The 72089-nt window shown below is 39.4% G+C and overlaps 2 protein-coding genes and 1 non-coding gene across 6 annotated transcripts; 2 read left to right on the top strand and 1 right to left on the bottom strand.

The window, feature by feature from the left end:
- The first annotated feature begins 13255 nt into the window (after positions 1-13255).
- Positions 13256-26192, top strand: MRPS22 (mitochondrial ribosomal protein S22). Of its 4 annotated transcripts, none has more exons than XM_003895037.4 (8): positions 13256-13461; positions 16136-16302; positions 17415-17579; positions 19435-19578; positions 20231-20314; positions 21790-21935; positions 24765-24873; positions 25992-26192. In XM_003895037.4, the coding sequence occupies exons 1-8, from the start codon at positions 13290-13292 to the stop codon at positions 26085-26087; spliced, it is 1083 nt and encodes a 360-aa protein (XP_003895086.1). In that variant the 5' UTR covers positions 13256-13289; the 3' UTR covers positions 26088-26192. The 4 variants fall into 4 exon arrangements, with proteins under 4 accessions (XP_003895086.1, XP_009199879.1, XP_009199880.1 ...); XM_009201615.3 differs by having other exon boundaries at positions 13265-13461; positions 16139-16302; XM_009201616.2 differs by having other exon boundaries at positions 13265-13461; positions 20285-20314; positions 25992-26125.
- A 465-nt stretch (positions 26193-26657) lies between these two features.
- COPB2 (COPI coat complex subunit beta 2) lies at positions 26658-60676 on the bottom strand. Its single transcript, XM_003895035.3, has 22 exons — positions 60498-60676; positions 53955-54092; positions 50018-50104; positions 49685-49811; positions 48677-48825; positions 46045-46191; positions 45067-45166; positions 44264-44406; positions 43812-44011; positions 42408-42518; positions 40146-40234; positions 39953-40059; positions 38847-38990; positions 37737-37867; positions 37301-37508; positions 31154-31264; positions 29830-30044; positions 28035-28127; positions 27763-27943; positions 27504-27572; positions 27274-27345; positions 26658-27032 (listed from the first exon to the last, which is right to left on the bottom strand). Exons 1-22 carry the CDS (start codon positions 60498-60500, stop codon positions 26937-26939), a joined length of 2721 nt encoding a protein of 906 aa, XP_003895084.1. The 5' UTR covers positions 60501-60676; the 3' UTR covers positions 26658-26936.
- On the top strand, positions 59161-59269 carry LOC116273900. The gene has a single exon (XR_004182404.1). It is a non-coding gene; the product is annotated as a U6 spliceosomal RNA (small nuclear RNA).
- Positions 60677-72089: the final 11413 nt, after the last annotated feature.

The following is a 72089-nucleotide window of genomic DNA, read 5'->3' as shown; positions in this document are numbered from 1 at the left end:
AACCCGCAGCACCTCCGAACTGGCCAGGTGCTTGCATGCCACCTCCAGTGCCTGCCGCTTGGCCCACACATGCCTTGTCCACGCTGTCCCTGCTCCTCACCTGCACCCAGGTGACCATCCCTGCCCTTCCTCTCTCAAGTGATTTTGGGGAACAAATGAAAAGGCCATAATGTAAAATGGTAAAGTGCTCTGCAAAGGCAGGACTGGGTACCACTCACTGAGAACCTTCTCTGCACCCCACGCTGCTCGACATTTCGTGAGGATTATCACTAAACCCCACGGCAACACCGAAAGGTGGGGATTATCAAGCCCATTTTACAGAAGAGAAATTGAGTTTCAGAGAAGTGGAGTAAAACATACAAATTCACCCCGCTAGTACAAGACAGAGCCGGGATTCACATTAATTCCAAAGCCTGTGGGTTCCTGGCTCCCCTGGGAAGAACCATGGCTATTATCGTCATTGCATTCTTAGAGCTGCTGCTGCTGCTGCTGCAGTGGAAGAACACAGGCCCTTCCAACACACCGATGTGGGTTCAAAGCACTTGCTGCTCAGCAGCTGTTTGGGCTTGGACAGGCCACGCACCACCTCACAGCCTCACTTCGCACCTCCTTCCCAGAAGCGTCCTCCCCTCTTGCCACACCTCAATGATCTCTTCCTCTAGGGAGGCCTCCTCCACTGAGCACCCAGCTCTCAGGGTGAGGGGGCTCGTTGTCCCCTGGTCTCCTGCCGCCCTGCTAGGAGCTCCAAACTATCGGATGCCAGGCTGTCATGTTGTCCCCATCGTCACCCACTCCTATGTCAGCATCACCTCCCCTCAGCTGTGCTGGGGCCTCCTCACAGTACACAGGCCCAACATGTGGCAGCACTCCACAGGCACTCTACAGGGCGGTCTAGAAACATGCCCACATGTTCTTTCACACTTGTCCCTTCAAAAAGTGGAGTCTAATTCATCTCTCCTTGAATACTGGTCAGCCTTAGCAACTTGCTTCTACTGGATAAAGTGAGATGGGAGTGATGGTGTGTGATTTCCAAGACCAGGTGAGAACAGGTGATATGGCTTTGGACTGGCTCTCTATCTCCTAAGATGCTGACTCTTGGAATCCAGCCACCAGGATGTGAAGAAGTGCAGACCACAGAGAGAAGCTACGTGTAAGTATTCTGCCTGATAGCCCCCACTCAGCTGATGAGATCTCAGCTGACAGCCAGCATCCACTGGCAGACATATGACAAATGAGCCTTTGGATAATCACAGGCACAGCCTTTGAGCTACTCCAGTTGGTACACGAGAGGACAGAGATGAGCTGTCCCCACCAAGCCCTACCCAAATTTCAGATTCATGAGCAAAATAAATGCTGCCAAGTTTTGGAGAGTTGGTTACAGTGCAGTGGACAACCAGAACATTCTGCTAACTTGCACAATTGTGAGCAGTCACTAAGTACTGAGCACACACAAGGGTGAACTGTGGGCTCTGTCCGCCCCCCAGGTCCTTATCATTGCTGCTCTCCAATTCTTAGAAGGGCTGGTTCTTCTCATCCTTGCCTGGAGGCCTGGGCCCTGCTCTCCTAATCCTACTCATCATTATTAATTTATTTGTTCATTTATTTGATGGGTTTTTTTTTGTTTGTTTGTTTTTGTTTTTTGAGACGGAGTCTTGCTGTGTCACCCAGGCTGGAGTGCAGTGACATGATCTTGGCTCACTGCAACCTCTGCCTCCCAATTTCAAGCAATCCTCCTGCCTCAGCCTCTCGAGTAGCTGGGATGACAGGCGCGTGCCACCTTGCCTGGCTAATTTTTGTATTTTTAGTAGAAATGGGGTTTCACCATGTTGGCCAGGCTGGTCTCACACTCTTGACCTCAGGTAATCTGTTTGCCTTGGTCTCCCAAAGTGCTGGGATGACAGGCATGAGCCACTGCACCTGGCCCATTTATTCAATGGCTGTTTATTGAGCTTCTACTATGTGTCAAACACACCGATGTCTGCTGAAGGTATAGTGCTAAAGGCTCTGCCCTCATGGAGCCTTTAGTCAGGAAGGTAAAATAGATAATAACCAAGTAAACTAACAATTATTTAACTAAACTGTTCATAAGCACTCTAAATGCAGGGCTAGGATACTATGACAGCATGTAACAGGAGAACCTGCCTTAGTCTTGCTACTCACCTTTCTGCAGCCCGCCTCATCATTTAGGTCACCCCAGCCATTCATTAGGAAATTCTCTACAATGGAGACCCTCCATCCTAGATATTCGGTGGCAGTTCCAATTTCTTGGAATTTCATGCTTTTTATAATTGCTTCATGATTTGTATTACTTTGTGAGTCCTCATCAACTATAGTTTTTAAACCAGAAGAAAAATATCCTTTGAAAATTCTAGGTCTAGAAAATGCATGGCCTGCAATCTTAAATTACTCCCTAATGGTATCATTGAGGTGTTTTTGTTCTGCCGACTTCATTCAGGAGGACTTCCACTTCCAAGCAAGATAGAGGAACAGGGACCAGACTTACCTGAAATAAGGAAACAAAATTGGCAAAATATATAAAACTGGTTTTTAAGATATTGGACAGTGGCTTGAAATGAAGGTCAGTGATTCCTGAAAGAGAGGATACAAAGAAGAGGATCCCTACCATTTTCACAACTTACTGCCTTGAGGGACTTTCCAGGCAACGGCACAGAGAGGGGAATCCAGGCAGAGCCTAGAAAACTCCCTGCATTCAGGAGATAACGCTGAGTGCTCAGGGAGACCAAGGTGGCTAGGGTTTGCTAATCAGAGTACCAAACAGACAGAGAGCTACACACAGAGAGAACTCAGGATCTGTAAAGGGTCCTCATCAATTACTCAGCAGAGTACTGATCAGAGCATGTGCATAAAGAAACTACCTGAGAGCTGTGGGTCAGGGAAGGCATCCAGGAGGATTAGGAACAGTGGACAGTACACACACACAGAGTGCTGAAAATAGTGCCTGGTTCCACCAACGAGAATGGAATGACTCCTAAACTATGGGGCATTGGGTAGAATCTTTGTAAAGGTCTTGCCTCAGTAATGGGAAATAAATAGCTCTAGACGGAGCACTGCTCCAGACCCACCCAACAAATTGTAAAGGAATATCCAGAAAAACCCAAATGTTTCCAATTTGCTCAACTACACTCTGGACAAGAATATCTATAAGAATACCAAAAAAACGTAGCACCCAACAAGGTAAAATTCATAATGTGTGACATCCAAACAAAGATTAACAGGCACATAAAAGCAGAAAAAACATAATGCATCATGAGAATTAGTTAATGTAAACTAACCCAGAACTGACACACACATAGAATTAGCAGGGAAGGACATGAAAAGTGATTATAACTGTATTCCATCTCTTTTAAAAGTTAAGCATAAACCTAGAACTTACAAAAAATGCCTAAATCAAAACTTCTAGAGATGGACACTACAATCTCTGAGATAAAAACACATTGGGTGGGATTAACATCAGATGAGACATAGAAGAAAAGATTAATGAATTTGAAACCACAGCAATAGAAACCATTCAGAATGAAACACGCATAGACATGGAAGAAGAAAAGATTAATGAATTTGAAACCACACAAATAGAAATGGTTCAGAATGAAACATGCATAGAGAAAATAATTTTTTTGACAAAGTGGAAAGAACATCAGTAAGCTGTGGGACAACTTCAGGTAGCCTAACATATATGTAATTGAGTCCCCAAAGGACATCACGAGATGGGAAAGTGAACACAAAATGTTTGAAGAAATAGTGGACAAAAATTTTACAAATTTGATGAGAACTATATATCTACTGATTCAAGAAGTTCAATAAATCTCAAGCACAAGAAACATGAGGAAAACTGCAGAAAGGCACATCATAATCAAATTATTCAAAGCCAATTATAGTAAGAAAAATCTTAAAATCTGACAGAGGGAAAATAATAGACACATCACATATAGAGAAACAAAAGGATGACAACAGATTTCTCGTCAGAAATCATGCAAGAAAGAAGACATTGGAGCCACATAGTCTTATGATTCAGCAATTGCACTCCTAAGTATTTACCTGAATAAGTTGAAAATGTATGTCTGCACAGAAACCTGCACATGAATGTTTATAGCAGATTTATTCATAATTGCTAAAAATCAAAAGCAACGAAGATTTTTTTAGTAGGTGAATGAACAAACTGTGATACATCTAGATAATGGAATACAATTCAGCAATTTATAAAATGAGCTATCTAGTCACAAAAAATATGGAGAAACCTTAAATGCATATTTACTAAGTGAAAAAGGGCAGTCTGAAAAGGCTACCTACTATATGATTTCAACTATAGGACATTCTGGAAAAAGCAAAACTTTAGAGACAGTGGTAAGATCAGTGGTTGCGAGAGGTTGAAGGGGAGGAAAAACAGGATGAAGAGGTGAAGCACGGGGGATTTTTGGCCAGTAGAACTATTCTGAATGATACTTCAGTGGTGGATATTTAACATCATGCATTTATCAAAGCTCAAGAACTGTACAACACAAAGAGTGAACACTAATGCAAACTATGGACATTGGCTTAAAATACTGTACTAATATTGGTTTATCAATGCTAACAAATGCACCACACTAATGCAAGATGTTAATAAGAGGGGAAACTGTGTGTGTCTGTTGGGGGAAGAGGCTGTATATGAGAATTCTCTGTACTTTTTCTCAATTTTTCTATAAATCTAAGTCTTCTCTAAAAGAATATACTAAAATAAAAATATTGGCTTTTTAAACAAGTTATAATAAAAAGATAATGGTTTAAACAAGAATAGTAACTGCATTACAGGCTTTATAATATATATAAAAGTAAAATATATGATAAATAGAATGAAGGCTAGGAGGGAAAACCAGAAGTATACTGTTGTAAGTTCTTACCTGTGAAGTGTTATACTATCACATGAAAGCAGACTGTGTTAGAAATACTTACTGTAAATCCTAAAACAACGTCTAGAATGAAAATATGATAACACAATAAAGGATATAAAATGGAATTTTAAAAATTCAACTAATTTGGAAAAAAACAGAAAAAGAGGAAAAATAAAGCAATAAGAGTTTGGGCAAATAAAAACCAAATAATAAGATGATAGTGAAAAGCCTTCGCATAAAGTAAACTTTAGACCTAAATGGCTTCACTGGTGAATTCTACCAAATATTTAAGAAAGAAATAATATTAATTCTACACAACTGTTCCCCCAAATTAAAGAGGATGAAAGACTTTCTGATTTAGCCTGTGGCTAATATTACTCCAATACCAAAGCCAGACAAAAATAGTGAAGACAAGATAACTGCAGACTAGTATCTTTTATGAATGTAGAGTAAAAATTCTAAAAATATTTCATCAAATTAATCCAATAATATATAAAGAAGTATTATATGTCCTTCTCAAGTGGAGTTCATCCCAGGAATATAGTTGGATTAACCTACAGAAACCCCACGAAGGATAAAAGTAACACCCCATGCTTATCTTAAAAGATGCTGAAAAGGCATTTGATAAAACCCAACATCATTCCTGATTTAAAAAAAAAACTCTCAACAAACTAGAAGTAAAAGGGAATTTCTGCAACCTGACAAAGGACAAAAACCTACAGCTGAAAAACCCACAGACGATATACTTAACCTAAAAACCAAATGTTCTTACTCTAAGATCAGGAACCAGACAAGGATGTCTGCTCTCATCACTGCTATTTAACATTCTCCCGGAGGTTCTAGTCAGTGTAACCAGGTCCTGCACCAGCCCTCCCAAGAAAAGAAAAAGAAAAAGAGGAAAACCTTTCCAGATTGAAAAGAAGAATTAAAGTTGTCTTTATTCACAGACAACATGTAAAACATCTGATATAATCTACTCACAATGAACCATGGATTTAAATGTAAAATATGAAACTATGAACTATGAAGGTTCTACAAGCCTCTAGAAAAAAAACATAGGAACCACTTTTTGTGACTTTAGGTTAAGCAAACGATGATCCATAAAAGAGCATGTTGATAAATTGGACTTCATCAAAATAAAAAACTTACCTTTAAAAGATATCGTTAAGAAAATACAAAGGTAAGCCACCAATGGGAGACAAATGTTCAAAAACATATTTTACTATTGGACTTGTATCCAGAACATACATATGTATATTCTGATATTTAAGAATTCATGAAATTAAAAAATAGAAAATCAAACAACTAGATTTCTAAAGTAGGCAAAAGATTTGAATAGATGAATCGATAAATGAATGGAAAATTAGCACATGAAAAGATGCTCCACATCAATAGTCATTAGACCAATGAAATTAAAAACCACAGTGAGATACCACAACACATTTATTAGAAGGCTAACATTAAGAAGAATGACTATTTTAAGTGTTGATGAAGATGCTGAGGAAACAATACTCTCATATAATATGTTGATGGAGATGTAAAATGGTACAACTACTTTAGAAAAATGTGGGAGTTTCTTAAAAAGTTAAACACACTCAACTATTCATTCCTAGATATTTACCCAAGAGAAATGAAAACATATGTGCAAAGACGTGTACACAAGTGTTTACAGGAGTTTTATTTGTCATAACCAAAGACTGGGAAAAACCCAAAAGCCCCTCGACAGATGAAAGGATCACAAGTTGTGGTCCATAAACCACAATAGATATTACTCAGCAGTAGAAAGGAACAAACTGCTGATACACATGACACCATGAGTGAATCTTAAAATAATTACGTTAGCTGGAAAAAGCCAGACAAAAGAGAATACAAACTTGTGGTGCCTTCATATGAAACTCTAGAAAATGCAAACTATCCATAGTGAAAGAAAGCAGTGGCCTCCAGGGGAGAGAGTTATTTGGGAAGAGCAGGAGGAAGGGATTACCTACCAAGTAGTACGAGGAAACTTTTGGGGTGATGGATATTTTCATTATCTTGACTGTGTTTACGGTTATATGGCAGACACATATGTCAAAACTTATCAAATTATGTGCTTTCAGTGTGTGAAGTTTGTTGTATGCCAATTATACCTGAATAAACCTATTTATTTACGTATTTATTTATATAAAAAACCCAAAACTCCACTGGGAAATTGTTGAGGTTAGGGATATGTGTATTCTCTTTCCATATTTTCCACAGGGTGTGTCTCAGGTCTGAGTGTGCAGAAGGTGGCCAACAAATGTTTGATTACTTTCATCCCTACAGGAATTACCAGCATAGAAGGAAACTCACTGAGCAAGGATGTTTACTGGTACAATTCAGCTGATGGGGAAATTGTGATTTCCTGAAGTAGCAAAAGTCACAAGGGGTGAGGGGACTTCGTTTGATCCTTCATTCCTCTGGACTGCTAGATCAAGTCAGTTCATTTCAACCTGGAACGTTTGCATCCCTGGACAGTTTCTAGAGGAGAGTGAATGCCACCCAGCATTCCTAAGGAATAAGATGAGGTGGAACAAGAATGATCATGAGGAGGATGAGGATGAGAATGATGAAGATGATGATTATAGTAATAGTGATAATACTGTTTACCACTTGATGGCCACTGACTGTGTGCGAGAGCACCATCTGCTTCCTGTCTGTTCACCCTCACCCCAGGCCTATGTGGAAGTTGTTATCATCCCATCTTAAAGAGGAGGAACTAGTAGGTGGTGAGTAAAATGGGCTCATATAGCCAATAAGTTGCAGAGCTAGTATTTGAACCTATATCTGTCTGATTCCAAAGCCTGTGCTCCTACCATTAAGTGTATCCCATTCCCAAGCCATTATACACATGCGAACACATGTATTTCCACCTAAACACCCATGTAAGGCACACACACACAGACACACACATGCTCAACCACACGTATACAAATGTACCTGCACACACATGGGTACACATACACACATGCACATATTTGAACATACACATTTGCATGCATACAAAAATGGCCACACACATACACAAATGCATACACATGTGTTCCTTGATCACACACACCTATGCACATACACACTTGCATGACACATACAGCTGAGCACCCACAAATGTGGTTGCTCATATACACAGGCACACACTTAGGGCATCCTAAGAACATACATTTTCCCTTTCTGGCTCTGGCTTTCTGCAAACAGCCATCACTGCATCCCTCTGCCAGCCTCTCCCAGCCCAGGCCCCAGGAATCGTCAAAACACTGAAGTCCTAAGTCTCAAGTGAAATTATGCCCGGGCCCCTGATCTGGGGGCTGCATGCAAGTCAGGGCAATCAGATACATCACATTTTCCCATGAAAGGAATTTCTGATGGGTCTATTAACCTTTGAAAATACCAATTCTTAGTCCGAGGGACTTCCCGAGTCCAGATCAAATTGAAAAATAACCTAGTGACAGACCACCCGGTTCTGAGCTGATGGGAATTACTTTCAACCCAGGCCAGCATGTCCTTTAGATGAAATGTTCCACATACCAAGCCTGACAGCAGCCAGCTCTTGGGAGCAGGGGAGCCAAGTGCCATCTATTACAGAACATATCCACGATCGCTGTGTCATGGGGCCATTGCTCTGGGCCCAAGTCCCTGTGGGGGCAGCTGGGGTGGCAGGAAGCAGCCAGCGTCAGTGCCTTTGACATTTAGATCCCTGTGCTATAGGACGGAGGGTCTGCCTGTCATCACAGAGTGATGTAGCCTTGGTCCCTGGCAATCATTTCCTGTTTCAAGTGTTCAGTTTGGTGTAGGATTGTAGCGCAATGGATGCTATCAGAAGAAAAAGGACAGAGTGTCACGTGGAAAATTGTTGATAAACTGATAACTCCAGGGTTAGAGGAACTGACTCATCCGCCCCCACTGTCTCGTGGTGGAGGACAGTCTCCCTCCTTCTCTCTTTTGGGCCACATTCTGGCTCAGAAGTCAAACTATGTAATTTCTGGAACTGTCGGTGTTTTTCTTCACCCCATAGAACACATGTGGAACAGAGCTTTTCTATCATAAGAGCTGCCAGGTACCTCAGAGTTCAGCCTTGTCACTGTGTGGAATAAATTGGGTGGTCATGCACAAGACCCTTAACTTCAGAGCCTCAGTTTATGCATATAAAAGATGGGAATATCAGTGCCTACCCTGTCTGTCTCACCCATTTGCCATGAAGACCAACAGGGCTGATGAGAAGACAGTGCACTCTGAGTGAGAGCGAAGGGGCTTGGGCCATCATATCTTCAACCATTCCCACCATCGTTCAGGGAGTTTTTGCTCAGACACACCCTCACACAGGCTTCCAGGAATGTCTTCAAATGTTTCCCCTCTTTCTCTGGAATTATCTCCTCTTCTGCACTGCTACTGACTGTCCCACTGCTCAGTGGGCTGCATCCCAGCCATATGCCCAGCCCCGGCAGATACTTCAAACTGCTCATTCCTGTGGTTCCCAACACAACCGTACCTCTTCTCGACCAATGATTTTGCTTTCCAATGCTCAGAAAAAGAGGGACAGAGAGGCAGGAAGGCTCTCTGATTCTCTCCCCCAAACATATCCACTCTAACCATCCTTAACTCCTGGCCTCCTGGTGCAAAGGCTCCTTGCATCTACTACCAATGCTTCCACTTAGAATCTTCCTCCCCTGAAGCTTCCTCAGGGATCCACAACATCACTCATCCCTTCTAATTACTGGACCTTTGCTTTTTTCCTTGCTACCAGTCCCTTCTCAGCACACACAAAGGGGAATTTCGGCCATGGAATTTGTGTCTCTGTGGGAACATGTAAGAGGTTTGGACTTTGAATAGGGGGCAGAAGAATAAAAACTCTGGGTGAAGACAAAAGTGGGGTGGATGTGGATCTTTCAGGAGGCCTCAAGGATAGAGAATTGAAGACTATATAGAAGTCACATGAGTGTGGTTGCTGGAGACTGCAGGGGTTCTTGCATTGTCCAGACTGTCACCTTTCTTCCTTGGGCTCTGTTCTTCCTCTCTCCATTCCTCTCCCTGACTTTTATGCCCAAATCCCATCTTGAATTCTAAAAACTCGGGATAAAATCAATGTCTTTTAAAAAACACAAGTCCAGACCCTGTTAAATCACTGAGAGTGGGATAAGGCACTTCCCACTGAGGCATCACTATGCTTTTGTTTTACAAATAATAGAAAACCATCCTTGCTCTACAGAGCTGTTCAAGATATGACCTAATGAATCCTAACAGTAGCTGTAGCCAGATAGCCTTGGGACTGTCAATCAGACGGTCAACCCTCCCCAACCCCCAGTGGTGAACAGGATCCCACCCAGGCCAATCAGCCTCTCTCACCAGGAACTTAGATTGGATGGAAGGCAGAGAGTTGGAACCAAGCCATTAGGACAGCAACCTCCTGGAGAGATCTCTTGAGTTCCTGCCTCTGGGGTTCTTGGAGCTGCCATCTTTCAAGTCCTTCTTGAGGCTTGGCTGTTGAGCTTTTTCTTAAATTCTGTGAGATATTCAGTATCCTTCCGATTACTTCCATTTCAGTTTTACTCAGGAAAGATTTGTTTCTTGCAACCAAAGTACCTCTGAATACCATCCTCAGAAAGTAACTGACTTGGGCACTGTGGCTCATGCCTGTAATTCCAGCACTTTGGCAGGCTGAGGTGGGCAGATCACTTGAGCCCAGGAGTTCAAGAGCAGCCTGGACAACACAAAAATTAGCTGGGCATGGTGGTGTACACCTGTAGTCTTAGCTACTTGGGAGGCTAAGGTGGGAGGATTGCTTGAGTCCAGGAGGCAGAGGTTGCAGTTAGCTGAGATCATGCTAATGCACTCCAGCCATGGTGACAAAGTAAGAAAGACTCTGTCTCAGAAGAAAAAAAAAAGGAAAAGAAAAAAACAAAGTAACTGACTTGCCACCACACAACCTTCTCACACCATCTTTATGAAACACCGGACATCAGATCCTGAAAGTACTTTATTCTCAAAGTCTACAAGATAAGTATTGTCATTATGCCCGTTTTGCAGGTGAGGTACTGAGGCTCTGAAAAATGTGGCCATCTGTCCAAGGTTATAGCTTAAACCAGGAATCTTGGTTCCTCCATGTCAGTAAAACTCACTGTACTCCAAGTAAAAGACGTCATTGAAAGGAAAGTGGGAGGCTCTCTGGCCAACACAGCACCTTTCTCCATCTCTCTCCACACATATTCTCCCATCTCTGCTTCTGAGGATCTGCTCCATTTTCCTGCCTTCCTCTGAAGAGTGGCTTTTCCCTGCTCATTCATCAGTAGGCACATTGCTGAAAAAGGCTGCTTCAGCCCAAATCCTAAATACTTAGTTACTCACTTCAAGCTTCCACCATCAACGAGTCTATGTCTCGTAGCTTGAATTACTAAGAAAAAAACTGCTTGGTGCCTGGTCATCTGGGGTAGGCTGAAGAATGTCCTCCTACTTCCTCCCAAGTATACCTGCACTCTAATCCGTGGAACTTGTGGATGTTACCTTATATGGAAACATGGTCTTTGCAGATGTGATTAAGTTAAAGATTTTAAAATGGAGATTATCTTGGATTATCAGGGTGGGCCTTAAATGCAATCACATACAGCCTTATAAGAAGAAAACAAAGGACGATTTGGCACAAATAGAAGAAAAGAAGCTGATGTGAAGATGGAGGCAGAGATTGAAATGATGCAGCCACAGGCAAAGGAATGCTTACAGTCATCAGAAATTGGAAGAGACAAGGGGCAGATTCTTCCCCAGAGATAGACTCTAAAGGGAGCAGAGCTCCCTTAATCTCAGCCCAGTAATACTGATTTCAGATTTCTCATGCAGAATTGTGAGAGAATACATTTCTGTTATTTTAAACCATAATATTTATGGTAGTTTGTTACAGCAGTCACAGGAAACTAATGCTAATACAGCAGCCAATGGATTCATTCATACTGCACCAAGTGTCCAATCAGCTGTGTCCAAGAGGATGTTTACAGGAAAAACATAGCCACTGAGGCCTGCTCTCTCAGCTATGGGAAGAAAGTAGAGGGTTGATTTTCAGAGAAAAGGCATGGGCTGGGAGACACCTGCATTCATCCTACCACTAGTCTCTGACACCTGCTATCATGTGTAAGCATTGGGATGTGCAGGGCAGCAGACTTGCCTAAATAGGCACCAAACCTAGTGCTCTCCCTTCCCCTCCCAAATAGGGAATGAGTTCATAAACAGCATGGTTAATGTTAATGCTGACTTGCGGGAAAATAGGTGAGGCTGGAAGGTGAGTCTATTCATTCAGCTAATTCAAACAAGAGGTTACTAACACCCTGTTTTGCCAGGCCTTGGGATAAGTGCTTAGCACAGGCACCAATCTATAGTCTAGAGAAAGATAAGACCTGCACATCCTGGATAGTTGGAAAAAATATAAAGAATCATTTAATCATTCATTTATTCAACAAAAGTTTACTGTGCACATAGATGTACTAGGCTAGGTGATATTGCAATAAAATATGTAGAGTCACTGTCTTCATGGGGTGAGAAAAAGAAATAAGCAGATAAATAGCAAAATAACAGATTGTAAAACGGGCTATAAAGGAAAGGAGTAAGTAATGAGACAGAGAATCAGGTGTATGAATTGGCAGTGGCAAGTGGTGGTGGTGGTAATCGGGGTTTGGAATCAGAAGTTAGATTTAGGGTGCGTGTGAGCAGTGTGGATGGAGAAATTTAAAAAGTAGTTGGATTTAAACCTGAGGATGGGGGAGAAGTTTTGAGCAGGAAGTGGAATACATTATTTATTTATTTATTTGAGACAGAGCCTCACTCTGTCACCCAGGCTAGAGTGTTTGTTTGTTTGAGATGAAGTCTTTCTTTGTCACCCGGGCTGGAGTGTAATGGCATGATCTTGGCTCACTGCAACCTTCGTCTCCTGGGTTCAAGCGATTCTCCTGCCTCAGCCTCCCGAGTAGCTGGGATTACAGGCACCCACCAGCATGCCTGGCTAATTTTTGTATTTTTAGTAGAGACGCGGTTTCACCACGTTGGCCAGGCTGATCTCGAACTCCTGACCTCAGGTGATCCTCCCGCCTTGGCCTCCCAAACTGCTGGGATTACAGGCATGAGCCACCGCGCCTGGCCGGAAATGTGTTACTTAGAACGGTGGAAACGGGTAGGAAAAAGAGCATATAGGGAAAAAGGTGTAAGTTTTAACTTTATGCATAGGGAAGGACATAAACACCATCTGCTTGTGAATAAGTGGTTTAGAAGAAACAATCTACAAGGGCCCGGAAGACTTCCGGCCCTCTCCGCCTTTAACTAGACTACATTTCCCAGAATGCTGCAAGAACCGGGCGTGACTCGGAAATCCCTCCCAGCCACCTCCGGCGCAAGTGGCCGCTGATAATCATGGCGTCCCTCAGAACCACTGTGTCGCTGTGGAACCTCCTGAGGGGTTCTCCAGGCGTGAAAAGGGTCTGTTTCCGGGCTGGAATCCAGCCCTGGCACGGTGGCCTGCTCCAACCGCTACCTTGCTCTTTCGAGGTGGGGCTGCCACGCTGCCGGTTCAGCTCCGAGGCCGGTAAGTGACCTTCCGGACTTTCGCTGGGGCGTTCTTCTGGGAGACGTAGATCCTGTTTCTGGCAGGCGAAAACCACGCGGTAGCCTCTGCGACACGTATCGTAGCGCTTCCTCAGATTCAGCTGTCTTCCTTCTGTACCTGTGGAGTTTGTCCTCACCTGCATACCTGTTCATTCGTTCACTCACTCAGCTACAGTGCCTGAGTTCCGCTCCTTGCAGAGTACTCTGCTAAGCCTCGTGGGATATGGCAAACTAAGACTGACACAGACCTTTCCCTATGGGAACTCATGTCCATGGGGAATTGGCAGTGCAGTGTGACCCAGGCTGTGATAGGGGACGCACACAGGAGAGGCACTCAAACTAGGTTGGAAGGTCAGGGAAGGGTTCCTGACAAATATGACCAAAGCGAGTGCTGGTTAGCCATGCTAAGGAGAAAGCAAGAAGCTTCTCAAGCATAAGAGACAATAGCAGATGTCCAGAAATGAGACTGAGCACAGATATTTGGGAACCCATTTTGGAGGTAGGATTGATAAGGCTTGATTAAGGCTTTGGATATGAGTTTAAAGGGACAAATTAGGATTGTTTCTTAAGTTTTTGACTGGAATAGAGGTTTGTCCCATTTACACCAAGATGGAGAAGATTAATTGTTGGAACCGTTATTTTGGGGCGGGGGGTAGTGCAGGAGTAGATGAGATCAGGAGATGGGAAAGGAGGCAGAATTAAACCTATTTGGGATACATTAAATTTGAGGTGACTTTGAGAGTCATCTGTTCAGTATGGAGTTAGATATAAAGTAAGGAACATCGGAGTAAAAATGGTAACTAAAGCTGAGCGAATGGGTGAGACTGAGGAGAGAGTAGTGTTGAGCACCTGCTGTGTGCTGGATACCCTAAGGAACTCTGGGTGCCAGAGATGAGTATTACACAAGGTTCTGGTCTTCATAGAGCACATCACTTAGTGAGAGACATAGTGTAAGTAAGCAGACCACCTTAACATGTTTTCTAAATGATGTTGGAAGCCATTCGTGAATTTTAAGCTTGGGAGTAATCTTGATTACATTTTAAAGAGATTACTCTGGTTGCTCTATGGAGAATGATCTGTAGTGGGGCCAGAATGGAGAAAGGGAGGCTGATGCAAGAGATGAGGATGGCCTTGACTAGAGTAGTAGCAGTGGGAAATGGAGGATTAAAATGAGATTTATGAAGGCAAACAATCAGTATATTCTCTGCCAGTGTTTTTGTTTTGTTTTGTTTTGTTTTTTTGTAAAATGGGGATAATCGTAGTGTTACCTCATGGGTTGTTGTGAGTATTAAATGGGCTGAATGTGTAAAGTACTTAGTTCAGTCAGTATTGGCATGTAGTAAATAGCTAATAAATGGTAGCTCTTATAATTACTGTTGTTATTACTACAGCTATTTGATTACTATTGTTATTACTATTGCTATTGGCTAGATCTGGAGGATCAGGGAGAATTTAGGAATGACTAAGATTTCTGGCCTGTATGACCTACTGGATGATGCTGAAATAGGGAACAGTAGAAAATGCAGGTTTGAGACAAGGGAAAGTTGATGGGTTCTGACTTGGCAGTATTCAAGTACATGAGAGAGCTTGGGTAATTGGATGGAAGGTGATCTTCGCTGGAGATTCAGATTTTAGAGTTTCCGGCATATAAAGGTAAAAGTCATGGGAGGATAGGAGAAATCATCGAGTAGGAATCTGAGAAGGGAGAAAAGGACATCGTTCAGAATCTGTAGGGATACCAACATTTGTAGGACTGGGAGAGGAAGAGGTGACTAGGAACAAATGACTTTTTCTTTCTTTTTTGCTAATGGAAATGGAAGTAGAAGTTAGGCAAAGCAGTAGGCAAACTGCATGAGGCAGAGCTAAGATTTGATTCTCTGCTTATGTCAAAGGCTCTTCCATGATACCACACGGCCTCTTCAGTATCATGTCCAGTGAACCAAGTCTCTCTTTCCTAGCTGCAGTCTCTTAGCCTAGACTTTCCCTCCCTTTTTTCTCTGCCATGATTAGGCTCTTTGGACGCTTTCTTTGACCCTGTCACGCCCATCCCTAGTTCAGGCTATGCTGAGTTTCTTCCTCTGCAATCACCCAAGCCCCATACCTCTCCTGTATACCATACCTCTCACATTATGTCTCCCCACACCTCCCACTTATACCGAGGAGCACTATGATAAATTGGAAACCATCTAGGAACCAGAACCAGACAAACCTTGGTTTAAATTTTGACTCTATCACTTAATAGCTAGTTGTCTTTTGGTAGGCTTCAGCATCCTCATTTATGAAATTGGATTTATCAGTACCTATTTTGTGAGTGGTTATAAGCATTCCTGAAAATGTATGTTATATCTGCCATATAGGAGACAACTCTGTAAGTGGCAGCAACCATTACAGTTATTACATTAATTACTTTATTCCTGTTACTTCCTCTAATAGCCTGTCCTTTTGGCAGAGACTGAGTCTATCTCCTTATCATAATGAAAGATCAGTAAATCTTAAATGAAGAAATGAATGAATGCATCTCATAGGTATTAGCATTTTGCAGTGCCAAGGTAGACATTGTGCTAATGCTTTTTATTGTTAACTTACTTTTCTATTTAGAAGTCTTGTTAGCTTGTCGTTTTTGTCAGCTTCTTATTTACTAAAGTCCATTTTAGCAGAATCTGGTAGCCCAGAGACCAAGAAACCTACATTTATGGATGAGGAAGTTCAAAGCATACTCACGAAAATGACAGGCTTGAACTTGCAGAAGACTTTTAAACCAGCTGTACAAGAACTGAAGCCACCAACCTATAAGCTAATGACTCAGGCACAGTTGGAAGAGGTACGTGAATGCAGGAATATTGTTAGAGTACCTTTCTTTAAGGGGTTTAACAACATTTCTAGAGGCCCCTCCAGATGCTTATAGCTATTCTTCCATAGGCATTAGTGAAAGGTAGTACCAGGCATAGGACTGAGAAAAGAAATGTGAGTAGTCAGCCAGAGAGGGGCAGGGAGCATGGCTGGAATTGAGCAGACTAGGGCGTATGGATCAGGTCTGGGTATTCAGAGAGTATCCTCTGTCCTCTCAAGCCAGCCTGAGCACCCTTCCTTTGTCCTGCTTGCTCCAGCTTCCTTCCTGGAGAAACATCTACTGTGATCTGCCTTGGAGCTGAAGCTTTGGGGATATTGTGAGATCCTGCATGGAAACAGGATGTTTTCCAGGCACCAGTGTCCTCCTCAGTACCATGGGTACTGCTTTGTGGAAAACACTTTGATGTATGAATATGTAAAGCATTAATACTCATCTTTCTGATTCAAAAGTAATTTATAGTCAGCAAAATATATATCTCTCTCTTCAGTAGTAGATTACATGAAGAGTAAAAGTCCCCCTTTTCACCTCCTAGAGGTAACCGCTGTTAACAGTATGGCATGAAGCAGTGTAGTCAGTGGTTAAGAGAATGGGCTTGAAGTTGGGTTGTCTAGGTTCAAATACCAGTGCTGCAATTTCCTAGCAATTTACTTAACATCTGTGTGCCTCTGGTTTTTCTTATGTAAAATGTAGATGATAACAATTGCACCTAACTCATAAGGTAATTGAGGCCATTAAATGAGCCAAATACATTGAGACTATTTGAACAATATCTGGCACATAGTAAACACCCAAAAACTGCATTCTTTTATTCTGTTTCGAGCAGCTTTTGTAGCCTGGCTTTGCTCAAAGCATTCCTTTGTGGTTTTGATAATGGTTGAGCCTATAGCTGGTGGTCTCAGCCACATCGCAGAGGCAAAGGCCAGGGCTCACAAGTCCAGGTTTGGTGTTTTACTCACTGATTTGTGGCTACAGCTTCTTTTCTTTGAAGTTTTTTGTATTTTTTATTAGTATCTGCTTTTGTCAGATGATCCTTCTGTTATGTAACCTTGTGGCTTTCCTTAATAAATATTTTCTTTCATTAGGCTACAAGACAGGCAGTTGAGGCAGCTAAAGTACGATTAAAAATGCCACCGGTTCTGGAAGAGCGAGTACCAATAAATGATGTGTTAGCTGAAGATACGATTTTGGAAGGAACAGAAACAACCAAATATGTGTTTACTGATATATCATATAGCATACCACACCGGGTGAGTATATGTCTACTTGCAAAATGATCTTTGTTTGAAATACCATGTGGAGAAGGGCTTGAGAGATGATGTGACCTGGCTGTCTCTGATGCGTCCAAACCAGATTTCCTCTGACTGGGTGAGACCCTTCTGGAAGACACACTATAAGAGGCATGAGAAATGCAGACCAGCCCCATGTTATGATGCTACCATTTCTCAGCAGATAATAGGCACAATATTTTCCAGATTCCAGATGTGCTGAGGCAGAACAAGGGGTACACAGATACAGACAGAAACCCATCCCAAACCACAAATGGATAAAAATCTACAAGGCAGTGGAATCTGGAGACTCTTTTTGCCTAAGTTAGATGGATTTCTTTAGCTGAAGCTTTTTGAGAAGATAGAATGTTTCTGTCCTATAAATTCCTTGATGATGCCAAGAAACTCAATCATCCTAAAGGATTTTCACTTTCCAGAATTTTCAGTAAGAATGACAGATGTTTCTCAGATAATTTTCAGGCGTCACCACTTCTTCTGTTGTGATTGTTATTCTCTGGCTCCTCTTTCCTTGATTGCAAATTTAAAAGAACACTCTGGCATTTTAGAAATATATCAGTTTTGTATTTGAGCCTTTGCAAGTAAAGAATAAAAAGAGAGTAGTTTACAGTTCAGCCCACAGAATGCATTAGAACACTATAGAAGGCTGAGTTTGGGAGAAGGTCCACTCCATATTAATCTTTTATTATACATGATTATGGTTAGAAAATGATTTGAGCTGTGTTCAACACCAGCCATCTGTATACTTGACATAATGAACATGAGTCACAGAGTTTCAATTTTAATTAGTTTTTGTTTTGTGATGCTTTAATATATGTTTGCAGTGCTACAAAGGCTGGTTGGGAAGCATTTTGTAACTTGAAAGGGAGGAGAAAGGAACTTGGAATTCAGGTTTCTCAAATTACCAAAATCCTTCTGAGGAAAAATTGTATTACGTTGGCATGTGCTTTTTTTTTCTGATTGACTGTTGATGAAAGTTTTAATTATGTTATCTTGAGAACATATTTAGAGACTCCTACACCTCTGAAAAGTTGAGAGTCAGTATGGTTTGGTTAATTTATACATTAATCAGGTGTGTATCAATTATCAGCAGTGTGTGAGGCTCCATATATGCCACTCTGGGTATTGCAAAAAATTATAATACACATTTCCTGCCCTTTTCCAGTTATATTATAATATCTGAGGGGTGCCAAAAATCTTGCCCAGCATAAATTTCCAGTTGAATGGTATAAAAAGTAGGTAGAGTTTAGAGGAGGAAGTGATCCCATGGCCTGGGACTTGGCAGTTGGAAGAGCGAAGTGACCAGACAGGTGGACCAGACAGCCTCTCAGACATGTTTACGTCTCATGCCAATATGAGAAATCATAGAAGTGTAGAAATAAGACTCCCCATTCTTGGGTTTTTTCCTTTTATCCCAAGGACTTTAAACATAGATCATAAAGTAGTAAAATCTGTTTAGATGAGATTTTGGGATAGAGAAATGAAAGTTTGGAAAGGTCATAGCACTTCTTTCCTCTAAAATGCATATAGATGAATCTCAGCTTAGCTTTTTTTGTATCGAACTCACGTTAGGACTATAGTTGGTACTTACTGAATACTTTCATTTTAGATTTCTGATTGTCAGATGCACAGCAGTGATTAGTGAAGGAAGTATCAAACCTTGCCAAGTCTTTGAGGTTTAAAATTATCATTGAACTCATATGCATGATTGCATTTTATATTGTTGATTGCAAATTATTCTTATAATGGCCTTAGTGGGACACAGGAACTAAAAATAAGTCCTCACAAACGCATCCTTGATTATGTTTTTCTATTTTAGGAGCGTTTTATTGTCGTTAGAGAACCAAGTGGCACACTACGCAAAGCCTCTTGGGAAGAACGGGACCGGATGATACAAATTTATTTCCCAAAAGAAGGTCGTAAAGTTTTGACACCAATAATTTTCAAGGAAGAAAATCTTAGGGTAAGGTGACTTAGGTTTTATATTTTAGAGCCAGTGGCAGCGATTTATTTGTAGAACCAGTTGGCTTTGTGCCTTGATCCAGATAAACATTTCTAATGGTAACTTGACTTCTTTGTTTTTTTTTTTTGAGTCAGAGTTTCGCTCCTTTCGCCCAGGCTGCAGTGCAGTGGCGGGATCTCAGCTCACTGCAACCTCTGCCTTCCAGTCTCAAGCGATTCTCCTGCCTCAGCCTCCCGAGTAGCTGGGATTGCAGGTGCCCGCCACCACATCCGGCTAATTTTTCTATTTTTAGTAGAGACGGGGTTTCACCATGTTGGCCAGGCTGGTCTCGAACTCCTGACCTCATGGTTCGCCCGCCACTCCGCCTCCCAAAGTGCTGGGATTACAGGTGTGGGCCACCACACCCGGCTGACTTCTTTCTTAATAGAATCCTCCTTCCCACCTAAGATGGGTTGTACTAGGGTTCTTTCCTAATTGGCTTAGCTGGAATTTGAATCTAGGTGTGACAATTACAAAGCCTGTGTTATTTCTTTATGCTTCTTCATGAGCACGGAGTGGCCAGTGTGTGGGTGGGCAGGCCTGTCATGGCATCAGAACAGGTGCTGAACTTCAGTGTTCTCATGTGATGCTAACTCTGCTGTGTGGTTTTTAGACTATGTATAGTCAGGACAGGCATGTTGATGTCCTCAATCTCTGCTTTGCCCAGTTTGAGCCAGATTCCGCTGAGTATATCAAGGTGAGTATATTTTAGTTTCTAAAATGTAGGCTTAAGTATGGTTATGAGTCTGATTTTTAATCTAGCCAACGAATTTGGTTATAAGTTTTGATACAGGGGAAAGGGAAGAGAAATACCTGAAAATCTGTTGAGTACAGATGTGTGCCAGATATATATTTTATCATCACAACTACCCTTGATTAAAGATGAAGGAATTTAAGCTTGTAGAGTTAAGTAGCTTGCTGAAAGTTGCATAGCTACTAAGTGGTAGGGTAGTTTGATAACCCAAGTTTGATGACAAAGTCTATTCTCTTAAAAAGTTTACCATATAGGAATCAAATTATTTACTAAACTTTTGCCAAAGTACAGTGTGTTTGTCTTACAGCTCAGTAAGTATTCATTAGTACCTTCTATATGTAAGGTATTGTTTTGGGCGTATAGGTGATGCCACGAACTAGGATAGGGTATGCTGTGCCAAAGCCAGCAGTCCAGATATGGCTGTGGGCAAAGGTGCTAGTACGTATACAGATAATTATCTCCTCAGGCCTAAAATGGTAGACATTAAAAGATTACAAATTCTTTGAAGAAAGACTTCATAGGGGTGTTAAGGAGGGTTCTAGAAGTGCAGGAAATGTTGTGGCATGTATATGTAGGGGAGTGATTCAAGATTAAGCTAGGAAGGTAGATGCAGCCACATCATAGGTGACCTCAGATGCTAGGCTGAGGAATCTGGAATTCAGTCAGCAGACCTTTGAAAGCCTTTTGAACAGAGGAATGCCCCCATTAGAACCTTCATTTAAGAAGATCAATCTGGAAGGAGGACTGAAGGACTTTTAGTAAGATGGAATGAGCTAGCTGGTAGAAAAGGGTAGTTGATGGGAGGGATAGGGGAAAGGGAGAGTAGTGAAAAGATATTCTTGATTAATTTTCTCCAATAGTGACCAAGAAGTGGGCGCTACATTATTTCCAGTGGTCTCTATATGCATAATTGGTGCATAATAAATTACAGTTGGCCTGCCAAAAAGTAATTAATATGGCTATGTTTGGTATCTTGCTCCAGGCTGCCACATACTTCTACAGTAGAGAAGGCACAGACTTGCTGTCATTTAGACAAATTCTTCTCTTTTTTATTTTTTTAAAGACAGGGTCTTATTCCATGGCCTACCATGCCCAACTAATTTTTTAAAACATTTTCCTAGAGATGAGGACTGCTCAAGCAGTCCTTCCACCTCAGCCTCCCAAAGTGTTGGGATTACAGGCATGAGACACCGTGCCTGGCCAAAATTCTTTCTTAGTAGAATCCTCCTCCTCCCCTAAGGTGGGTTGTACTAGGAATGGTTTAAATTATACCTATTGGTTAATGATATGGAGGCAACTGTAAGTAGACGTGGTTTTACTTGCTTGGGCAGCACTCATGCTAATCAGTGTACGTTGAATAATGCTGCATACATCTTTTTATGTTCATGTTTCTGAAAAGTTGCATTTTATGTGGATAGGTTCATCACAAGACCTATGAAGATATAGATAAACACGGAAAATATGACCTTTTACGTTCAACAAGATACTTTGGTGGAATGGTGTGGTATTTTGTAAATAATAAAAAGATTGATGGTTTGCTGATTGACCAGATTCAGAGAGATTTGTAAGTATGATCTTAGTAAGTGAAAGAATCATTCTTATTGCCCTAACAGTTCATCTGTATTTAAGCTATGGTATTTTCCAATGATAACAGTGTACTGTCTAGTGCTTGCTTACCTCAGCTTATGGAGTTTTTCTTTTAGTATAATAACCTAGCTCTCCTAGTTTTTGCTTTTATATAAACAGTGCTAGACTCTTGAAAGAGTAAGTGGCTTTGGATCTGTACTGTAAACCCTCAATAATAACTTATCCTGAGGTCACCAATGCTCCTAGGTTGGTGAACTTTCCAGATTCTGAAAGGAGGATTAAATAGGAAATGTAAAGAAGTAGAAATAAGCTCTGTGCTTATTTTCTGGTAGAACTATTTCTAGGGCTTTTCAGTAAACACATCCTTTAACTTATGAAAATACTTTTGATACCCTTGCTTTTACAAGATTTTTAAGGCATCAAAAAAGCTGCTTTTCAGAGTAGCGTGAAACAAAAAAATATCTGTTGTATTTTAGCATAAGCTGGTGTGCTCCCAGGCTTCTAGCTGGAAATAATCATACAACTTGTAATAAAACTGAAGAGAAAATAGTTTTTGAGCATCTTTCTATCAGTTGATTTAGGAAGGCCAAAATGACAAGGAAGTAGCATGGCTGTAGTAAGAAAATCAGCTTTCTACAAAAAGCCCTTGCTGGACTCAAAAGTCTGAACTACAAGACAGTTTTGAGATTACTGCCACCTTCAGACTGTTAGATTTTGACTCCCAGAGTATCCTAACATGTAATACAAACCATATACACAAAGGTAAGGCATGTAGAACTGAAAGTTCCACAGAACTTATCTTCAGAATAAAATACAGCCCATACTTGGAAAAAGGGCATCATGTCTCATAGAAACAACATTCCTAATGATGATGATTTCCAGGCCAGCCCATTTCACCAGCATATGTAGTGCAATATAATCAGAGGGCAGAAATACACCTTCATACCCCATAACTGGGGCTGTGGTGATGGGGACGCTCAAGTGACTTGCCTTCATGTGCATTATCTCCTGTGAATGAATTTTCTACTTATAAAGTTTCTTGAGTTTAATCATTCTGAAGTTGTTTTATTATTAAAACAGTATGTTCTTATAAAAAATTAGAGCAATACAGAAATGTTTGAAAATTAAAGTTCTTTATTGGGGTGTATTAATAAATGATATTATAGTGTTACTCATCACATGTAAGCTTTACATCTGAAGCAATTCATGCTTACTGGGAGGGAAGTTTGGGTACTTAGCTTTTCCTGCTATTCCTAGGTAAAGGCCCTCCTGTGGTCATTCTGAACAGATAAGTGAGCTTACTGCAAATCCCAGGCTGGACAGTAGAGGGTGCATATCCTCACTGAATGAAGCTCAGGCAAGAATTAGGATTCTGCACACATTTATTCCAGACTCAAGTCCCACTGTTAGTTTTTATATTGAGATTCTTTTAAAATCTTTTTGAAATATAATTTATTTGCTCTTGAAGTATGGGTGGGGTGTTAAGCTAAATTTAAATTGTTCTGTGAGGCACAGGCATTATACTTCAGCATGAACCTAATGAAGCCCTGAACATACCAACAGGTAGCAATCCAGTTAAGCTGTTTATAAGGCCACACGCCTAAGCTCCAAAGGGAATTTTAATTTTTTATTGGGGAGACATTTCATTGCTACATTTAGTAGACTTTGTTAGATTATAACAAGCACAATAGATTTGTAATGAATATTTTTTATTTCGCCCCCCAAAAAAGCTTTACTATACCAACAGCTGTTTTCCCAAGAGATGGCCTTTAGGGTACATGAGCCTCAGGATAAGCCCAGAGCATTTCTCTAAGGCTTCCAAGGCTTGAGGAATTCTATACTTACTCCCACTGTCACCCTGCCCTTCATCCCTCAGCTCAGGTAAAGGGAACACAGGGAAGGCTGAAGAGTGCTAGCTGCGGAAGCTAGCACTGAATTAGGGTGTCCTCAGCCCTCCATTCCCAACTGGAAGCCAGTAGTTCACTTAGTGTATATAGCAGAGCCTCAAGAGCACAAGCATTTTGCATGTTATTTTTATATGCCCTCCAGTGATGAAATGGCAAATGGTGGGAAAATGTCAGCAGTGTGAGAAGATAGTGATTGTTTGGTTTTGCTAGGAAAGTTTTAATGTTGGTAAAAATTGTTTATACATTTCTGAGAAGTACAAACCAGAAGAACTGAATTCTTGTTCTGGCTTTTTCATTGGTAGTTGTGTGATGCTGAAGTTAGATTACTGATGTAGAACCCGATTTTCCTTTTTGTCTGATGTGTGTGTATGATTTCAAATTTGCTTCACTAGGATGCTAGTTATTTTACTAATCCGTTCCTGTGAATAGTCTGGTGGCCTGAAAGTCTTTCCTTGGAACCTTAGGGGGGCTCTTGTAGAGGCATTTGTCTCTGTTAGCAGATGTCACTTAGAGGCAAGTGACTTTGAGCTCCCTGTGACCACCACCCTCCTGCTTATGTGGGATGAAGCTGTATTTCTGTCCTCTGAGTTGGGTTAGACTATTACATGCTGGTGAAGTGAGCTGGCGTGGAAATTATCTACCATTAGGAATGTTGTTTCTGTGAGAAATGATGCTCTTTTTCCAAAAAGGATATAGCCACATTTGGAATATATTCACTTTCATAAATTGGACACTTCCTGCAGTGACTACTTTTTGAAACTGTAAAAGTGAAGGTCCTTCCCCAATACCCCCAGCCTGAGGAAAGTCTGAAATGTAGTTTGAAGTTGGCACACACTTTTACAGGACTGTGAATCAAATGAAGAAAACCCCTAGATAACATTAAACCCTTTCGTTCTCAGAATCGATGACGCAACCAGCTTGGTCCAGCTGTATCACATACTCCATCCAGACGGCCAGTCGGCTCAAGAGGCCAAGGATCAGGCTGCTGAGGGAATAAATTTAATCAAGGTAAAGTTTTTTTTTCCATATTGGTTGTTTTCTGATAGTAATTGAGTTGGGAAAAATTCAGAATTGGGTCATAATTAATGGTAACTAAACAGATTTGTGAATATGGGACATCTGTGGTCTTGAAAACATCAGTATGATTTGTCCCCCTATTTCTTCAGCCTGGACAGAAACAGGGGAGGGGGTTAGAGTGCAGTAAAGTAGGTTGAGTGATGTGGTGCTAGCAGCTGGAGTCCAGAGAAGTTCCGACAGTGCAGGGAGCAGCCCCCTTGTTCTTTGGAGCATTGGAAGGGCTGAGCTGCATCTGAGGCGTTCAAGTCACCAGCACGACAGGGTAGAGGACTAAGTAGCACATGTCCCCCAGAGCAGCTTCCTGTCTTTGTGTGGTCACATCACATCGGGGGAAATGGGCATGTGTCAAGAAGTGGAGAGTGTGATGCTTGTATATCACCAAGCCTTAGTTGTCCTTCATTTTGGAGCTGCATACCTCTCAACTCCATGGGCTTATATACATTTATCTGTAAATGCTAAGAGTTGAGATGATTTTTTCAGGAAGGGAAGGGGAGGAGATTGTGTAATTTCATCTCTTCTAATACCCAGAATATATGTGGTTTTGTGGAACTGGCTTCTATCCTGGTAATACTGTTTGCATGCTGCAAAACAGTTGTAAGTTTTACTAAGGAAACAATGACCTGTGATGACATCCTAGGAAGAGTAGAGAGAAACCACAGTACTGATTTTATGAACCTGATAAAGCACAATGTTTTTGGAGAAAATATTCTTTAAAGTGAAAAATCAGTTTGGTAACTTTTAGCCTCCAGAATTCTCTCTAACCTAATGGTTTTTGATCTAGCAGGAAGTATTAATATTAATACAATGTCAGGGTCTTACTTGGATACTTCTGGTGTTTAGAATTAGTATTGCTTGAAATGTGTTGGGTATTGTTTTTCTGTCCATGTGTGTTTATTAGTGTATAATCGGGAAAAATTGTGAAATTTGAAAGACCTTTTTAAGTAGGACTCTTTGCTACTACAGAAATGCTAATGATGTCTCAAAATTGAAAAAGTTTATAAATAGCATATGTCCTATTGTTTTAAAACTTTACTTTTTAATTTAAACAGGTCTTTGCAAAAACAGAAGCACAGAAGGGAGCCTATATAGAACTAACACTGCAAACTTATCAAGAAGCACTCAGTCGCCATTCTGCAGCTTCCTAAAAATATTTTAAAAATACATTTATTTTACTAAATACTGACTACATTTCTCTGTTAATATTGAGCTAAACGTTAAAAAATGGCCAGATTAAAAGGTATCAATTTGTAGTTCTCCCTACAAAGCAAAAATTACTACCCTACTCACTTTCCTAGGCTACAAGGATATTTGAGTGCCCAGTTATGAATTTTTTGAATCATGTTAGATGAGTGTACAGTTAAAAAGTTGTTTTTTTGTGTGTGTTACCAAATAGGGTAGACGGTAATTTGGACAGACCCCAGCTTAATGAGGTCAGAGGAACAGAGGTTTCACATCCTGACTCCAGAAATGGGTAGCTGCTAGATAAAATTGGGGCAAGACTTGTGGAATGATGCAATGAGGTCAAGAAAAAGGGTTTAGAGAATTACAGCATGGATATTCAGCTCTAAGAAAAATGTGATTGACAGCATTTGAAAATGCAGATTTAGTTATGCAAAGAAAAGAGAGTGGGGCTGATCCCTAGGCAAGGTGTAGTTGCGGCTCAGCCTTCTAAAACTAGAAGCCTATTTTCATTACTGAGAAAGGAAACAAAAGTATCTTCCATTAATTCAAAAGGTTTTATGAGATACGGTCTAATAGTATGAAAAAAATCAAAGCCCATGTCTGTTTTAGTTAACAAGGAAAACACAGTGATTTAAATGCTGCACATAAACTCTTCTTAAGATGATGTGGGCATTATGCTCCCAGTGGTCCACAGTATTTACATATAAAAATGTAAGAAATGTCTCATAGTCCAAAGCACTGTGGTCAGGGTAGCAATCAATACCTATATATAATAATGATCTGTTTAGTCAGGTAAATGGAAAGCATTACAGTCAGTCATCCAAAATATCTTCATCCAGATTGATATCTGTTGTGTCAATATCTTCTAATTCCAAATTATCCAAATCTACTTCTAGTTCGAGTAAACTCTGCAAACAAAAGAGGGTAATTAAGTTTTACAGTACTGTTAAAGGAAAGTTATCCGTGGGTTCATGATCCAAAGTGGGAACTAAAATTTTCTTAATAGTCAAGAAAAGCATCTTCCCATTTCAAAGCCCCTGCTCTGAAACCTGATTCTGTCACTTAAACCACAGAGGCCTATGTATTCTCCAAATATTGATGGGGAGGAGGATGGGGTAGAGGGAGGTTTGAGTATGATGTCTGACCTACCTTTTCTTCTTTGTTGGCCGTGTGGGAGGCCACAATAACTGGAGTAGGAGAAGCAGGTTTCCCATCAAGTTCCTGAAACCCCAAGTGAAGATATATGTGAAGACAAGGGAATTTACTCAGGAATTTAAAGTTTTCCCCCAAGAGAAGGATGATCAGAATTAGGAAGTGGGAGATGATGTTTAAAAGTGAACCATCTCAGCCAAAGTTATCACATGAAGTCCTCTGCTGACCTGTTGAGCTGTAGAGCTTGAGGGCTGAAAGCCTTTTGCCTCTTCCATGACGTTTCTCTCTTCATTTGGCTATCGGAGAATAAAGCAATGATGAAATGAGATATTTTGAAATCATAATTTATCTATGAACTTGGCCTAAATCTCAGATATCAGCTCTTAATTTTAAAAAAAGTATTTACTGCAGTTCAAAATCTGAAGTCATGAATGTACTTCCACCCTGTAGTTACAATAAATGAAGCTTGACATCCTGGCCACTCACCGTGACAAGTGGGTACTGTTTGGCTGGCCACAGATCAGCATGTGTTTCCTTCACCCATTCTTCCACAACAAAGGCTTCTTTTAATCCAGGGAATAGGTTTTCATACTCTGTTGGATCAGCAAGGGATTCTGCTGCTTTCTGATTGACTTTTGAGAGATTCTCTCTCCAGAGTTTCACTACCCTATTATAGACATCATGGAACCGAACAGAGACTAAGTAAGTCTGCTCTCTTTTTATTGGAAACATTTCTTCCTAAAATTAAAAGTCTGTACCTTGAAACCTGACTGGGTAAGTAAGTTCGGGCCAGGAAGGCAGCTTCTGGCAGCCGTCCAGTTCTAATCAAGAGCTCTAGGCAGGCATCAACCCTAAACATTAAAAAGGAAAGTTACTGTTACCAAGAATAAACACTATAATAATGGCACGATAAAAAGAAACGAAATTTAGAAATTTAGTGTTGCAAAGCCAAAAATCTCCCCAATTTTCACGCATACATCTCATTTCTGTCACTTGTCTTTTAATGGTTGTTACATAACACACTCCAAGGGTATAAGGGATAAGACAGCTTTCCTGACTACTTTGAATCTACTTAATTTTAATAATTCCTAAGAACCTAAAGGGGCTTTTCAAGAGGAGTTAAGGCAGGTTAGATTAGCAAATATTAAAGGCATAAGGATATATGCCAGCAGAAATTCAGTTCCACAAGACAAATATATAGGGTAGTGTCTCCAACATGGGAAGGGCCAGACAAGCCAGTGGTGCCCAGCAGAATACCAAAGTCTTATTTTTTCTATTTTAATTTCATTTTTTTTCTGTGCAAGTTTTATGAAGTGGACAATGTGTTTCAGAATTCCGAACTTTTTGGATTTTCGAAAGGTGATACCGTATGTATGCTATGTATTACCTCACATCCTCAGCATGAAAAAGCCACAAACAGTACTTATGCAGGAATGTTAAATGCAATAAAAATGTACCAAGTTGGTATAAAAGCAACTAAAAATAGGAAAACAGAGTTCAGCTCAGGTCTTGCCATCCAAACAGTTATAAAAAACTGTTTTCAGAATATTTTTGGATTTTTGAATTATGGATAAGGAATAGTGGGGTCTATTCTTACAGGCATATAAATTCATAAATACATTCACATACATACAATGGGGTGCACATTCAAAGTTCCATGGCGAAGTATGGGATTGTAAACAAATAATCAGTATGTAGGGGAAGGTTAAAGAATACTTTCAGGCCAGGTGCGGTGGCTCACACCTATAATCCCAGCACTTTGGGAGGACAAGGCAGGCAGATCACCTGAGGTCAGGAGTTTGAGACCAGCCTGGTTAACATGGTGAGACCCCGTCTCTATTAAAAATCCAAGCCGGGTGTGGTGGCACATGCTTGTAATCCCAGCTACTTGGGAGGCTGAGGCAGGAGAAGGGCTTGAACCAGGGAGACAAAGGCTGCAATTAGCCGAGATCATGCCACTGCACTCCAGCCTGGGCAACAGAGTGAGACTCCATCTCAAAAAAAAAAAAAAAGAAAAGAATACTTTTGTTTTTTATTTCATAATACTACCAACTAATGTCCAAATAATTTGGTTTATGCTAACTCAGACTTAAAAATACGAGACATCTTCATGCTTTATAGTGTGCTCAAATCTAAAAGTAGCTGGCATACTTATCCCCTTTTGTTCTTGCCATAAATGGATCAAAATTATCCAATTTGGGTAAAATCACCTGCCCTTCAGGTACCTACTACAGCAGCTCAATAGCCTGCTGCAATCATAAAATAAAATGCTTCCACCATTAACTGGCAGGACTGTTGAGAAAGGTGTTTAACGTTTCTCCCACTTGAGCCTCCCTGAACAGCTCATTTAGCTCAAACATTTAGATCAGATGTGCTAAACGCATCTCTTGCTGAAGGTGAGTGCCACCAAGGCAGCACTGTCCTGCTCTGACTGCCCGGTCTATTCAACACCATTTAGCCATTCATCAGTTCTCTCTAGGGCTCATTCTTCACATGCCTCTCCAAAAACCATCCTCGGTGTAGAATTAATTAATCTTTTAAATTAATACTCACTTGCCCTGTAAAAAGTAGCTCATGAATGCCACATTATTTTTGCCATCTCTCTCCGCACCCTCTGCTAGCTTGTTCACCATATTAGCATTTCCAGAGGCAGTGGCCAAAAGCAGCAGGCCCCCATAATCCTGTGCATGGTGCAGGCACTCCTGGGCTAGGCCAAACTGACATTTACTAATGGCAAGTTCAGCAAGTTGTTTCCATTTCTGTTCTGACTGTAAGAAAAGAGTTTCCAAGTTAAAATATCTTTAGAAATAAGCATTTACATTTCCAACATTATTTTGTTAACTGTGTGGACAATGGAAGATACTTATATAGAGAGAGAGCTGTGCTTAAGTTGGCTCTATCAAAATAAGAATGGCTAAAATGTACAATTCAGGAAACGGAAATTATTCACATATACAAAATGAATTTAAACAAATCAGTTTTAATGATGTGTGAATAATTATAATCAACCCATTATATTTTATCTTATAATTACACAGGAAAAGTAAAACCATCTCACTGGAGTTTTAAGGTAATTAGACTGCAATTATTTTAACAAGTGATTTAATACCGCTTTTTTGAAAGCATACAGAACTGTTTATGTCTTTAAATATTTCACAATAATATTATGTCTCACTTGTAGCTTTTCAAAACTCAAAATGCTGCATGTTTAGATGATCTTAACATAGCTAAAATTTATTTTGCACATCCGAAATTAATTTACCAATAAATGCTAGTCTTAAACCACAATTGGGAGCCTCAATATACAAAGATCTATAAAAATATCATTACAAAAATGGTATTAACATTTCTCCCACTTGAGCCTCCCTGAACAGCTCATTTAGCTCAAACATTTAGACCAGATGTGCTAAGAGCATCTGCTGCTCAAGGTGAGTGCCACCAAGGCAGCACTGTCCTTCTCTGACTGCCTGCTCTATTCAATACCAAAAGACAAACGGGTTGGGCTGTCTTTCAAAACCCCTTTTCAAAACCAACGTATTTTTAGCTAGTTTCAGACTCTGGCAAATGACTGCTATGTCCGTACTCTTAGGCTTTCCAGACTAGTTTACATACTGTTTTACATCTTACCTTGCAAAATATGTCTCACTTAAGATATGAAAACAATTTTTCTTAGAGTGCTAAGAATATCTCCAATGTAATCAATTTATGCAAAGTTTAACATAATACATCTTTTAAAAATATCAGAGACAATAACTTCACCAAAATGAGCCACTAATTTGCATTTGGGAAAACTTTAATAACAAAACATTATACCAAACACATAGAAGTACCTACTGACTTTTCCATCAGTTATGAAAAATCATGAATTAGTACATACCTCTGCTTCCACTGCTAACTGGTATGCAATTTTTAACTCTCCAAGTTGAAGAGCAAGCTCAAAACGATGCTCAGGATCTGTGGATACTGTAAGAGCTTGCTGCTTGAAGCCCTAAACAGATTTTTAAAAATTACATACATATGTCATTTATGCATACAAAAATGTATATATGTTTTATATATATACACACACACATACACAGTGTACACACATTCACAGAGAAAATCATTTCTCTCTCAAACTAGAAACCCCACTATTTAATGAGAAGATGGAATAATTAAGGAGCCATTAAAGTAACTGGTAAGAACAAACCTGGCAGATAAGATAGTCAGTGACAGAATTCTTACTGTTTATTAGGATAATGGAAGCTTGCTAATGCTAAACTCAAGTAACTAGTAAAACTGGAAATGTAAATATAAACAGATATGTCAAAAAGAAAGGAATTTTGCAAAGTTGGGAATGAACAAGAATCATTTCAAAAGAAGAAAACTAGCTGCAGCAGTGTAAACTTAGCTGTTGGTAATCTACTCAACTAGGATGGGAAGTAGAGATCATCTAGTCCAATCCCTCATTTTGCACATAAGACTATTAGCAGTAAATGGGCAAAGAAAAGGGAGTCAAATATAAAACCTTCCAACTTTCTATCATCTGTAAGTCATAGCAAACATCGTGTATTCAGGTGCAGTCACCAATCAGGTGTCATTACCTTGTTGGTCTCAAGTCCAGTTTATCAGCAAGTATCCAAAAGACAGGAAGTCTAAAATTTCCTTCCCATGCTCCATTAAGGCATTAAGAACAAGCTTTTAAACCAGGGGTCTCCCAACCAACCGGTCTGTGGCCTGTTAGGAATCGGGCCGCATAGCAGGGGGTAAGCAGTGGGTGGGTGAGTGAGCGAGCATTACCGCCTAAACTCTGCCTCCTGTCAGCTCTGTGATGCATTAGATTCTCACAGGAGCGTAAACCCTGTTGTGAAGTGTGCATGTGGTAGGTCTAGGTTCCGTGCTCCTTATGAGACTCTAATGCCTGGTGATCTGAGATGGAACAGTTTGATCCTGAAATGCACCCCCTCCTGTCTGTGGAAAAATTGTCTGTCTGCCACGAAACCGGTCCCTGGTGCCAAAAAGGTTGGGGACCACTGTTGTAAATCAACTATTGTAATTATTAAATTAGCCTCTCCTTCAAGACAAACAGTACTGATGGGGTCATTTTTCGCTCTAGGGACGTAATGTGTTAGACTGAAAACTCGGATAGTTTACCTCTTCACCAGACTGAGAGGGAATGCTCAGTTACGGGAGAGTCAAGATTGAGAAGCTGGACAGCTTTAGGGTTCTGTCTGGCTATATCTTCAGGGTGGCTTTATCATCAAGTTTGAAATGTTTTAACTTAGCTTATACAGGCTGCCACCCCGCCCCCATCCATCCATGAATACGATGTAAATAAAGCATTCTAAATAACCGGAGTTACTTTTCTTCACCAGCATTGATATAGATAACATAAAACCCAAAAGTGGAGGATGGAAGATCTCTGGAACTAGTCAGATACAGCCAAGGGCAAAACAGATGAAATAAGGCAGACTAAATATATATACTTTTGTTTTCTGCTAATTCCCTACTACTAATAAAATCACACTAAAAGGATTTTTTTTTTTAAAGGCACGAACTCCCAACACACAGAAAGGGAGAGGAAACTAACAAAAGTTTGGAAGCTGGAAAGCTGGTGGAGGAATATAAACATTCTGTTAAAACAGCAGAGAAAACAAATCCTAAATCAGGAGTGAGAACAGCATAGAAACAATGTGATTTACACCCAATATGTCTCATGAATGGTAGTGCTAAAAACAAACAAATTGCCCTAAAAGCATTTAGAAACTCTAGATCTGCTCCCCTCTCCCACCTCTTGACAAAGAAGACAGGTTTATTCTTTGGAGAGGGCAAACTAAAGAGTCTCCAGACTAGGAGATTCCAAGCGTACTTGGAGGAAGAAGTACGGAGTATCAAAGGAAAACAGGAGATTATGAAAATGGATACAGAGACTCAATGAAATATTAAATACTGAGACTCCAAGGTATCTTCTCTTGAGACTCCAGAATGATGGTGATTGGGGAGCTTTTCACTAAAATCTACTGAGCCCACGGGAAAAGACTTCAAAATACTAAAATGTCAACTCCATGAAGGCTACATGTCAGCAGAAACAGTGCCTAGTACATTGTTAAATTCGTTACATAAATGGAAAGTCATAAAAAATTCATTAGCTAAAGATACTGACATTGAGACTCCCTAATCAAATGGGCCAACCACACCAGATACTGTGAAGTCCAAACCCAATATGCCCCACCCACAAATTCAGACCTTCTGATCATCTGTTTCTTGTACCTTCACTCTTAAGTGAGGGCCCAAGGACATCAGATACTTAGGAAAATCGCTAACAGGAAAGATGGAGATCAAAATGAAGCAATAAAAGGAACTTGAAGGAAGCATACCATATAGGGGGAAGAGAAAACTTCAAAATCTAAAAACAAAAATATATCATTCATATCTGTAGAAGGATAAGAGAAACTTTTATCTATAAACAATAAGATTTTAAAAGAGAATAGGAAAATCAGTGCAGGACATACAACATTAACCATTCCAGAAAGACACAATACAGAAAACAAAGGAAGGAAATCACCATAGAATGATTCATGAAAATCTTTCAGAAATGTAGGACATAAGTTTCCCATTAAAAAAGCTCATCTAATAACTGGCAGGATTAATGAAAATTGATTCCTACCAAAGCCTACCATGATTATAACATTTCAGTACAACAGAGACGACATTCAGAAAGTTTCCACAGAGAAAAACCAGGTCATGTACTAAGAATGAGGAATAAAAACGGCTTTAGACTTAAACAATAACTACAAGGCAATGGAACAATGCCTTCAAAATTCTGAGAGAAAATTACCTCCAACAATTCTATACCAGTTAAATGGTTGAATATGTTTTAGGGTAGAACAATGGCACTTTCAGATATTCAAAGTCACAAAACAATTTATCTCCCATTAACAACCCTTTTCTCAGGAAACTGCTGAAGGGCGTGCTCTCCCAAAATGAGGGAGCAAAGCAGGAAAGGAGATAGGGGTATAAGAAACAATGGATCCAACAGGACAGAAGCAAAGGAAGCCCCAACATGATAGTGAAGGGAAATGCATGATGAGAGCAGGAAAACCAGTGCAGTCTGAAGGAGACTAAGCAAACTGAAAGGAGATCTTCGGGAACTCTGGAGAACCAGCAAAGTCCAGGGAGAACTAATCACAGGTACACAGAAAATTAAGCAAAGGGGGAAAAGAGACAATTATAGACTCCAGGGAAAACAAACAATTGCAGGAAAGGAAAGCTAGATAATATGCTACATGGTTCACCTGTGCGCAGTGATTGCACAGCCATAATAATGTAAACGTTTGAGTAGTGATCAATCAAAATTAGAACTGTTCTGAGAGATGAAGGATAGGAAAGTGGCGTGTATGTGGTAGACGCAGGGGAATGAAAGAAGGCGAAATCCTCATCTTCTACAGAGGGGGAAGTCACAAGAAATGCCTAAAGCTAAGAAATGAAGAAACTGCTATACTGCATGAAGATACAGAAATAAATACCAAAAGAATTAGATAAAATAAAGTACCTCTAGGGAGCAGGAAGCAAAAAGGAGGGAGGGCTGCTTTTTTCTTAAACTTTGCAAAACTTATTTTATGCTTTGCACATATGTGATTTTGCTTAAAAAACACTACATAAGAAAAAGTCAGGTCATGGTACATTTTATATTATATGTATTTTAATCACAATTTTTTTAAAAAGCAGATGGGGTAAAGAGAAAAATGTAGTGTAGAATTGAAAATATCAGGAGACTGGAAAAGAGGCACAGAAGAGGAAGACTGGTATGTTCTTCCATTTGTTTGTGTCCTCTTTTATTTCACTGAGCAGTGGTTTGTAGTTCTCCTTGAAGAGGTCCTTTACATCCCTTGTAAGTTGGATTCCTAGGTATTCTATTCTCTTTGAAGCAATTGTGAATGGAAGTTCATTCATGATTCGGCTCTCTGTTTGTCTGTTACTGGTGTATAAGAATGCTTGTGATTTTTGCACATTAATTTTGTATCCTGAGACTTTGCTGAAGTTGCTTATCAGCTTAAGGAGATTTTGGGCTGAGACAATGGGGTTTTCTAAATATACAATCATGTCATCTGCAAAGAGGGACAATTTGACTTCTTCTTTTCCTAACTGAATACCCTAATCAATATCGTGAAAATGGCCATACTGCCCAAGGTAATTTATAGATTCAATGCCATCCCCATCAAGCTACCAATGACTTTCTTCACAGAATTGGAAAAAACTGCTTTAAAGTTCATATGGAACCAAAAAAGAGCCCGCATCTCCAAGACAATCCTAAGTCAAAAGAACAAAGCTGGAGGCATCACGCTACCTGACTTCAAACTATACTACAAGGCTACAGTAACCAAAACAGCATGGTACTGGTACCAAAACAGAGATATAGACCAATGGAACAGAACAGAGTCCTCAGAAATAATACCACACATCTACAGCCATCTGATCTTTGACAAACCTGAGAGAAACAAGAAATGGGGAAAGGATTCCCTATTTAATAAATGGTGCTGGGAAAATTGGCTAGCCATCAGTAGAAAGCTGAAACTGGATCCTTTCCTTACTCCTTATACGAAAATTAATTCAAGATGGATTAGAGACTTAAATGTTAGACCTAATACCATAAAAATCCTAGAGGAAAACCTAGGTAGTACCATTCAGGACATAGGCATGGGCAAAGACTTCATGTCTAAAACACCAAAAGCAACGGCAGCAAAAGCCAAAATTGACAAATGGGATCTCATTAAACTAAAGAGCTTCTGCACAGCAAAAGAAACTATCATCAGAGTGAACAGGCAACCTACAGAATGGGAGAAAATTTTGGCAATCTACTCATCTGACAAAGGGCTAATATCCAGAACCTACAAAGAACTCAAACAAATTTACAAGAAAAAAACAGACAACCCCATCAAAAAGTGGGCAAAGGATATGAACAGACATTTCTCAAAAGAAGACATTCATACAGCCAACAAACACATGAAAAAATGCTCATCATCACTGGCCATCAGAGAAATGCAAATCAAAACCACAATGAGATACCATCTCACACCAGTTAGAATGGCGATCATTCAAAAGTCAGGAAACAACAGGTGCTGGAGAGGATGTGGAGAAATAGGAACACTTTTACACTGTTGGTGGGATTGTAAACTAGTTCAACCATTATGGAAAACAGTATGGCGATTCCTCAAGGATCTAGAACCAGATGTACCATATGACCCAGCCATCCCATTACTGGGTATATACCCAAAGGATTATAAATCATGCTGCTATAAAGACACATGCACACGTATGTTTATTGCGGCACTATTCACAATAGCAAAGACTTGGAATCAACCCAAATGTCCATCAGTGACAGATTGGATTAAGAAAATGTGGCACATATACACCATGGAATACTATGCAGCCATAAAAAAGGATGAGTTTGTGTCCTTTGTAGGGACATGGATGCAGCTGGAATCCATCATTCTTAGCAAACTATCACAAGAACAGAAAACCAAACACCACATGTTCTCACTCATAGGTGGGAACTGAACAATGAGATCACCTGGACTCGGGAAGGGGAACATCACACACCGGGGCCTATCAAGGGGAGGGGGGAGGGGGGAGGGATTGCATTGGGAGTTATACCTGATGTAAATGACGAGTTGATGGGTGCTGACGAGTTGATGGGTGCAGCACACCAACATGGCACAAGTATACATATGTAACAAACCTGCACGTTATGCACATGTACCCTAGAACTTAAAGTATAATAATAATAATAATAATAAAAAAAAAAAAAAGAGAAAGACTGATAAATCACCTCTAACATTTAAAGGGGGCATTGAGAAAGCAGAAGGAAGCGTGTAAGAAGGGTGCATCATATGCTGTAACAAGTGCCTTAAACTCACAGGAGAAATTCTATTGCCACAGAAATCAGTTGGCAATTAAGAAATAAAGTTTTTCAACTCCATACTAATTTGCTTTCAAATTGCTAGTTTTAAAAAACAAAAAGAAAACACAAAACAAAACCTCTTACCTGTTTTTCCAAAAAGTGTGCAACTCTGGTCCTCTGTTCTTTTGGAATGGTAGGAAGGACCTTATCAGCCATGCTAAAGTCCCTCCGCATGACGGCTGTCTGGTATTCCAGGACTGAAACCAGCAGGGAATAGCTAACGATGTTCAATTCTTTATCCCCCAGATAAAGCCTGTTGTCTTTAGGAATGTAGCCTAGGAGATACATCGTCCTATAAAAGACACAGAAACCAAGTTAGAAATTCAAATCTGCAATTACACAAACACACGCCCCGCCAACCTGCCTCTTGCTCAAAACCTTCCTGTCTGATTGATACATTTTTGGTTACCAATAGGCAACCTACTAAAACTATACCACTGAAAAATCAGCCTATCATTGCTACAAGCCAACAACAGATTTTGCTAAAATTTAGAACAAATGCGAAATGGTACTCAGGTACCTGTCCAAGTGGGCAATGGTGACTATTTCTCCTCCAACATAATAATTTAATCTGTTCACAGAACTTGTGTAAATGAAGCAATCGCCTACCCAAAGCCCCGTTTTCACAATTTCCTGAATCTCACCAAGAACCTGCAGAAAGAAAATAAAGACTATTACTTTATCCAGCATCAGAAATCTCTCAATAAAAAGCTGAATATATTTGAGGGTGATATGGTAGAATAAGGAGTGCAAAGTAAAATCCTTCCTATTTCCAGAAAGAAAAATTTTCCTTGGAATTTTTTTTGAGATGGAGTCTCTGTTAACCAGGTTAGAGTACAGTGGTGTAACCTCTGCTCACTGCCAACCTCCGCCTCCCGGATTCAAGTGATTCTCCTGCCTCAGCCTCCCAAGTAGCTGGGATTACAGGTGCCTGCCACCATGCCTGGCTAATTTTTATGTTTTTCGCAGAGACGGGGTTTCACCATGCCAAGTTAAGGTCAGGTCTTAAGCTCCTGACCTCAAGTGATCTGCCCACCTTGGCCTCCCAAAGTGCTGGGATTATAGGTGTGAGCCACTGCAACTGGCTGGAGTTTCTTTCTTCATTTAAGAACAGATTCCTACTCAATATAACCCTTAGGCTCAAAACAGAAAAAAAAAAAAAAAAAGAACAGATTCCTAGATTAGTATTTGTAATGTGAAATCTCATTGTTGGGCCAAAACCATGATATAAAAGAACACTGATCTAAACTTAGACCCTTCATAACTTGAAAATGAAATATTAAGTATTTCACAAAATCTAGGATATCTGCATTATGAATGATTTACCATTTGGGAGCTCATTTAAATCACTGACTAAATAGTCTTAGGACCAAAACGACTACAATTTCTTTACTGAAAGATATCAAAGTAAGTCTAAAGAATTCCTAAAATCAAAGCACAAATTTCTTTTAAACGTATTTTCAAAGTTTGATCTATGAGTCAAGATTTTAATTTTCACATTTCACCAGAAATCCTTAAATGCTGTCTCCTCAAACCTAATTTATAACGAAATGTTAAAATCAGTAAAGTCTGTTGTAAGAATATAAATCATTTAAATAGAAAGCTAAAAGCGATGTGCTGATCCATTTACCTCAAAGGCATCTTCAATGCCATCTTCAGTAACTCCCTCATGTGTTTCCTGTGCAGCCAAGACTTTTTCTGACAGATACTTAAGGATAAAAAATGATTCCTCAGTAGCAATACAGACTAGCTCTCCAGAGTCAGACCAGAAAATCTGCAACACAACAAAATCATAGACAACTGATTTGGATTTCTGAGTGGATATGACAAACTGCACATACTTGATTTCTTACAACATTTATCTTCTTATATCAAGATAATAAGTATTCACTTAACAATTTTATGTGGCATTATTTGGGAGGGTGGCCAGGGCAGGGCTATGCTATTTAGCCTAGCAATAGAAAGTCCAAAGTGAGACAGGAAAGGAGAGCTGTCAGTAAACACTGAATGTGCTACATAGAGGACCAGTAGCCTGTTCCCTATTGCTCTAGAACAGTGTTTATCACTTTTTCTTTTTTTTTCATTTTCACCCACCCTCCCTAGAAGTCTTTCTGGACATTTTTCTAATCACCTCCCCCAATGAAATGTTAATACCACAGATATACATATATAATGCATACACATATGTATAGCTATGCTTTATTCATAAAGAGTAAGCCCCCCCAAGCCAATTTTTACACCCATTGAGAATGCACACTCTAGAACCAGACCCCAGAAAAGCTGGTTTGTTTCCACAGATAATCTCCTGATAGTGAAAACTGTCAAAGCAGCGGGCAGTTCTAAAGGTAAACACTTTGTCACTGGAGATGGGCACCTCAAGTTCAAGCAGCTATCATCAAAACATATGAAAAGGTTTTCTGAACTACGTGGAAGAAGGCATTTCCAAGTCAAGAATTCTCTGACTTCTTGTTGTCAAAGCATGCTTTCTTCCTCTGTCAAAATGGCACTGCCACTTACCTCCAATTGCTCAGAAAATCAGGATTGTCATACCCTAATGAGGCCGTAGACAATGTGTATTTTAAAAAGTTATTTAAATTCTAAGTGCTGTTTTATATTTTAAATGGCTTTTGATAATGGAAGAGGGACAGCAGGGTACAAGACACTTCTTGGCCTTAGGGACCCAGAACTCATCACAAAAATAAATATTCCAAAAACAACAACAGAGGGGAAACTCACATGTTTGGGCTGAATTTCAATTCTTCGTATGAGTTCTGTATTGTCCCAGTCATAGAAAGCTAAGCCATTTACAGATCTGACTCCCAATAAGAAGCCGCCATAGATACCTAAAGGGAACATAAAAAGAGTTTTGCTTAGGCATTTTGGAGCCATTACAAAGAATTAAAAAATGTAATACGTAGACCACACTCACTTTCTGCTCCAAAATCTGGTTTAAATGATTTTTTTTCCTTAAAGTTCTTAAATATCTTTACAACACTGTTGCTCTCTCTTATTGCATACCTGGGAGAAAAAAGGGAAGGCAAACATAACATGTTATATACTACATCATAATTCCACCAAATGTTGGAAATATCTTCAAATATTTTTCAGTAATTATGCAAAAATAAAAAATAAATATTTGAAGATTCTCTGATGTACGTTTTCCTAAGACATCAGAGAACTCCTTACAGTTGGATAAATGATGAAAGGGTTTTTTACTGTATATGACATGAATTACTAGGGCTTACAAACCACTTTAGTAAATAAAAATGACCCAAATGTCTGTAATAGGTGAATGCTTAAACAAATTATAGTATATTCATATAATGGAATAATACTCTGCAAATAAACCAATTACTGATCCAGGCAAGAATATGGATGAATCTCAAAAAACATTATACTGAACAAAAGATGCTAGACACAAGAGTACATACCATATGATTCCATTTATATGAAACTCTAAAGACAACTCTAATCTATATAGAGACAAGAGGCTCTCATCAGTATTTTCCTGGGCCTGGGGAATGGGTGGGTAGGGGGTGTGGACAGACTGTTAATGGAGACAAGGGGATTTTGTGGGGATGATAGAAATGTTCTATAATTTGATTGTGTTACTGGTTACGGATTACATACGTTTGCCCAAATCTACTGACAAGAACAATAGTCCTCCCTTATCCACGGGGGATACGTTCTAAGCCCCAGTGGATGCCTGAAACCTCAGATAGTACTGAATCCTATATACACTATGTTTTTTCCTAAATGTAAGGTGGATAGCGTATACAATGTGGATAGATATGCTAGGCAAAGGGATGATTCACGTCCCAGGTGGCATGGCTCAAGATTATATCATGCAACTCAGAACACTGGGCAATTTAAAACTTATGAGTTGTTTATTTCTGGACTTTTCCACTTAATATTTTTGGAACATAGTTGACTGTGGGTAACTAAAACTGCAGGAAGGGAAACCACAGATGGGGGGACTGCTGTACAACTAAATGATACATTCTGTCTTCTGTAAATCATACCTCAATAAAGGTGATTTAAATAATAAAAACTGTGACAAATGGCTCATTAGTCAGCAATGATCAGCAACAACAGATTATATTCAGGCCTCTGCCTTGAAAAAAGTGGCTGTGGCTATCACTGGATATTTGAGATTGTGTGAGGAAGTGATGTGATGAGGGCTTTGCTCAGGACAGGAAAGATGCTGAGCAAGGCCTTGGCTGGATAAAGCTGAAAAAAGGGAACTATCAAAATAGAGGAAGAGGTATGCTGAGAGAGGGCAATTCACCAACTATAATTTTGCCTAAGATAACACAGTACCTTTGAATACACAGAACTATATGTATATAAGTGTATTTAGGAAATTTATGAAAAGATCAGAACAATTCCATACCTCTCAATAAATCTTACTGTTGTCAACATTTAAAAAAATGTATCTTATTATGCAGTGCTGAGCTTAAGTTACCCCACTATTGGGGGCAAGATGCAACATAAAATGTGAGGCAAACAAAACTAAAAAAAACTGTGAAGATGTAATTCACTTGTGTGGTCTGAAAACACTAAACCCCTAATGTTTATTACATGCATTAAACAGGAATGAAAAAGGAACCAGAGCCAATGACTAGTAAAAAAGTCAGAGTTAAATGATCTTTCCTGCTTTTAATGAGAACATTTTATGAACATTCTGAATTCAGACAGAAATTTGTTAAGAATGGGCAGCGGGTACTATCACAGAAAATAAGTTTTAAAAAAGATTTCATAAATTTCTCATCAAAATGATCAAATCACATCATCATCCCCAAGTAGCTCACAAAGGCCAGTAGCACCAGGACACTACATCATAGGGAGGGCACGCCAAGGCCTGCCAAAGCAGACATGAGGGTCTACTGTGCCTTAAGCCCATAAAGCACCAGGTCCTGCCATGGGCTCCACCAAAGAAATGGGTGCTGGGTCCCCAGTTAAATGGGATTATTTTATCAGTTTGAGTGAGCCAGCTCAACACAGAACAAAGAAAGGACAAAGACAGCTCACGCTATACAGTTGCCTCTGACTCTAATCTAATGGACAGCTCTGGTGAGAACTGTTTTTTAACATGGAGAAGCGCAGCCCACATCAAGCCTTGAGAGTCCTCAGGCAGCACACAACACATCTGCAATCACGGCAAGCTGGCTATCACGCAGCCAAAACTTACTCTGAAGAATCGTGGGCCCATGCAAACTCCTGAGCAGATCCAAAGCTCTTGTTTCTCAATGCCATTGCTGTGTAGATGATATACTCCCCATCACCACACACCACCACAAACCTAGAAATCACAGAAGCCAGGGAGGGAAGTACAAAGGACCAAAGACATGTAGAAGTTAAGAAACAATAATTCTTGTTATGGTAAAAGAATTCTAATAACAAATGTTAAAAAAATTCTAGCCAACAAATTAAAAAGGAAATTATGAATATAGCATTACTGCTGAAATGTTATTAGAATGGCCTTCTCATAAAGGCAACTGGAGACAGGAAGGTGAGAATGGCTGGAGATGCAAAGGAGGAGGATTGCAATTATTCAACCAGTATTTGTTGAGCACCAAGATGCATAGCACTTTGCTCATGACATTTATACCACAGGAAGGCACTGTATTATTACAAAGACTATCTTCATTTCAAAGCTGATCACTCAAATGAATAAAAATATCTCACTCCAGTTTTTAAAGACTGTTAATCAAAATACAGAGGATATTTTAACATTTAAATACTGAGAAAAAGAGAATGCTGCATAGTCAACTAAAATTTTCCCAATGGACATAAAACAACTATCTTTAAAGTTATTTATAACACTTTAAAGGCTGGTATCAAAAGACTGGCAAAGGCAAAACTTGTGGCCAAGAATGTTCTATGATATTAAGGGAAATGTGCATAATGCATTCTTAACCTTCATAAGACAATTACGTTACAAATAATTATGGATACCATTTATTGAACTAGGTAGCATACTTGGTTTATATCTTTTGTCTTTTTCAATATTCAGCATAACATTATAAGATGCCCAGACCTGCTGTAAAATATTTTTAAAGCTCCACAGATTTAGACTTCACTGTGCTAGAAACTCCTCTCTCACAAGATGTTTGGTGACTTATAAATCTTAAGGGAGAAATTAAACAGTTCAAATTATAAATAAGAAACAGAATTATTACCAATCCCAAAACTTTTTCAAAAGATATCTCAGAGTCAAGTTTTCTTCTTAAGAGCAGTGAGTCAGCAAGCATTTAGAGAGGGTACCTCCTAAGTCTCAGCATAAGACATACTCCTTGCCCTCAAAGGAGCACATAAGAACACAAACTCAATGCATGTGAAATAACAGTAAACAGTACTATTTAACTATTCAGAATTGTGTGGTATAGAACAAGGCCAGAGGGGAAACATGCTCCATCTTTTGTGTCAACTTTATCAAGTGGCATGGCTGCCTGCAGCTGTATTGAGGACTATGAGGCCAGGGCAAAAGCACACTGAGGAATGATTAGAGATGCCAACCAAGAGTAGACTGTGGATCTGCAAACCTGTTCTAACATACACAGAAGCTGAGAGACAAATTTTGATGATGGCTTACCGCCCATTAGGATTGTGCTGAATAGTCTGAGGGTATATTTCACAACTGCCCATATCCTTTACTGCCAGTGGCAATCTTTCTCCATCTTTAATTTCAGCATCTCCCATTGCTTTTAGGTTGGCCTGCTGGACTTCTGAATGCTTGGCCCAAATTATCTTTCCATTGGCATCCATGGACATGGCAGGCTCCTCCCGACCAAGCTGAAAGAAAGACAAATAACTTTCAACAATGAAAAGGAAAATAAATAAAACCACAACAAAATAGATTATTTTTTCACCTAACAGAGAGCTCCATTTCCTTTCTTCCACTTTAAATCTTCATTGCTTAATGTCTAGTGCTTAATGAAAGAAGTGCCAGTTTTACAAAACTGGTGACTTGGAAGATGACGGTACTAAAATACAAAGAAAATAGTTTTGCCTATGTCCACCTACTGAGAGGGATAGTATAATTACCTTAACAATGATGCTCCCTTCATCATAGCCCAAAGCGACATTGTTTGACCCTCTTAGACTGGCCACGCACCATACCCTCTCCATTCCATAATTCAGTGTGCTCTCAAGCCGGTAGGTGCTTGAATGCCAAATACGTACTGTTCCTAAAAAGAACAATGTAAATATTCCCTTTTGATACAAACATCCGATGATAAACTGTCAGGTGAAAGAGAGCCATAGAAGTCTTTCTATTAAAATAGATAACACTTCGTGGCAGCTTAATGACCAATTTTTTGATCTACTGTCTTTAAATGGTTTTTAAAAGCAACATAAACATAACAGATAATGTATAAGAAACAAAAACTAAGAATTATGATTTTAAACATGAAATAATAACAGGATTTCCTGGGTAGAGTGTTTCCTCTGTGCCAGATGCTGTCTACGCATGATTTCTTCTCACTATAATCCTATGAAGCAGATATATGTGTTTCCATTTCATAATCTGCCCAAACCACACATTCACAACATAACAGAGCCTGATTTTGAATCCAGGTTTGTTTGACTCCAAAGCACATGCTTTTTCAGTTTTTCTTCAGGACATCTGATGGTCCTCTTAAGTGACAGAATCAAAATACATGAGAATGATGATGATGATGATGATGAAACTAATGCCCCTTTACTCTTTTATAGCTTAAGTCTGGTACTTTACTAAAAATATCAAAATCCTTGGAAACCTCCAATTATAATGCAGAGACATTACTTGCTTTAAATGCCCACTAAGTAGTAGTTACCAGCACAGGAATAAACATACCCTTCTAACTTACCATCTTCTGAACCTGTGATAATGATTGGCAACTCAGGATGAAAGCTGGCACAAGACACATTTTGGGCATGTCCTTCCAGTGTCTGTACACATGTTTTATTCTGTAATTAAGACATAGAAAACATTTTTTATTAGTGAAAAACATGTAACCAGCCCACCCTTAATTTTCTCAATGTACACATACATTATAAATGATAGTAGTCATGACAATCTAAATAATATCCAATACAGAAGTTTTTGAAATAGGATGATCTTGTTGTATATATGAATATTTTATCTAATTACTTTGTAAAATAAATGTAAATGTAACTATCATATTTAAAGAAGCGGAAAAAACCCAAGAAGGCTTTCGTATGAATATTATTTCCCCAAATTCTCGGGGTAATAGATTTACCCCTTAAAACCCACACTTACTATCACTGGCTAAGTAGACAGTACTGCTTTAGCCTTTAATATTTTTATTCTGGATTTAAGTACAAATGTGAAAATGTTTCAAGGTGAAACAGACTTTCTAGGCCTCATTTTATTAATTGCTTACAGGAACTTTTGATCTAGAAAACAAAAATATCTAAATATAAGAAAATCTTAGAGATAGGAAGCATGTTAACAAGAGTTCATAACTAGGTTTACAAGAGTACTATTTGGCAAAATGGTATTTGTTGATCTGCTAGCTGACAAAAATGAATAGAAGTCTATCAATGAAGATTATGGAGGATAATTCAACATTAAAATGTTAAAATTTCTAAATGCAATTACAAAATGAAATATGAACATGTTGGTATTTTATTTTTAAAATCTTGATATGTATGCATTGTTTTCATTTTTATGGAGACTTCTGGGAACATAGTTTAGGTGCAAATACTGATACCTTAAGTTATTATGCTGTGAACAGATTTCAACAACCCAAGTCTTAACTGTCCTATAAGAAATAGTAAGAAGCATATCTAACATATGGAAGTAAAGTTATGAAAAATCGTACCTGATAATCCCATATTTTAACAAGACGGTCATCTGCACCTGAAATGAGGTATGGTTTGTCCCCACCACTGTAGTAATCAATACAATTCACGCCCTTCTCATGTCCTTCCAAAGTGAAGTTTGGTGACGAAGAGCCCAACTGCCATACCTGCGGAGAGAAATAGCATCTGCCAGTCAATATGGGGCCTTGCTTTTCAAAAGGCAAATCTACCACATTTCTGACACAATATGTAAAATGCCAAAGCCCAGTAGAGAAGAGCTATGAAATTTTATTTTTTATACTGTTTGGTTTTTGTTATTTCTCATTTTATTTGAATTCTCAGGAGCCAAAATCACTATGGCGTTCTTTAAAAGAAGTGCCAATTTTCAGGCTTTATCTCTAGAGATTATAATTCAGTCAATCCACAGTGAAGCCCAGGAATCTAGATGTTTAAGACTTTGAAAAACACCACTTTAAGGGTATGAAATTATTTTATTATAGATTTAATATACAGCTCATGAAAGTGGATTTAGTAAGATATATTAAAAGTGGCTAGGTGTGGTGGCTCACACCTGTAATCCCAGCACTTTAGGAGGCTGAGGTGGAAGGATCACTTGAGCCCAAGAGCTCAAGACCAATCTGGGCAACACAGCAAGACCTTGCCTCTACAAAAAAGGAAAAAGTAAAAAGTTAGCCGGGCGTGAAGGCACACGCATGTAGTCCTAACAACTCAGGAGGCTGAGGCAGGAGGATCGCTTTAGCCCAGAAGTTTGAGGTTACAGTAAGCTGTGATCATGACACTGCACTCCAGCCTAGGCAACACAGACCATAACTCAAAAATATATAAATAAATAAAAATGAAGATATATTTAAAGGAGAAAATTACGGCCTAATTAAAAATTTAAAATGTAGAAAATTGTTAAAAATTACCACAGCACAGAATTAAGCTTTATCTTTACAAATATTTACTGAGTGCCTACCATATGGGAGACCCTGTGGGGAGTATAAATATGTGTAACAAATGTTTATCAATTACTGTATAAAATAAACTTTACTGGAACTGAAGATAAGACAATTCTTGCTCTCAAGATAAACCTAATTTAGTAAAACAAAAGTTTACAACTAATTTCAAAGTTAATCTATGTCAAAAGCAAGGAAAATCCAAAGGCAAAATAACTAAGGTCAAAACCCTAAGATATTCAGACACATAACATTTGACATAAAGGAAAACTAGTAACAGTGTTTTATATAGGTGAAAGCAAGCGTGTAAGCACAAGTTAATTTATTTTAATTCAATGCATATGGAAATATTTTATTTTATTTATTTATTTATTTATTTATTTATTTATTTATTTATTTATTTAGATGGAGTCTCGCTCTGTCGCCCAGGCTGGAGTGCAGGGGCGCGATCTTGGCTCACTGCAAGCTCCGCCTCCCAGGTTCAAGGCATTCTCCTGCCGCAGCCTCCTGAGTAGCTGGGACTACAGGTGCCCACCACCACGCCCAACTAATTTTTTGAATTTTAGTAGAGACAGGGTTTCACCATGTTAGCCAGGATGGTCTTGATCTCCTGACCTTGTGATCAGCCCGTCTCGGCCTCCCAAAGTGCTGGGATTACAGGTGTGAGCCACCATGCCCAGCATGGAAATATTTTAAATATTATGATTTAAAAAGGGAGCATGATTGCCCTCACTGCAACATGTATTAAGCACCTAGATCAGGTAAGGCACTTTGCTGTTTGCTACTGAATGTTTGGGGAAAGGGAGTGACACATAGTTTCTACCCCCAAAATTCAGTATTTCAGGGGATAAAGATTTCCAAAAACATGTAATTAAAATTCATTCTGAGAAAGGCTGAAACAGAGGCAAAAAGCAATGGAAGAAATGGGATAAGCATAACTGGCTCTGCCTAGAGATGAAGTGGATGTCTGACAAGAGCTTCTCAAGAGTAAATACTTGTGCTAAGCCTTAAAAGCTGAGTAGTTCTCCGGAGGAAAAAAATATCAAAACAGGAAAATAAAGAGAAGTGCAGGCAGATGGAAAAGTTCAATGAAGTAAGGTTTTGTGAACATTCATGGCCTCTAGAGGATGGTGAGTAGACCAGGGTTTTAGGAGATGTCGCATAATATTAGCCCAGGCTAGTCTTGGAAATCCTTGTACTCCACACTAAGGCATTTGGACTTTATCCTTAGATCAGGAACTGACAAGATGTAATCTATGTTTCAGGAAGATAACAGACAGCAATGTGGTGAAATGGAGTAAGAAAGACAGAATAGAGGCATATGGAATTTAAATGTAAAATAGATGAACGATGAGCAAAAATCAACAATGAATACTGAAAGGAGAGGAAAGCAGTATCCTAGAAAGGATACTGGCATTTTTCTTATTCTGGGTTTCCAAAGGCTAAAAAATTTTTATAACATGCTGCTTCCACACAGAAAAACACTCCTCATTAAGAGCACTGAGTTGCCACAATATTTTTCAAAACAGAACATGTCCTTTGGATTAAAATGAGAAATCCTATTTTTACTTCAAAATAGACTTTTGAAAAAAACTTTTAAGATGGATAAATTTCTGGCCAGTCAATAGTAAAACACCTAAGGCAAGTATAGTTCACTAATAATGATAACTGACACAAACTGTGGACACCCTACCTTGATAGTCCTGTCCAAAGAGGCACTGGCAAACTGATTGTTATCTTTGGGGTTGATCACAATCTGCATAACATAATGGGTATGTCCTTCAAACACTTGTGAGCAAGACCATTTTTTATCCCAGTCCCAGAGCTTAATAAGCATGTCATCTAGGCCAAAAGAAAGTCTCAAGTTAGTTGTAATTTCTATTTTTTCACTTCATAAGTAAGACACAGTCTTTAGAGGAAGCAAACCTAACATAAACCACATAATCCATGACTTACAGAAATAGAATCAAAACCAAATAGAGTTTTCAAAATGCTTATTTATCTTAAAAATAAATTTAACTCTCTACAGAAAAGTGGAGATAAAATAAATAAAATAGATTAGAAATAGCAAATATAAAAATTTTGTGAAAAAACTTAAAAATTCAGTGAGCATTAAAGAATGAGCAAAGAGTCATACAAGTTTGATTAGAATCTAAGCGTGACTGAATACTGATAGCAATGACTATGTAGAGAACAAGCATTTGCCCTCACAAGACTGGTTTTTAAAAAGTTTTAAATTACTTCTCAATTTTTAATTTAAACACATTTCAAAGAGCTATTACCAATTCAGTGCTACCTCTTTTGCCAGTCCTCCAAGAGGTCTACTATTTATACACAATACCAAGGAGCAAACTAGTTTGAATATGAAGATTGAACTGACTAAGCTCTATGGCAATCTGCCAAAAACTCACTCATCAACATGTAAATGACCTTTCTGTTCAGCAGATGTTTAAACATCTAGACTTGTAGGTCTTCTCTGACAGGAATTGGAGCAATCATTACACAGATCCTAAGTACAGTTGATACTTCATTAAAGTACAAACACAAGCAGCATCAATAGCACAGTAATGGATCTAAACAGTTTAAAGGCTGCTTGGAATTAGAATTCTATTTGTAACAGCAGTTAAAGAATAGCATGTCTCAGTGAATGAAAATGAATTACCCAAAGAGACGCACATGACCAAAAAAGGTCATCTCTTACCACTGCTAGTTAGAATGAAAGGCTGGGTTGGATGAACAGCAATACAGCGAATGTAGTCTGAGTGTGCTTCAAACATATGAACTCTCTCCAGAGTATTGTAATTGAACACTCTAATCTGCATGTCATCCTAGAAACAGAAATTTTAAAACCATCATCCCTATTATCAAGTAAATTATACAAAAAAACTGCATCACAGGCTCAAGGAATGAAGTCTATGCTTCAAAACAGTGCCGTAACTAACAAAACAAATCAGGAATCGAAATCCTGCAACTAACTTACATAATCATTCACCAATTCAGAAAACAGGAATAGAGATTCATATTAATTACTTACTGCTCCTGTCACAACCCAATTCTTCCTTGCAACAAACTTTGCAGCTCGAACAGGAAGATCACATACTTCAAATGTCTTCACCAGTGTCTTTAAAATGTAAAAAGAATACACAAATTGAGCTGTAAGAAAATAACCACAAAATCTACTCTGTTATATTTCAAACATCCAATTTTTAAGATCACTTCTCATTTTAATATATTCTCAGGCTAAAATATAAAAGGTCAACACTAAAATTTTTTAAAAAGACCAATTATCTTTTAATAGATTCAAAATTAAAACACTTTTTAAAAGACAAGAGAAAGCAAATGTCCACAAGATGGTATTCCAGATCCTCTGTGCTCCAGCCCTTCCCTCCCTTTTCTAGCCTCACCTTTGGCTACTCCCAGCCTTACCTCTGCTCTTGTTCTCTCTGCCTTGAAAATCCACCCATGGAAACTTGTACTTCCCTTTCATAATGTAGCACTTCATAATTACGTTTGTGCGAATCTTTCCTGCCAAGCTCTCCAAAGGCAGGAATATTTTTCACACTGTATAGGCAGAAGCTAGAACAGTGGCTGGCACACTAAATTAGTATGTAATAAGTATTTGTTGAATGAATTAGCTCTTAGTTTTTCTTTTTTTCTTTTTTTCTTTTTTTTTTGAGACAGTCTCACTCTGTCACCCAGGCTGAAGTGCAATACAGTGGCACAATCTTGGCTCACTGCAACCATCGCCTCCCAGGTTCAAGTGATTCTTATGCTTCAGTTACCCAAGTAGCTGGGATTACAGGTGTGCGCCACCATGCCAGGCAAATTTTTGTATTTTTCGTACAGACAGGGTTTCACCATGTTGGCCAGGGTGGTTTCGACCTCCTGGCCTCAAGTGATCCACCTGTCTCAGCCTCCCAAGTGCTGGGGTTACAGGCGTGAGCCACCACACCTAGTCAGTTTTTTTGAAATTGAAACCCATAAAAGTGACTCATGAATAAGGTACAATTCTTTTGCATGCTTTAGCAATATGATTCCATACAAATGTTATTATTTATTTTTTTAAAAAAATGAAAACACAGTGACCTGTATTTTCCTCCGAGCTACTCAGAATGGAATTATACACACAGGATAAAGGTAGAAAACTAGAAGACCCTCCTAGAAAAAGCAGAGATAATGGTATACCTCTATGTTCTCCTTCTTTGATGCCTGTTCTTAAAAGTTTGAAAGCCAAACTATCATTTTCCAATCCTTTTTTGTATCAGAGAGCAAAAAAGAAATAACTAAGAAACCAATATAATCTTACTGCTTGATTAACCATGTGCACTAAAAAAGTAATAGGGACCGGTTCATAAGAACTGTCCCACTCTGATTTTTCAAGCCAGAGTTCAAAGATTCTTTAGACAAAGGCTGAATGAGTAGGCACTTCAACTCCAACCTGCAGAATCACTACCAGCTGACTATGATACAGACACTGAGAGTAGACAGAACATGCAATCTGTAATGCAGTAGAAAAATCCACAAAAGCTCATGAGGAGCCAACAAACTCAGGGATCTAAGCAGTAAAAATAAAGCAGCTGCAGAGCAAATAGCCAAGGCTCAGCGCCATGTTAGGGGCTATGACTGATGCAAATGAAGAGTAAGAAAAGCTACACATGCGATACATACAAATGTTCAATGTAGATTAGGAAAGTATAACTAATGACTAATACTTATATGGTACTTAGGTTTCATATACAATTTTATCTAATTTTATCTTTTTGACAATCCTGTGACATAGGGAAGGCAATAATATCATCTTTACTTTAGATAAATAAAGAGGGTCAGCATAGTTAAAAGGCTAACCTATATAATTTAATCAGCAAGTTGGCTTCAAATCCTAAAATACTATGTTTTTTAAACCACTGCATGTACCACCTCAAAGAATATATAGTATCTCCTTATTTGAAATTCAAGTACATTTAAAACCCTTTTTACTTCCAAAAACCTTTTTGGCTCTCTCAAGAATTTGCTCTCAATACAGGAGTGGTAAATACTGTTGGTGATATAAACACAGGGAAAAAACAGGGAGAACCAAAGACAGATCAATCATTCAACAAAGACTTACTATCTACTAGGAGCCTGACAGTGTATCAGGTAGTGCCTCATGCACTGGACCAACAGTGGGAAATAAGATGAGGGTAATCCTTGTCCTCATAGAACCTCCATTCTTGGAGGAAAGAAGGAAATTAAACACGAAATTACCAATGAGATGAATTATGAAAGGGGAAGCAGATGGTCCTGTCATAGGGCAGAAAAAGGTACAGAAGAAAAAAAGGAGGCAAAGCGGAAATGCAGATAAAGCAAAGATATATTACAATAAAGCCTAGAGAAAGATAAGAAAAGTACGCCTGGGCTTTAGAATATAAGATGATCAAGTGACAGAGCTGAGAGATAGGTAAATGTAGTTGATAAGAGGGAATCCCTAGGAATAATCAGAGAGAGAGGACACCAACATATCTGTTAAACATAAAATCAGAAATACTTTAAACATCTCAAGAACTAAACAAAAAGGAAAAAAAAAGCAGTTATTTGCATCAAAGCAAAAAGAATTCACAAGATAAAGATCTGAAGTTGTAGAGAACACAAATACTGAACTAGTGATAAGTGAAATGCATATTATTAATTCATTGAACAAATAATTATTGAGCACTTACTATGTGCCAGGTAATGTTATAGGCACTGAGATACAGCAGAAAACAAAATGTTAATTTGCATAAAATGTCACTGATGGACTATGATATGGTTTGGATTTGTATCCCCACCCAAATCTCATGTTGAATTGGAGGAAGGCCCTGGTGGGAGGTGATTGGATTATGGGGGTGGATTGGAGGTGATTGAAGGTGGGGATGGATTTCCCCCTTGATGTTCTCGTGATAGTGACTTCTCATGAGATCTGATGGTTTAGAAGTGTGTGGCACTTCCCACTTCGCTCTCTCTCTCCTGCCATCATGTGAAGAAGGTGCTTGCTTCCCCTTCACCTGCTGCCAAGATTTTAAGTTTCCTGAGGCCTCCCAGTCATGCTTCCTGTTAAGCCTGTGGAACTGTGAGTCAATTAAGCCTCTTTCCTTCATAAATTACCCAGTCTCAGGTAGTTCTTTACAGCAGTGTGAGAACAGACTAATACAGGGTAAAAGTTTAGTGTACAGTCATTTCTGTTTCATTACAGTGAGTATAAAAGTGTAAAGGTGTTTTTAGGTTTACTTCTGGCTTTGGTTCCTTGATCCTATTCTGCCATTTTAAATTCCTCAAATGTGAATCTCACCTGGATTTCAAGAACTTAACTTTGGACATTAAGGATAATTACTATATAAGTAGACACAACTGTATGGTATAGTGCTAACTATATGCTTTGTACTCTTAAATACAGTCTAGGAAGACTAGAAAATATGAGATAAACTAATTTGAAGGATATGTTATTTACTCAGGTGAAAGAGGAGTCAAGCATTTAGGCAGAGAATCTGTAAGATGCATGTATAATCAAAAGCTGACTATAAATATTTCCCTGATATAGTCTATATAGCTGAGTGAAAGATTTATCTGCATATCATTACATTGGGCATTTGGGAGAAAAATAAATTTAAAAATATCATTCTTAAGATAGAATATTCACTGAATGGAAAATTAACAACTAAATACTTTAGCGAGTGATCCTATAATACCATCAGTTTTCTCAATTTCAAAAAAGAGCTAATACTACCTAAGTCAGAGTTGTCATATTTAAATATTATATATAACATACCCAGGACAGTTTCTCCTACAAACTATCCCCTCATAAATGTTAGTTCCTTCATATTTAAAATACTTCGTACCAACTTGAGAAAGCGGTTTACATATAGCTTCTGGATTCTGTTACAGTATTTCTTCTCTTTCATTATAAACACAGTCTAACATAGTATTTTATTTCTAATAAAGTCCTGAAAAATTCCTACCTGTGTTTCATGATTCCAAACACATACACTGCCATTGTAAAGACTTGCCAACATCCATGGCTCTGTAGGATGCAAATCCACACTCTTAACTCGATCAGATCTAGCAGTTAGCTTTCTTTTGATATCAAGTCGCAGAGGCTAAAAAGAAACATTAAAAAAATTAAATTGCTAAGCCAAATAAAATATGTTTGAGATCTTAACTAAATACAGTGCATGAATAGGCCTACAAAACAATTCAGTTACAACTTTGCTAAGCTTTTAACACAGTTTCAAGTCTAAGCACCTATTTCTTCACTCACACATGCAAAAAGATCAGAATATTTAACATTATAAGATTTACAGCAGTGGTCTTCAAACTTTTTGCTCTAAGGATTCTCCTTAAAAATTTTGAGGACCCCAAAGAGCTTTTGTTTATGCGAGTTTTATCTATTGGCATGTTACCATGTTAAAAATTAAACCTGAGACAACTTTAAAATATTTATATATTAATTCCTTTTCAAATAACAAAAATAAATCCAGTGCATGTTAACTAAAATAACGTTTTTATGAAAAATAACTATGTTTTCAAAAAAATTTGGTGAGAAGAGTGGCAATATTTTACATTTTTGCAAAACTCTTTACAATCTGACTTAACAGAAGACAGATGGTTTCTCACTATCTGCTTCTGCCTTCAATATGCTGTGATATGTTCTTTTGGTTAATGTATACAAAATAATGCCTGGTCTCACAGACACATAGCTGGAAAGTGAGGGAGTATCTTAATAGTTTTTTCAAGTAATATGATGTTATTCTTCAAAATTCCAGAAGTGGTAATTTCTTAAAGGTTACTTGAAAGGTAAAATCTGAAACTGTATCAATCAGCTGTTTACACTTCGTTACATTAAAATCCACTGGCTTAGTCCATACTTTGAATGGATCTTTCTCTCATGCATGTTTTTCTAACATTAAGCATTGGTCATTTGGGAAATGCTGGTTCACTGAATTATGCACATCTTCTAGATGCTAACAACATCATTATACTATAAAAAAAATTACATTCACTAATTTCACCACCTACTTCAACTGATAAGCCTTTAAGCACTGGAAATCCATCAAGTTCAGTGAGTTTTTCAAAATTCAAACTTTCACTTGAAAGCTCTAATTTTATCATTGGCAACAAATACTGTCAGGGACCAGCCAACCTCTTTCAGGTTTTTAAAAAATGTCTACCAAATATTCAAATCTGAATAAGCAGAGTTTCTCATTGTTTCAAGTAAAGCTCAGCTCACAATTTAAAAACGGTGCAAGTGCTTCCCCTTGAGACAACCACCATACTTCAGTATGCAGTAGAACTGCTTTATGTATACTCCCCATTTCACCACACAGAATTTAAAAGACGCATACTCAAGTGTGGAGAGGTAATAAAATTTTTACTGTTTCATCAATGACATTCTTAAGTGAAACTGGCTTTTTAAAAAACTGTGTAACAATGAAGAATATACTAACAGTACAATTTGGTGTCACTTCACTAGCAGTTTTACCTTCCATTAGTTTTACACCATCAGTGCAAATATCGACATTGTGAAAGGTGCCAATAGTGTTTCACTGTTAAGAAAATACTTTTAATTTGTGGACCTCCTAAAAGAGTATTAGGGACTCTTAAGGAATCAAAGACCACATTTTGAGAACCTCTAGTTCACAGAATTATCTTTTTTTTTTTTTTGAGTCTCGCTCTGTTGCCCATGCTGGAGTGCAGTGGCGCCGATCTCAGCCCACTGAAACCTCTGCCTCCTGGGTTCAAGCGACTCTTCTGCCTCAGCCTCCCGAATAGCTGGGACTACAGGTGCATAATTTTTTGTATTTTTAGTAGAGATGGGGTTTCACTGTATTAGCCAGGATGGTCTCAATCTCCTGACCTCATGGTCCGCCTGCCTTGCCCTCCCAAAGCGCTGGGATTACAGGCATAAGCCACCACACCCGGTCAATGAATTTTAAATATTCACAAATCAAAATTTTGTGCCCAGGTCAATAGTGTCATATCAGGAAATATTCTGAAGAAGTGTTATTCATGAGTTCCCAGTAACCGTAAAGCATAATATTGAGTTCTTCGGAGAAAAGTGGTAGATTTATCTTGGCAAAAATACTTGTAAATGCTAGGTAATGTAATGTGTGATCAATAAGGGTTATATCCCTGTGCATGATGGTCTTTGGTGTCAAATGGGAATGTTTCAAATATTTTAATGGATTTAAATTACAGAAACAATGAAAACTGGAACAATTTAAAACAAAAATTAAAACATTCTCTCAAGTCAGAAATATGAATAGTTTATAATAGCATTTTCAAGCCAAATTCTTCCTTTGAATTACAGAACAGACAATTATTTGAACAACTATTTTCTCCATTCTCCAAAAAATGTCATTCTAGGAGAAAAGTTAATTCATTATATACAATGATATTTTAGGGCAGTGGGCTTAATTCTCTCTAGGCGGCATGCTGAGAAAAGATAATTTAAAATATATTTCCCCTTTAGGCCGGGAGCGGTGGCTCAAGCCTGTAATCCCAGCACTTTGGGAGGCCGAGACAGGCGGATCACGAGGTCAGGAGATCGAGACCATCCTGGCTAACACGGTGAAACCCCGTCTCTACTAAAAAAAAAATACAAAAAACTAGCCGGGCGAGGTGGTGGGCGCCTGTAGTCCCGGCTACTCGGGAGGCTGAGGCAGGAGAATGGCGTAAACCCGGGAAGTGGAGCTTGCAGTGAGCTGAGATCCGGCCACTGCACTCCAGCCTGGGCGACAGAGCGAGACTCCGTCTCAAAAAAAAAAAAAAAAAAAATATATATATATATATATATATTTCCCCTTTAACAGGTCTTAAACACAACCTAAAAGCTCATTTGGCAAGTTGAGTTACTGTCAAATCTTTATTGCTGTGATCTTCTATGATGATCATGAATGGGACAGAAATTTAAGGTTACCTTTGAATATAAAAAGAAGATCTAGCAGAGATAATTTCCTGAGACAACACCTCACAACGCTTTTACTCATCTTTTTGGGGTTATCAAATTTGGGTCATCAACTACTTCAAGTCTTGTTCTATCCACACCTCCTTCACTTTCAGCAACAACCTTTACCACTTACTTTAAAATATCAGAGTTCTCTGGCTCTTCTCTTCAATTTCCTCAAAAATGTTTTCACTGTCATCAGTCCCTTCCTCTCTCCAATTTTCTACTTTTTTTTTTTTTTTTGGTGAGACAGAGTCTTGCTCTGTCACCCAGGCTGGAGGGCAGTGGCACGATCTTGGCTCACTGCAACCTCTGCCTCCTGGGTTCAAGCAATTCTCCTGCCTCAGCCTCCAGAGTAGCTGAGACTACAGGTGTCTGCCACCACGTCCAGCTAATTTTTGTATTTTTAGAGACGGGGTTTCACCATATTGGCCAGGCTGGTCTCCAACTCCTCTCCTGACCTTGTGATCCACCCACCTCGATCTCCCAGCCCCAATTTTCTACTTTCAAATAATCACCATCTTCACATTCCCTGCTAGTTCAGAAAAGCAAGGCTTTTTACTTCATCCATTTCTGAGTTCTGCCCCATAAATTACTATTGTAAATTTTAACTTCCCTTTAAATCTCTATGGAGTCAACAGCTATGAAGTGTCTATTATGTACCAGGCAGGAACCATGGTGAGGGTTTTCATATAAGCCAGCATATCTCACAATTTTTCTCCAGTAATGAGGAAATTGGACACTTATAAATTGTGAACATTTTACTTTAAAATATTTTAAGTTATTGATTATTGAGTAAAAGTGACGCTCCATCAGTTGGGCCAGGGAACTCTGAGCAACCCCAGTAAACCTCTACATACTCCCAAAGCACAAATCTCAGTTTAAAAAAGAAGAGGCAGCCAAGCGTGGTGGCTCATCCCTGTAATCCCAGCACTTTGGGAGGCCGAGGCAGGCAGATCACCTGAGGTCAGGAGTTTGAGACCAGCCTAGCCAACATGGTGAAACCCTGTCTCTACTAAAAATACAAAAAAAAAAAAAAAAAAAAAGGAAAAAGAAAAAAAATTAGCCAGACGTGGTGGCCCACCTGCATTCCCAGCTAATCGGGAGGCTGAGGCTGGAGAATCGCTTGAACCTGGGAGGTAGAGGTTGCAGTGAGCCAAGACTGCACCACTGCACTCCAGCCTGGGCGATAGAGTGAGATTCTGTCTCAAAAAAAGAAAAAAAAGAAAAAATATGGAACAGGCAAGGGTTCTTGTGATAATATTTCTCCCAACAGTTAAGTGACTATCTTGAATAAGACAATGTACTAGGTACTTTGGGACAAAGATGATTAGGATGCTCACACTGTATCCTCAACTCTAAATGTTTCCCTCCATCTTCCAAAAGCTGGATGCATTCAGGACTCAGCTTAAATGCCACTGCCACCAGTAAGACCTTTCTAGTTACCCCAGCCTGAAGCATTCTTTCCTAGGGAATCCTACAGGATTTCATTTTAACTGTTCATGGTACACTTGTGTACACACCTTTTCTTGCTTTCTAGAGTAGATCCTCCTTAAAGCCAGGGTCATTGCTTATACATGTCTTTATCTCCAGACCACCTTATATATTTGAGTATGGGGGTTTAAAGACAGATACCATGACGTAAAACTAGAGTGCCATGATGGATTTAAATTTCAGTTCCACCACTCATTTCAGATGTGCAATAGTGGGCAAATTTACTTAAGCTCTTTCAAGTTTGACTTATGTAAAACAGGAATATTATTATTATCTACCTCTTAGTGCTGTAAGAATTAAATTTAGAGTTAACCAGTTAGAGCAGTGCCTGACCTACAGTAACCACTTCACAAACATATAACCCTATCTCCCAGCTGCTGTGAGAATTAGTCAACCATGTTTAGCAAAGTGCATGGCACATAGTAAATACTCTATGGTAAATGTACAAATGAATAAATTCACATTTTATATTTTCCACAAAGGATTTAAAATATATTCAAGAATGAAGGCAATATTTCATTATATAAATACACTGGTAAATGTAAAGATGGCAAAAGAAAATGAAATTAGGCAGATCCAAGAGCCTTTTTCAAAAACGTCCATTACTGCAACCACAGCAGACCCAAACTAGAGCAGGTAGTTAGTAATATGAAGTGCTGTAATTAAGAGGCTTGAGGTTTGTTCAGTTCAGGGACTGTAACCCGGGTGCCCAAGTAAGTCCACAGATGGTGCTAGCTTCAGCAGCACATACACTAAAATTGGAAGGATACAGAGAGAAGATTAGCGTGGCCCCTGCGCAAGGATGAGACGCAAATCCATGAAGGGTTCCATATTTTTTATAAAACAAAATTAAAAAAAAAAAAAAGTCCATGGAATGAGGGGGGCGGGGTCTGTGAATGAGTGCACTAAATTTTATGCAAAAATATTTGTTTCTCTGTGCATTTTCTCTGGGAGTATTCCTAAATTTTTCCTCTGTTTCTAGTTCCAACTTTGCCACAACTAACCTTGTAGAAACATAATTTTAAAAAATGTTTTAAACTGAAGATGAGGGACTTAATTCCTAGCGTCTTCAAGCTCCAAAATGTTTGATTCTGTGCTTCATAACAAGTTTTTCTCAAAGGCAGAAAAACATTTAAATGTAAAATATTTTCTTTTTTTTTTTTTTGAGACGGAGTCTCGCTCTGTCCCAGGCTAGAGGGCAGTGGTGCGATCTCGGCTCACTGCAACCTCCGCCTCCTGGGTTCAAGTGAATCTCCTGCCTCAGCCTCCCGAGTAGCTGGGACTACAGGAGTGTGCCACCAAGCCCGGATAATTTTTGGGTTTTTTTTTGTATTTTCAATAGAGACGGAAGGTATTCTTTCACTATTGTTTTCTTTCCTTATTATTATAACACTCTTGTGCAAACTATTCTAGGGCATTTTTTAGGGTTATGGTGATAATAACAGAGTGCTCTAACAATTACTATTCTTACCAGTCACTGTATTTGCAAATGCATGAAAGCACACCAGCCAGCGTTATAAACAGCAACCCCTTCCTCCCAACCCTTCTCCCCTTAGATACCTAAGAGCTGAGATACCAAAGCATTTGAAATTCCATTTTTGACTCCATATACATTTGTTTTTGGCTTCTCTGCTTGTTTACAGCTTGTAGCCAGCACTCACTATCCCAGAATAAGCCCAACAGGAGTGCAGATTAACTACCACCGTTTTAAAAGGAAACTTTAGTTTTACCAAAACCCTCCTACGGAGTTCAACATATTCGGCCTCTGTGTTTCCCTACACCACCGACCCCGCTGCAGACTCCAGGAGCTCTGGCAAGCGCCACAAGCGCCAGAGGAGACAGAACCCCTCACTAGCAGGCGTTGTCTCCCCAAACCATCCCAGTCCCCTGGGCCCCACCGCCTTCTCCCTTCCCGGAATCAAACCGGACCAAGACCCCGCAAGGCCGGAGGCGGCTGCCGCAGCGGGAGCCCAGACCACTGCTTACCGCGGCCCTCAGTCCAGAAGCTCCAGGAATCGGCCGTAACCTATGGGACCCCGCTCCCTTCTACGGGGTCTGGACCTACCATGGCTGTGTCGGTTCGATCCCTGGCACCTCGTTTGTCACCGGCTACGCAGGCCCTGAGAGAAACCCACCGAGCCTCTGACCGTCAGACTGACTGACGTGGAACTTCCGGGAGCCGATTCTCGCGATAGTCAGAGGCCAGGGCCGAAGCGCCTGCGCAAACGGCGCGCAGCCCCATCCTTTCCCAAGCCCCGCCCCAGTTTCCTAGGCAACGTGGCCGTCCAGACCGCTGGTAATGGACCTGAGGCCGCCGGGAAGGAGGGTGGCGTAGACCACCAAGGGCTGTGTCCTGGTGCTGCTGAGCTTGGACTCCGACCAGAAGATAGAGATTGAAACGATGAGGAAAACGAAGGGCTTGATCCCCGCTGGACGCTAACTGCAGGGCAACCTCCCCGGTGCTGGACTTGTGTTTCAGAGGCCGAGAACCACTATCGGGCTTCCTCGGACTCTGGCCCTGAGGGCAGGGAACGGCGACGGAGAAGGCGTAACGAGACTCTTACGTCCAGTGTGTTCTGGGGGCTTGGTGCGAGGCCCAGAGAGTTCTCTGCAGGCCCTGCCCCGGGCACTGATCAAAGCTGAGAAGAGACGCGCTGGGCTGCGGGCTGAGCTCCAGGCTTCTGAAGTCAGAGGGAGGGCTGAGAGCTTCCACTTCTGGAGCTCCCCGGGAGACGGCACTACCCAACCGTGTGTGTGTGTTTGTGTGTGTATGTCTTTTGTTGAGCATCGGCTGGCTGTGTTATTCATTCAACAAATATTTATCGATCTTCAGCAGTGTGCCAGACATACTTTCCTCTCAAATCTGCACATCAAACCTGAATTATCTCAGTTTAATGATGAGGAAACTCGGGCTCAAAGAAGTTAAGTGTTCTAGCCAACACTGCATAGTAAGTGGTAGATAAAACCTCAGAGTTGAGCTGGGCGCGGTGGCTTACGCCTGTAAACCCAGCACTTTGGGAGGCCAAAACGGGTGGATCACCTGAGGTCACGAGTTCGAGACCAGCCGCCTGCCAACATAGTGAAACCCCGTCTCTACTAAAAATACAAAATTAGCCAGGCGTGGTGGCAGGCGCCTGTAATCCAAGCTGTTCCAGTGGCTGAGACAGGAGAATCGCTTAGAACCCAGGAGGTGGAGGCTGCAGTGAGCTGAGGTCGCGCCACTGCACTCCAGCCTGGGCAACAGAGCAAGACTTTGTCTCAAAACAAAAAACCTCAAAGTTTGTGCTCTTTCTACCACATAAAAATATCTGTTCATTAATGTGGCTAAATTCTAAGGGCTTATGCCATAGGGGTTACACTACACAATAAAGTTCGAGGACATTTGCCTATCACGCACACTTCACGTTCACTCTATTTCCTTTTTTTTTTTTTAAGAAAACATGTGGACCGTATAAAACGTGCCCTCTGGTTACACGTACAAACGTGTATCTTTAATTTGAGAGAAATCTTAAAAGTCTTTTCAGACCTCCAGATTTTCAGAAAGGCAAAAAGAGAAATTAAATGTATGTGTGTGTGTGTAGATAATGATAATCAGAGGGAGATGATTTTCACGAAATTATTTGGCTTTAATAGGAGACTTGAGCTAATGTGACTGTCTTCATAGGCCTCAGTTCTCATCATCTTAAAAAAAAATCCAGCTGCCTTGTTTCTAAAGATCTTTCCATTTTTTTCTTTTTTTATGTTTCTGTGGCATTCAGTAGTGGAAAAAAGAGTCTGGAACTGGAGTTTAGTGCCAGCAGTGTGATCTTATGTAAATCGAGACTAATAATTCTAATAATTGCATACTTTGCTTACTCTGTGGAGTGACTGAGGATCCGGAGTTGAAAAAATAACTATACCTAATTTGCTTGGATAATGGAGCTTTCAATATTTCTAATTCCTGGATACTCTTGCACTCAAGAGAGTATTTTTGGATTTGGCACAGTACTAAGTAATACAAAATAAAATGATGTATCTCTATTGTCAAGGGGCTCAGCTGGGAATACTTAAATCTTTGTATATTACTGGGCACCTAAGGGTCTACCTAGCTGGTGTTGTGGGCCTGAACCCCCCAGTGTCATTCTTACTTGGACTATATCTTTTCTCATTTTTTCCACTGCAGTTAGCCAAAATTAAGTCCTGCAATTGTAGACTGTAAATTCACTCTTTTAACCGTTACATACTGAATGTGTACTATATACAAAGCACTATACTAGGTGCTGCCTTAAGATGTTACCCATAGAATTTGGTGCTGGATTTTGGTTGAAATACATTTTAAAGAAATAAAATTCTCGAATAGGAACTAATACATAACATTAAGTATGCGTGTGTATTTCACTATATGTTCGACTGTGGGTTTAAATTAAAATCTTTTGTTTACTCAGTTTGGAGGAGACTGGAAGGTTAGGAAAAATAGCCGTTGGGAAGAAAAGAAATATAGACAAGCTTAGCAGATTGGTAAAGGGTTTCCCAAGAGGTTGACTGCAATTGATTAACAGATCTTAAAGTCTTACCTGGTCAATTTCTATTATGGCTGTTTCAGCCCTGCCTTTTTGTGGCAGCTGGGAGAATTCCAAGTGGGAATTCAGGTTGCAGTGCCTCCGTAAGTACCCTATATACACCCTTCCCTTCCCACCCTACTCTTACCTCTTCATAAGAAGTTGAGGAAATGAAAATAATTCCTTGAGAAAGAGTCAGGGTTTTTTGTTTATTATTTTAGCTTATTTGTATTTATTTATTTACCTTGAGATGGAGTCTCACACTTTCACCCAGGCTGGAGTGCAGTGGCGCCATCTCGGCTAACTGCAACCTCCACCTCCCGGGTTCAAGCGATTCCCCTGCCTCAGTCTCCCCAGTAGCTGGGACTACAGGTGCATGCCACCACGCCCGGCTTATTTTTGTAATTTTAGAAGAGATGGGATTTCGCCATGTTGGCTAGGCTGGTCTCGAACTCCTGACCCCAGGTGATCTGCCTGCCTCGGCCTCCCAAAGTGCTGGGATTACAGGCGTGAGCCGTGACATCCAGCCTTGTTTATAATTTTTAAATATACACATGTCATCACTTAGCTAAGTGGTAAGTACTAGCATGAATAAGAACCTAGTTTCTCCCTTCAAAGGGGCTACAGTGTATAAGCAGGAAAGGTTATTTATGCACAAATTACTGAATACCAGGCAGAATATGAGTACCCTCTGAGAGAAGTGCCAATAAAATACTCTGAAGATCAAATATCCAGTTGGGGAGAGAAGTTTCATAAAGCAGGTAGAATCTGAGGTGGACTTTGAGGTGAAGAGTATACAGGATGTTTGAGAACCAAAAAAGGTCCAATTTGTTTGGAGAATGGTATTCACTTAGAAGAACAGTGAGGCAGAAGGTTGAAGAGGAAGATTGGAGCTAGAACCTGAAGCTTTTTAAATCAGGAGGAATTGAGCTTTGAGTCAAGCAGTTGGGACTTATTGGGCCAGAAAGGAAACCTGCTTATATCTGTACTCTAGATGATTTATCTTTTGTTGATGTGTATGACCCATTAAAATGTAACTGAGTGACTAGCATCTTGATAGCTTCAGAGAATTTAAGGAGGCTTAGTATTTGCAAAAACTATTGCCAATGAAATAAATGATTATGAGGACACTAGTAGCCTTCAAAAAAGTTGAGTAATGCTAGGGGAGGCAAGTTTACAAAGGGTTACTAAAAGATAGGCATTATTTTCTCCAATTTATAGATGAAAAACTGAGGCCTAAATTGAGTATAAACTATTTTACCAAGAGATTAGTGAAGAAAGCCAAATGTTGATGTGAGACGTGTCTCACTGTAAGTGGATTGACTGTTCCTGCATTTAGGGCGTGCTTGATTTCATTATGATGGGGCTCCAAATGGATGCAGACCACTAAATGGACCTTTGCGGTATGTGAGTAGGAACTAGCCAGGTAAATGGCAAGAGAGTATATCTAGAGCATTTGACTTTTCCAGAGAGCTAAGAATAGTTTAGCATGCCTGGGCCAGACAGTAAGAAGGGGGAGGATTGAGAAATGGTACTAGAAAGATAAATGAGATTCAGATTCTGAAGATTCATGATAGCCAGTTAAAGGAGTCTGGACTTTATCCTGTAGGCTCTGGGGAACCATTTAAGAATGTAAAGTAGGGTCATCTTCATGCTCCATTACTGATATATCATCACATGTCAGTTACTTTTCCTGTTAGAGGAAATGTTAAGATTATCAGCTGGATTTCTGTATGAGGTGAATGAAAGCAAAAGTTTGACCACATAGTCAAATAGCAGCCAGCAGCAGACTAAATTGAGTTGGAGAACCACTGAACTGTCTTCCAAGAAAAATGGAGTTTGTGGTTGCCCAACACTTAGAGGCAAATGTTGGACTGATTGCAAAAGCATTGGCCAATCACAACGTGCTGTACACTTCATGTGACTACATTCTAAACATTTTAAATTTGTTAAATTTACTCCATGGGAGTTTGATGTAGGATTCCAGATGCAGAGGATGTTAACTTTTGTTTACCTAAAAGTGTAAAAATCCAGATTATTAGTAATGTGTTTGACTTATGTGTAATTTTACCTTAAAAAATTACATTAACCTTATGTTTTTCTAATGAACATTTTTAGAGGAGTCAAAGTTTAAAGTGAGCTTTGCATGAAACAAAGGAAGTGATTTCATAGATGGGAATTGCTAGACATTGTAAATACAGCAGTAGACTTTGGGGAGTTTGTCAGTTAGTGACCCTCAAAGTGCTCCACCTGTGGATTCGTTCTATACCTCACTCTTCACTCAGGGGTACAGACCTCATGGTAAGTCATGACCGGTGGGCTCTGGGTACTTCTTTGCCCCAGGGTTGTCAAGTGAAGTGAATCTCTGGGTCTTAGTTTTATTACCTACAAAATAATGGACAGCATTGGTTCCAAAGTCTCTTCCTGTTGTAAGCTTTTTTATTCTTTTGAGTCTGTGATTCTATGTTCTTGTCAAACGAAGTGGATGAGGGGAGTCGCTGCAGGATGTTTTAATGGGCATTTGTCTTTACTTAATTCATGTGCCAGTGTGGTAGTGTTTCCCACATGTTTCATAGCATGCGTTGTTCTTTTTCTCTGGAAGCCACCTTCCATCAGCAAATTTTTGTTAAGATTTTGTTATGCTTGGAACAATGCTCTACAAACCTGAGGCTCCTGGGGCTCAGGACAGGGAGCCTGGTAGGCATGAGGGGACAAGGAATAGAGGCCCAAGTGTGCCTGGTATGTACAGGTCCCAGGTGAACATTCTCTCAACCAATGTTTAACTTTCTTTCTAGGAAAAAGGTTTCGCAAAGTTTTATATAAGCAAGTAGATAGGTTTAGAGTAATTACGTTTCCTTAAGAATTATGTCCTTGGAAATGACAGTGCTGAATATAAATAAATGAATAATAATGATGAATAGCCTGAATATCTGGCATATAGCAGTTATCTTTAAATTAATTGAAAAAAATTTAATGTAAAAGTGAAATATCTGGAGTGACAAGGCACTGCACAGTGCAATTTTCATCAAATTGCTTTATTCCTCTTTCTTCTAAAGAATTTGTCAGTTCAAGTTGATCTCAGGGCATTACTGAATTTAAATTCAAATGTACTCCGAGTCCCAAGGTTTAAAAATGAATTCACTGGGCTTCGAACTCATGATATGCTTTTGTATCTGAGATGATAATCCAAAACATATTGAGTGGCACTACGACAGGACTTTTCGTTTGACGTCAAAGCAACTTCACATTGATAGTGTTTGATATATTCACTAAAATCCAAATAAAGCTATTGTCTCTAGGAAAAAGAAATTGTTTCTTTAGCTAAATATGGCCATACTTTGGTACATCTGATACTGACAATGAATGTAGATATAACTTTATCCTAAAAGGGTTTATATATAAAGTATAACATTCACTTTATATACATATATATAGATGAACAGACATAAATAAAGTCAATATCTGAAAGAAGTAGATTACAAGTGATTTTATTTGTATTTTCTATTTTTCTATTATAAATATATACTGTGTAATAAAGAAACAAATTTATTTATTTATTTATTTTTTGAGATGGAGTCTCGCTCTGTCACCCAGGCTGGAGTGCAGTGGCACGATCTCGGCTCACTGCAACCTCTGCCTCCCAGGTTCAAGCAATTCTCCTGCCTCAGCCTCCCGAGTAGCTGGGACTACTATGCCCATAGTGCCACTATGCCCGGCTAATTTTTTTTATATTTTTAGTAGAGATGGGGTTTCATCATATTGGCCAGGCTGCTCTCGAACTCCTGACCTTGTGATCCGCCCACCTCAGCCTCCCAAAGTGCTGAGATTACAGGCGTGAGCCACCATGCCCAGCCAGAAACAGAGTTATTTTAAGCAAACATAAAATGTACCAAAGGAGCTTGCCATTTTGAAGAAAGTTTATTTTAAATCTGACCACAGCAAAGAAATACCTCTTATTTTCTGCATAAATCTAGATTCTCATTTTATAAAGCCTTCTAGGGTGAAACGAAATGATACAGTCATATTCAGGAATGAACAGTCCACCAAAAGAGAATATGCAATTTCTGTCTCCGTGTTTCAAGGGAACTCAGAACTAGGTTCTGAGAAAAAAATGGATTTTATGGTAAGGGATATTCCTGGTAGAAGTAGACAAGAAAGCAGCATTATTGGAAGGTTTAAAGTTGAAAGGGGAATCATAAGGCAGATGATGCGGGAGCAGAAGGTTGAGAGCTGTTAAGGATCCTGGTGGAAGGGCTGTAAACAGGGCTCATTATTCAGTTAGTATGTACTAGTATTACCAATGTATGTATTAAAATAAGGAAATACTTGTTGCTAAATAGCCTCTGACTTGAATATCTGCATTATCCTAGCTGATCAGGTTCCTCCCACAGGGCTTTTCCACAATCCAGCCACTAAAGTGTTTAACAATTTATACCACAGAGGGCCCCCAGGAACTTGATCTTGTGCAGCAGTCAGGATCTGGACTTACATTAGGTGTCTTTTCTGATTGATGTGTACTGGTACTTAGCATTATTAAATATTTTGAATGTCAACCCTGCCGGTAAGGGATAAGGGATAAGGGATAAGGAACTGGTCCTTGATGTACCAAATGATGAGGAGTGAAGAGGAGAAAGCAGGTATTTTCCACCAACAAGCTACATTCACAGCAGGGAAAATTTTAAGGTAGGGCTGGGTGGTCTCTGTCAGCCACCTCCCACCTCTCAGGTACCCTCTCACCCCTTTTCACCAACTCTGTGTGCCATAGCAGGGCCTTGTTCTACAACTTTCTCAAACATGGTTCTGATTAACTTATGACCTTATACATTACTGTTAAAATGTAAGCAGCGTTGATTTTTCAAGCCTCTCCCAGAGTGTCTGGAACTTTATAGGGGATCACAGACTAAGAACAGGACCAAATTTGTTCTTGAATGACACTCTTTGTTGTTGTTGTAAATTCTAGGTTAGCACTAATTTTCTTTGACCACATTAAACCTGTATCAGTCTACCCTTTTCTGACACGCTGTTAAGCAGCCTATTGTTAGTTGCTCCTTTGAAGAGAATTTTCTCTTTGACTGTTTTAAGATTTTCTGTTTATCTTAGGTTTCTGCACTTTCATAACCAGTTGTCTAAGCATGAGTTTCTTTTCTGCATGGAATTGACTGAGTCTTAAATCTGTGAATTGGTGTCTTATCAGTTACAAAAATTTCTCAAGCTCTACCCTATTCGCTTATCCACTGCTTCCTGGCATGCCAATGTTAGAACTTTGTATTATGTTCTCCTATCTTCTCCACATCTTCTATATGTGGTTATTTTTTTCCTCTCAGTACTGCATTCTATACATGGTCTTCTGACCCCACCTCCTCAACTGACCCTCCAGTTCATTGTTTCTCTCTTATACAGGTATTGGCAATATGTTGCAAATATGATTGTTGAATTTTTATTTCAGTTACTATGTTTTTGTTTCTAGTTTCATTTCTTTTCAGACATGATATGTGACTTTTTATAGTCTACTATGGTTAATTTCAAGGTTGCCATTCATTTCTATAAACGTCGTAAGCATAATTGTTTTTTAACCTAGGTCTAATAGCTGAAGCCTGTGCGGATCTATTCCTTCTCTCTGTTGTTTTGCTGGTTCGTATTCCCGTGGTTATTGGTTATCTTTGACTAGGTAACTGGCAATTGTCCTCAATTTATTTGGGGGGATACTCTGAAACCTAGTTTGGGTGTATCCTCCTCTAGAAAGGCTTTATTTTGGCCGGGCGCGGTGGCTCAGCCTGTAATCCCAGCACTTTGGGAGGCCGAGACGGGCAGATGACGAGGTCAGGAGATCGAGACCATCCTGGCTGACACGGTGAAACCCTGTCTCTACTAAAAAATACAAAAACTTAGCCGGGCGAGGTGGCGGGCGCCTGTAGTCCCAGCTACTCGGGAGGCTGAGGCAGGAGAATGGCGTAAACCCAGGAGGTGGAGCTTGCAGTGAGCTGAGATCCAGCCACTGCACTCCAGCCTGGGCGATAGAGCAAGACTCCGTCTCAAAAAAAAAAAAAAAAAAAGAAAGGCTTTATTTTGTTTTTGCCAGGCATGTGGGGACAACAGTTGAGATCTTCTCACAGCACATGCATGGCTTAAAGTCTGGCTCACCCAGGCTAAGTGTAACCATGGTACAAAGTCATAAGAATTTGGTCCATGGCCACAACTTCTCAAGGACATTTTGTTCCTTTTTTTTCTTTTTCTTCTTTGCTTAGTACCAAGGCAGGTTTTCCTGCAATCCTCTCAGGTTGAGAGGTGAGAGAGACAAATTTATGTCTGTGTATTAATTTGCATGTGTATTAATTTTGGAAGAGTACCCAATAAGACCCTCAAGTTTCTGGGGGCCCCAGGACTTGATTAGTATCCGTGTGGCCAGTAGTGACTACAGCAGTATTGACAGATACCTCTAAGGGTTTTGATCATTCAGTAGTCTTCTTATTATTTTGGTAGCAGGGTTTTATTCAAATGTTTACCTGGAAGTTCTTAATTGTGTTTTCAAATATTTGATTATTTTAAGGTAGTGGTGTTTGTTTAAATATATGTTATCAGTATTTTGTTGTTGTTTTCAGCAAGAGTATTGATTTGAATAACCTAGCCTGCTATTACCAGAAACCAGAAGCCTCTGAGGGAGTTTATAATTGAGTCTTAATAAAAGCATTTTAAAGATGAAGGACAATAACAGCAATAAGTTATTCTGATTTAGAGCAGATGAAAGAGGTCAAGGCTTAGTCGGCAAGGAGCTGCATGATGGAATAATAGCTACGTTTTAAAAGGAAGTGAGACAGAGGCCTTCCCAGTGCCCTGAAAATGGAACTCATCTTTGGGTGATGTGGCTGGATAAAATTCTGACATATTTGGCAAGAACTTTTTTCATGTTTCTTCGTATTCTTATTTTCTCCCAGCATCTCGTGGCCTTGCCTCTCTAACAGCTTCTGTTCAATCACCTGTCCCAAGTTCTGCCTTCATTCTCTCTCTCACTGCTCCGTCTCTCACCTGGATAAGAAAATGAGTCAACGGTTCATAGCAGTCACCGGTATTCCCTGGTTAGAGCAGAATCTTCTTCCAACGGGAGAAGTGTACATATGCACGTTTTTTTCCATACGCTTTCTGGGTATACTTGCCGCCTCGGGAGATTGAGGAAAATTTCATGGAGAAGGAGACACTTAAGAATAGGCCAGAATCAAACAAGATATCTCATTTGAGAGAAATTAGACATATCTCGATAGAAGACATACACATGGCTAACAGGTATACGAAAAAATGCAAAGATACAGAGAATATTTGAAAATGCAAAAAAAAAAAAAAAAGACAACAAATGCAAAAATACAGAGAACGGGAAACTCATATATTGTTGGTGGGAATGTACATTATGAAAAACAGTATGGAGGTTGCCAAAAAAAAAAATAAAAAACTAAAAACAGAGCTACCACGTGATCCAGCAATCCCACTACTGGGTATATATTCAAAGGAAAGGAGATCAGTATGTCAAGGAGACATCTGCACTCCATGTTTATTGCAGCATTATTTATAATGGCCAAGATGTGGAATCAACCTAACTGTTCATCAACAGATGAATAGATAAAGAAAACGTAGTAATATACACAATGAAATACTAATCAGCCATAAGAAAGAAGAAAATTCTATCATTCGTGGCACCATGGGTGAATTTGGAGGACATTATGTAAAGTGAAATAAGCCAGGCAGAGAAAGACAAATACTACGTGTTCACACTCATATGTAGAAGCTAAAAATGTTTATCTAAAAAATGTAGACAGGAGAATGGAAGTTACTAGAGACTAGGAAAGATGAGGTAGCGGGAGATAGCCAGAGGTTGGTTAATGGATACAAAATTACAGCTAGATAGGAGGAATAAATTATAGTGTTCTATAGCACTGTAAGGTGATCATAATTAACAACATTTACTGTGTATTTTCAAATAGCTAAAAAAGCAGATTTTGAATTCTCCCAATACAAAGAAATGATAGACGTTTGAGGTGATGGATATGCTAATTACTGTGATTTGGTAATTACACATTGTATCCATGTATTGAAATATCACACTATACCTCATAAATATGTACACTTATTAAATGTTAATTAAAAATAATAAAAGTAAAAAAAAGGGCCAGATTTCAGAAGGCAGAGATAATAATAGCAGTTGTCCATATTTCAGAGTTTGGTGCTTTTCATTCAGCAACCCTGAAAGTATTCCCATTTTTTTTTTTTTCTTTTCAATTTTTGTGGGTTCTTTGTGGGTGTATATATTTGTGAGATACATCTGATGTTTTGATATAGGCATGCAATATATAATAATCACATCATGAGCCAGGCGCGGTGGTTCACTCCTGTAATCCCAGCACTTTGGGAGGCTGAGGCGGGCAGATCACGAGGTCAGGAGATTGAGACCAGCCTGGCCAACAGGGTGAAACCCCATCTCTACTAAAAATACGAGAAAAAAAAAAAAAAAAAAAGAAGCCAGGCATAGTGCACATGCCTGTAGTCCCAGCTACTCGGGAGGCTGAGGCAGGAGAATCGCTTGAACCCGGGAGACAGAGGTTGCAGTGCGCTGAGATTGCACAACTGCACTCCAGCCTGGGCAACAGAGCGAGGCTCCATCTCAAAAAAAAAAAAAAAATCACATAATGAAGAACGAGTGTGCGTCCCCTCAAGAATTTATCCTTGTGTTACAAACAATCCGATTATACACTTTAGTTATTTTCAAACGTACAATTAAAATTTTTAAACTTTTATCTTAGGTTCAGAGGCACATGTGAAGGGTTGTTATATAGGTAAACTCATGTAATGGGGGTTTGTTGTATAGATTATTTCATCATTCAGATATTAATCTTAGTTCCCAGTGGTTATTTTTTCTGCTCCTCTCCCTCCTCCCACTCTTCACCCTCAAGTAGACCTCAGTGTCTTTCGTTACCTTCTTTGCATTCATGGGTTCTCATCATTTAGCTCTCACTTATAAGTGAGACCACGTGGTATTTGGTTTTCTGTTCCTGCATGAGTTTGCTAAGGATAATAGCCTCCAGCTACATCCATGTTCCCACAAAAGACACAGTTTTGTTCTTTTTTTATGGCTG

The sequence above is a fragment of the Papio anubis genome, chromosome 2 (genome assembly GCF_008728515.1).
Source record: "Papio anubis isolate 15944 chromosome 2, Panubis1.0, whole genome shotgun sequence".
NCBI classification, from domain to species: domain Eukaryota; kingdom Metazoa; phylum Chordata; class Mammalia; order Primates; family Cercopithecidae; genus Papio; species Papio anubis.
This window is presented reverse-complemented; position numbering and strand designations above follow the sequence as displayed.

What these genes read in the sequence shown, in the direction of transcription:
- COPB2 (XM_003895035.3), bottom strand. An exon ending in CTTTGGACAGGACTATCAAG is followed by an intron (nt 46,192 to 48,676) that starts GTAGGGTGTCCA and finishes TTCTCTCCGCAG; the next exon opens with GTATGGCAGTTGGGCTCTTC. An exon ending in CGGCCAACAAAGAAGAAAAG is followed by an intron (nt 27,033 to 27,273) that starts GTAGGTCAGACA and finishes TTTTGTTTGCAG; the next exon opens with AGTTTACTCGAACTAGAAGT.
- MRPS22 (XM_003895037.4), top strand. Translation starts at nt 13,290, where the DNA reads ATGGCGTCCCTCAGAACCACTGTGTCGCTGTGGAACCTCCTGAGGGGT. An exon ending in CATATAGCATACCACACCGG is followed by an intron (nt 17,580 to 19,434) that starts GTGAGTATATGT and finishes TTTCTATTTTAG; the next exon opens with GAGCGTTTTATTGTCGTTAG. An exon ending in AGGGAATAAATTTAATCAAG is followed by an intron (nt 24,874 to 25,991) that starts GTAAAGTTTTTT and finishes TAATTTAAACAG; the next exon opens with GTCTTTGCAAAAACAGAAGC.